Here is a 72,089-nt window from a genome sequence, read left to right on the forward strand (position 1 = left end):
TCATACTAAAGAAAGGGATACTCATGCAGCCATTGATCTGACGGGACGTCCACTTGTAGATTTTGTTTGGCTACATTGGGTTAGGGACTCTAGTTATCATCCCCATTTGCATCCTCAGTCTTCTACTGCTTCCACATCTTCATCATCCACAACAGCTTCCGTCTTTCCGTCATCTTCACTACCTTATTTGCTCTCTTGCGCCAGATCATTTTCTATGCTACCCTGTCTTCTCCTTCATCATTCTCATCCCCACTCATTTCCTTCGTAGTATGTGTGATCATGGAGGAAAGGAGAGAGTGTTCTGACCACCAGGAGAGGAGAAGAGCTTCGTCTCATGCGTCGCCTCCACACCTATCGAAAGCTTCAAAAGCGACGTTCTCACGAGGATTTTGCAGGCCAATAGGCTTATGAAGTTTGCAAGTCTATCATGGAGAGAGGTGTCAGACAAAGCATTGGCCGAAGACATACTGGACTTCTACGATGAAGACGAACAATGTCATCATCAACGATACTCATGTCCCCTCAATTCACGGTTGCTGAAGAAAGCCATCAAGCTCAAGTCATGCTCCAATCCTGATGGGCTTGTTGATGCCAAATGGTGCGATGTATATTTTGATGGTGGTAGCTATTTATCCTTACAAGGCTACCTCATCAGTAAAGCATTCGGCGAGAACCTAAGGATGACATGTAGGTTCTTGTATAAGTTCATCGTGCTAAAGAAAAGTGTGGGCTATGTCCCACGGCAATTTGTGGTGCGAATGCTTACACCGGTGGAGAATAACTTACATGTGGATTGGTTCATCATCTTTGAGAAGGCATTTGAATCCCAACTAAGATTGGTACGTAGGGGCCATATGCATTGCAAGCTCAGCCCGTACCTCTGCATGCTGCAACACCGTCTCATGATGGAGCGGCTGTCGTGGTCAAATGCATGTCCAATACCAGGTGAAGCAGGCCCATCGGGGACCCTAAACGATGAACACCCGGAAGGGGGTGAACAACGAAACGAGGACATGGAGCAAGAGCAGGAACATGAACATGGACATGGACAGGAGGGCAATGGCTAATAGGAGCCGAGCAACAAGGATGGCCTGGAGCATCAAACTGACAAAGTTACTGACCAGAAGGCACATGAGCAAAAGCAACAGGATAAGGGTGTTGGAGAGGCACAAGAAAAGATGCTGGATGGAAACATCAATGAAGGCACCTCCGAGCAACAGAACCAGGACAACCCAAAGGGAAACAATGACAAGGGCACCTCTGAGGAGCCGAAGGAAGGAAACCCGTAGGGGAACAGTAGGAAAGGCACCTTCGAGGGTTTGGCACAAGAATCTGCTAAGGAGACAAAAGGCAATGGAACGCCCAAGCAGCAAAAAGAAGAGGTTGCACCCAAAGAGCAAAGGGAGACTGAAGGAGCGGACAAGAACAATACCGAGCAGCCCTCATAGAAGCCAACCCAGTAGCAAATTGAGCAACAGAGTGGTACCACTCAAACCACCACCATCACCTTGCCCTTACCTCCCTTGCCTCTACAGAGCCCGTGTCGAACCATTTCCCCTTGATCCAATGCTAACCCAAGATCATCATCAAAATTGGGCTACCACCGAGTCCCAGTGGTAAATTGTAAGGGAGAACATGGTGCATGGGGCATAGGCCTTCAATTTTTTAGCAAACCACAGGCCTTAGATTTTTTGGGTACTCGAGCAATATCTGTACTTACAGACGCAGTACCGAGAGGAAATGACAAGGTGCTTCGAGGAGCAGACAGCAAGTCTGAGACGCGGGCTGAGGCTCACTTGTACTACAGAGTGCAAGTCTCTCTAGGAGCAACTAGACAACAAAAACAAAGTCTATGATGAGGTGGTTCATAATTACTCCCAGCTGCAACAAGCCCACACCAGGTCAAAACGGACTTTGGCAACCACCAACGCGAAGCAGACAGACTTAAGGTGCTCGCTACCAAGTCCAAGAGAGGTCATGGCTGTCATAGGAAAGATTATTCAGTTGTGACGCATGCACACTAGAGTATGCACCCAAAGGTCGACCCCAAACAGCAGCAGGTAGCTGGGACACAAATAGAATTGCTCAAAAAAGAGGGTACCCGACTACGACGGGCTGTTGCTGTTGAGACAATGAAGATCTCAAGGAGGAGAATGCACGCCTACAAGCTAAGCTAGAGTAGTACACCCAACTCCAACAACTCGTCCGTCTCCTCCAGGCTCCTGACGAACACTCATACAAGCTGCCTCGCCAACCACCACCAGACCATGACGGATCAGATGGTCAAGCTGGTGTGCGTGAATTGTCACTGCCGAGCAACCACTGGACACTTGGGAGCAGAAGTCGATTGAAGGTAGAGACGGCTCACAAATGAAGGCAATAGAGGAAATCACGGCCTAATCCAACAGGCCAAGTAGAGTGCAGAAGCGCAACCACATACGTACTGCAATTTTGAAGATGTTGCAATACAAGTTAAATTTTGGCAGACACAAATGATGTGGGCGTGCAAACCGAGAAAATTTTGGAGGCCGAGCCCATTTTGCTGACACAGGATCTCCCTGTGGCCATCCCAACTCCAGAAGTTTTGCACCGAGTTTCGGGTTGGGAAGAGATGCCTATACGATATCAAGTTTATCGACAGAGGGAGGAAATGGAGTTCACTACTCCCCCACAATCTATATATCAGGGTGTACTCGAACTAGAGTGAATAATTATACGACCGAGCAATTAAAGCCTTCAACCATTTTGACAAAAGGCACGCCCAACGTCAACACAACATTTTTAAGATGGAGCGCCAATTGATCGTTGCTCAAATTCGCCAATTACCCAAGCCTACAATGCTCGAGAAGCTTATTAGGAGTCATGTTACCGAGGCATAAACAATGCGAAATAATATGCGAGACCTATGTAAGGATCCAAACACTAAGTGACAGGAGAGGGTGACCCAGGTGTGCCTAAGTGGCAGGAGAGGGTGGCCCAGGTCCAATGCTACAATACGAATTTTACAACGGCACTAGATATCACCGAGCCTCACGAAGACCCAGTGGCCGAAGCGTGGACTATGGATTGACTTACCAACCCCGAGTGACCTCCCGTCGACATCAACTCGTCATATCTGTGGCCACTCAAAGGACAACGGGTTTCTGAAGCCGAGCACTCCAATTCTCCTCCCTGATCCTCTACAACAGATGAAGTTGGCCCTTTGAGTCAGCCAATTCACCCATGTTCCCCACTCCAACGAAGGCACCATCGTCATCGACGACCACATGGCTTCAACCCAAGAGCATCAACATTCGAGCAACGACTAGTACCTGCAAATCCCTGAGGACACGACTAAGGGTCGCCGAGGTGAAATGTTAGCGCTCAAATTAGGCTAACATGGAGCCATGGGTTGAAGGGCAATTGCCAAGTGCCGACCTCGAAAGCAGAGAAGTCCTAGCAAAGCACCGTTTTGCAATAGAAGTGCAGAAGATTGGAGCATCCCTACTGAGCACGTTTGCACTTAGAATGCAATTTTGTTAGGTAGATGATGCGACTGTAATAGGCAAAGGAGAACAAAAGAGCAGTGTGCCAAGTTCTCTTCCTCTCATCTGAGCTTGCTAGGCTAACGTGACTGAGTGTTCATTGCAAGCCGAGGCGGCTTGGTTGTACTCAGATCCTCACAAGTTGATTCCATTCTTGTCCATACACTTGTCTTTGTTAATGAATTGTGCAATATTCTTTAAGTGTGTGTAACTCGATATTCTCCCATCACAATATGGTTCTTCTACGACAATTAATCATGAACTCTATGCGTAAATGTTGTCAATCGTTCTATCACCCGAGCACGTCATACGTAGGATTGCAAGAAAGGCATCTTCCTCGAGCACAACACCAAGTTGGGTTTGGACCGTGCATGTCTCTAAGGGAACCAAACCGTCAACATTGTCTATCGAGATTAACTTGCGAAAAGAGTTCACAAGTAGGTTGGATTCCATATCATGCAATGATCATTGTATATGATAGAGCTCGATCTAAAAGTCTCCAACTTGGTTAGAGCTACTCGATATTTGGGCTCAAATTTTGGCTTTATAAAGATTTTGGAAGACAATATGCTTGATAAAGGTCATTTGTCTTCTCATGTCCCCTTTGAATTTCAAATGAGGAGCCTATAGAATAATAAGGCCCAAGCTCTTTTCGAGCCACTAGCAAGATAAAAAAGAAAGCTGAAAAACAATATTATCTTCATGTTTCTCACAAGAAAATTCAAAACCTTTGGAATCACCGAAAGAGAATATATCCACATTAGGAGACCTATGTTAGCTAGAGCTAGTCTAAAATTCGGCCTTATACTTATCGAAATGCCAAATTTAGATATTAATTCAATGAAATATTTTAAGATGTCCTTCAGTTATATCATTGAGTCTCGAAGCTACCTAAATACCCACTTCTATCTAGTGTGGAAACCAATCTTCATGATCTCTACAAACCTACCTTGAAATCACTTAAGGATACAAGATTATAGGACTTACAAGGCGAACATGGCAGTTTAATATAAATTGACTTATAAAAAAATAAAACACTGAAGGACAATCTATTTTTTGGTGAACTCTATCCCAGTAAACAAACCATTTGTTAGTGATGAACCTAAAAAACACCCCCCAAAAAAAGTACAAATTATCATGATGCATGCACCATCTTCATGAAATTGAAAATTTGAAGGAATGCATTAATTATCGATCCACCTATAGATTCCATGCAAGTTGAGAACTCTTGCAATTGATTTGAGACAGTCTTGATGTCAAAGGTCACCTCACGATTGAATTCGAATTTTTGAGTGGCACATAAAATACAATGCTTAACTAACCGTACCGCCTGTGCCCAACTAGTTACAAAAAAAGATTCATCAATACAAATGAATGACAGGAATAACGAAATGATTAGGTGAGCCGAGGCACATTCCTGAAATAAGGAATTGGAATTAATGTATTGGTATACATGACAGCTTCAGAACAAGAAATGACTATCACAAGGTAGTGTTATGGGGCATGAAATTCTGGCATAATAAATCTGACAGAAAGAAAACTACTATCATGAAGTTTTTCTCTCAACAGCTTTTTCCGCGAAGCTCACAAGCAGCCAATCCATTAACCTGTAGATAGCAACCAACTAATATCAGGGTTTTCATTATCACAATTATTTTCGTCATTAAGCTCTTGAAGCATGGGTTTCATTTTAATTTTGTACAGTTGACAAGAAACTGCTTGTAAAATTGGTCAGGCATGTTTATACTTGTAATCCATAAAGAGTACCATCTTCATTATTAAATTGAAGCAAATGCAATGGGAGTCAAAATCTAGTTGATTTTGATGCCATACAACATCTGTGGACGTCTGCATATGCAGGGTGCAGCCTGATCTTGTAGAGAGTTTACTCATGCCAAACTTTACATCAGACTTTTGGCATGCATGGGAATCCTAACTCATGTCCTCATCCAAAAGTAGAGGACCTTATTGTCCTCTTTCAAATGAAACTAAACAATTCTTTATGATTTCTCTCGAGGTCAAAATACACGAGGTCTAGGCAAATGAGGGAAGCTAGGATGGGAATGGATATATCCTATTTCTGATGGAACGAGTTCATTTCCCATCCAAAATCCAGAGAACAAGTCATTATGCACGATGTGACTAGGATTGGAAATAGCCACTTTTCCTCCCATATTTCATAAACAGGGAGAAAAACGTGCCTTATCCCTCTCTATTTCCATTCTAGAACTGTAGCATGCAACAATTATCTGATCGTGTAATTCACAGCAAGACCTTTAAACCTTTAGCGAGGAATGAGCGTTGTTTACCATAGAGAGAGAAAGGAGATGAGGGTAGAGAGCGAATAGAGTCGACAACTGATTGGGTCCCTGTACCCACTGAGGGCCCCCTCCCCCAATCAGGGGAGAATTTGCCATTGGTAAGCTACAATGATTTATCTAGATTCCATTATCAATGATTATGCAAAAATCATGAGTCTTGAGTCATTACTCCAAAAGCAATTGCAACGTTTTTGAGTCTTGGATTCTAAGTTATAAGCTTTCTAATGTATAGAATAGTATGTTTGTTTATGGGTATGGTGACGTGGCGTTCCCTTCCCGTTCACGTTCCCTAGGATTTGGGTGTTCCCGTTCCCTAGGGAGTCGACGTTCCGTTGCCGTTCACGTTCCCTAGGATTTGGGTGTTCCCGTTCCCTAGGGAGTATGCTGAAGGCAAGAGCAAACTGAATGAGAAAACACGGCAGCCAAGGGGCCCTTTTATAGGGCTGGACTGAGCCAACCCAATCTGTAAACAGACCGACTCAGTCTGCTTTACAGGCTGGTTGGCCTACAACCAGCCTATAAAAAGCCCTCCTTGGCTCATTTGCTAGGGGAGTTTTTGGGCAGCCTTTGCAGGCTGCCTTCCCTGCTTACCTGTCCAGCCTTTGGGGACCCTAAAGGACTCCAAACCTAGGCTAAGACCTAAAATATACGATGGAAACACTTAACCTACTGTTCTCCAGTGGGTACTAGTGAACAAGAACTGACTATTGACTTGACCTAAGGCTGAGAGACTAACCTACGTAGCTTGTGCCTGACTGCGGGGCATAGAAAACTTGTTGCTTACCGTAAGCTTGTTGAGTGCTCTGTAGTCGACACATAGTCGTGCAGACTTATCCTTCTTTGCCACAAATAGAATGGGTGCAACAAAAGGCGAAGAAGAAAGTCTAATAAACCCTGGGCGCAGTAATTGAGACAATTGCTGCTCTAACTCCCCCTCCATAGACTTTGAAAGTCAATAAACGAACTTACTTGGAGGTGTCGAGTCCGGAAGTAGATCGATGCGATGGTCTTCCGATCGGTTGGGAGGTAGCTGGGGTGGCAGATCGTCCCGAAGCATGATGTCTTTGAACTCTTGGAGTAGATCCACCATTGCTTGCCCCATCGGAGGAGCAGCTTGAACTACAGAGATCTAGCATTGGACATAGACAAGTGCACACATGGCACCCTTGTGGGCAGCGCGACCTACTTGAGTATGAGAGATTAATGGAATCCCTAGTATGCTCCGATCACCGCGTATCACGGCGGGCTCAGATAAACCTTCCACAATCGTGAAGGTGTCCTACCGCCAATCAGGCGTCGGAACATGCTCACAGAACCACTGAATCCCGATGATCATGTCGCACCCCATCAAAGGAGTCAATATAAAATCCCGTGTAAACATGGCCTTCTGAACTGAAAAAGTGAACTGGATGGCCTTATGCGTGATGTGTGTGCGCAAGCCGGGCGTGATCCCGTCCACTGCAAGCTCGTGAGGCACCAAGGTGCACCCCACTGTCTTGGCAAGTTGAGGGGAGATGGCATCTTATGAACTCCCCATATCGAACAGGACAATAAACTCATGCTCGTTACCTGTGCCGTACGCTCGAATGAGCGCCTTCTTTTGATCTGAGAAGTCACCCTTCTCCTTACCTTGAAAGACCACCGTGGGAACGACGTTCGAAGCAGGGAAGACGACATTCATAGCTGAAGATGGAGGCGGAGCTGGAAGAGCCAATCCATTAGCAACGGACGAAGTAGGTGCTTTCACAGTCTTTTCGGCAAGCCACTTCAGACAATCCTTCTTGCCATGTCCAGTGATGTGGTGGCAATGAAAGCAGCAATGTTCTTGGTTGGACTCCTTCTTTTGACCAGAAGTCTGGCCGTCTTTCTTTTGGAACCGGTTGTCCTTCTGATCCTTGCCCGCTGTGTTGTTTGACTGCTGCGAGGCTTTGGAATCTTTCTGGACTTGCTTGGGCTTTCCCCCGTTCAGCATCATCTCATGATTTTGTGCGAGAGTCAGCGCCCACTCGTAATCCAGCGGGTCGAAGTTCCGAATGGTAAAACGTATGTTCGTGTCCAAACCTCGAATGAATTGCTTCATCTTGGCGCTCTCCATCATGCCCAAATGTTGCGCCAGTGTGATGACCTTATTACTGTATCGGTTGGGCCAGCCAACCTGGTCTGTCCAGTCGGCCCAGATTGGGACAGACTGGTCGGTTTTTATGACAGGCCCCTGGGCCTATAAAAGGAGGGCCTCCTATAACTGACTCGCTCATAAAAGACAGCAATTACAGCTCATAAAAGACAGCAATTATACTTTCATAAGCTCTCCCTCACTCCCTCTCTCTGTAGATGCACTAGGGCCCAGGACAAAACGTCGGGCTGGACCCCCCCAAAGGTTTTTATTCATGAGAGAGAATTCGAATACACAGTTCAGCGTAGAGCTGCCCATCCAAAATCCAAAAACGTGGATCCTTACAAGAGCTTCAAGCTCATTTCAAATTGGCAACATGCCACTTGTCTAAAATCTAGACTAAGTCCTATTACATGCCACTAAGGGCCACTCTGGAGTCTTCAAAGCACTTGGTCACACGAACCGCCTCCTAGATGCTTGTCAGGCTCCCGTAGCGCTTAGGAAAAATAATTCTTCCTAGTACCTGCAACAATTAATTAAAGCGCACCACCATGGCACCCATTAATTGTTAGCGCTTTGCATGCAAATAACACACTGTGGACTAATTCTAGTCACGGTGGGCGTCCGCACTGAACACATGTGCACACCTAACAAATATAAAAATATATATATTTATTCTCTGGTTGACCGGAGTCAACACTCTTGATTATAATCAAGGAGCTTTGACCAAGGGTCGAGGCGCCCTAATTATAGCCAAGTCTCTCCAACCGAAGTTGGCACATCTTGGTTAACCGGGGTTAACCCTCTTGGCGCATGCCAAGTCTTGTTGACCGAAGTCAACACTCTCTGACCGTAGTCAGCTCTATAGTTCTCTGGTTAACCGCAGTTAACCCTCTTGGTAATACACCAAGTCTCCTTGACCCAAGTCAGGTTTACTTGACTGGAATCAAGTATCTTTGACCATAGTCAATCCCTTGACCATTAAAAGAACTCTTTGACCATAATTAACACATATAAAACACTTTAATTATGATCAAATAAATGGTCAACTGTACTTTGACCTAGGACATTTACATTGTGGTGACATTCCCTCGGCTTCTATTCAGTTGACCTCAACTGAAAAGCTTGCTTGTAAACATCCAAAAGCTGTGGATGGTCGCATAACATGTCTTCGTCCATCCACTTGGCATCTAATGCCGTATAATTTTTGAATTTTACAAGATACCTGTAAAACTCCTTACCCTGAGGGCCTTTACGTACAGTATGGTACACAATTTGCTCTGGCTGAAGGACTTCCTCCAGCTCATCCACTTCTGGTGGATCGTCTGATACTGGTTCTGTAGGCTCTGGTCCCTGGAATTTCTTTAGAAGACTCACATGGAATGCATTGTGAATCCTTCAATGCTCTGGCAATGCTAATCTGTATGCAACCTCATTTATTATTTCTGTAACCCTGAAAGGGCCATAGTATCTGGGAGATAACTTTGCATACACTTTCTGTTTGCCTTTAAACTTGCGGAGCCTAGCTTTTTCAAACCTGAAAAGTACTCAATCCCCTTCCTTGAGATCTAACTGTCTCCTATGCTTATCTACAGCTCTTTTATGTTTCTCTTGAGACCTTTCAATTGCTGTCGAGACTTGGCTGTAAGCTGTCTGGAGGTCTCTCACAAACTGATCAGCTGCAAATATTTCATCTTTGGTCCTCAATGGTGGCAAAATCACCTTCCCATATATGACGTCAAAAGGGGCTTTCCCTGTAGAGCTATGTACTGTATTATTGTAAGCAAACTCTACTAACGGTAGGTACTTTTCCCAGTCTGAACTTTGGTCACCCACGTAGCATTTCAGCATATCCAAAACTGTAGAATTTGCTACTTCACTTTGACCATCTGTCTGGGGATGGAAAGAAGAAGAAAAATTCAGATTTGTCTCCATGTTATCAAATAAAGCTCTCCAGAATAGACTGGTCATTCTGGGATCTCGATCACTAACAATGGACTTAGGCATACCATGATGTTTAAAAATTTGTGCCATGAAAAGCTTAGCCATATGATCTGCCTTTATAGTTTTGCGAACCGGAATGAAATGAGCTTGCTTGCTGAATCTATCAATGATAGTCCAAATCCCATCATTCCTTGACTTTGATCTTGGCAAATCAATAAAAAAGTCCATTGTAATACTTTCCCATGGTGCCTGAGGCACGGGAAGAGGCATAAGTAGGCCAGGTGCCTTCCGTCTATCATACTTCACTTTCTGACACGTAAGGCATTCAGTAACAAACTGATGTATATCTTTCCGTATCCCTGGCCAAAAGAAATACCTCTCTAGTGCTAGAGTTGTTGCTGTAATTCCTCTATGTCCAGCATAGGGAGGTGCATGGCATTCCTCCAAAATCTTTTTCCTCATCTCCTGGGTGATGCATAGGCAATCATCTTTCATTAGATACCCATCTTTCAGGGAATAGTGACTGGTGGATTGCCCCTCTTGCATTTGCTGTAAAATTTCACCAAAATCTGAATCACGAGCATATTGCTCCGTCATGCCTTCCAGGTCCTGGTGATAAGCAATAGTGACGTTATTGACCTGGGGTCTCCGGGATAAGGCATCTGCCACTCTGTTCCGAATTCCTGGGGTATGGACAATCTGAAAATGATACATTGACAGCATGTTTGCCCAATTCATATGGTTCTCGGAAAGCTTGGTCTGAGTCAAAAAGTATCTCAGACTTTGGTGATCTGTCTTAACAGTAAAATCTGCACCCAAAAGATAGTGCTTCCATGTATGGATGGCATGAATTACAGCCAATAACTCTTTCTCATAGATTCCTAGATATCTTTCTGCATCCCGAAGTCTCCTGCTTTCATAGGCCACTGCATGACCATTCTGATGCAATGCAGCCCCAACACATTCTCCACAAGCATCGCAATCAACATCAAAAGGTTGATAAAGATCCGGGACTACAAGAATAGGCTCTGTAGTCAACTTCTCCTTGAGTGTATTGAATGCTTTCTTCTGTGATATTCCCCATGTGAAGGCTGCATTTTTCTTAGTAAGGTCATGTAATGGAGCTGCGATATCAGCAAAATGTCTGATAAACCTTCTGTAGTAAGAACACAGGCCTAGGAAACTTCGAACTTCATGCGCAGTTTTCAGCTCTAGCCATTCCTGAATGGCATGGATCTTTGCTGGGTCCATTTTTATCCCATTCTTGGATATTATATGCCCCAGATAGTGGATTTGTTCCAAGAATAATTCACTTTTCTTGCTATTTGCATAGAGCTGATGATTTCTCAGCTCTTGAAACACTATAGCAAGATGTTCTCTGTGCTCTTCTTCTATCTTAGAAAAGACTAAGATATCATCAAAGAAAGTACCCGTAAAATGCATGTACTTTCGGAAGATGCGACCCATCATTCTATTGAATGTGGCTGGAGCATTTGTCAACCCAAAAGGCATTACTAAGTATCCATACAACCCGAATGTAATGCGGAATGCTGTCTTGTGCACATCCTGAGCCTGTATCCTCACTTGGTGATAGCCACTCTTTAAGTCTATCCTGCTGAAAACTGAAGCTCCATTTAACTGATCCAGAACATCATCAATGCGCGGAATAGGGAATCTATTCTTGATGGTCATTTTGTTCAGTGCGCGATAATCGACGCACATACGGAATGAACCATCTTTCTTCTGTACTAACAGTACAAAGGAACAAAAAGGAGACGAGCTGGGCTGAATCAACCCTTTGGACAGCAAATCCTGTACCTGAGCCATAATCTCCTCTCTCTGAGTCGCACTGACTCTAGAAGGTGGTCTGTTTGGTGGCTCACTACCAGGCATTAACTCTATCTGATGATCTTCTGGTCTCTCTGGGGGTAACTCCCCTGGCAAAGCATCAGAAAAGCAATCTTTAAAGTTTACAAGAAATTGAAACTTATCTTTGTCTGCATCATTTATTTCAGCATGCATATCATTCTCTTTTTCTTTTACAAAAACCATGTACGCAGAAATTGCAGACTTTATTGCTTTACCACATGTAACATCAGATACAATCGGGATAGAATCCCCTTTATTCCTGGCAACTAAACGCTGATGTTTCCCCCTATGCACAAACTCCAGCACTCTTTCAGGAAGAGTCAACTTCACTGCCTTGCGATGAAACCAAGGCATTCCCAAGACTACATCATGATGTTTCAGTGGAGAAATGAAGAAGTCTTCCTGATCCACATAACTCTGAACATGAAGACGGAGCTTCCCTATCAAGGGAGTAACTGGCACAGGATTTCCACAGAACATCTGATCGGCATCCAAAGCCCTGCCCAACTCCTCCGTCTTTATTCCCAGCCTCAGGGCTAGATCCTCTGATATGAAATTATCAGTAGCCCCTGGATCAAATAAAATTAGCGCTTGCTGGTCTCTAACTTTGCCCCATGATAGCAGCAATTCTCGTTCTTCTGGGTTCGAAGCATGACCCAGTATGTCAGGAATTCCCCCCGCCATTGGCTTTTGCGGTCCTCGTGGCTTCTCTGCCTCTTTTTCCTTCGAAGTTGAAGGCTTTTCTGGGCACTGGGCAGCCACATGCCCCTCTTTGCCGCACCTGAAGCATTTCCCATCTCTACGGAATTCCGCTATCTGTTCAGGGGCGAATAGAGATTTGCCCTTATAAGTCTTTGAAAACTCAGTACCCCTCGGCTTCTGAGGCTGAAACCCTTTCTTTTCAGCCTTGGGATACTCTTTCTTTTCTGATTTTGAAAAATCAGTTTTCTTTTTATCAGTACGTCCTGCATGCAAGGATAGCACTGTGGATGGATCTTGTAATGGCACAAGACTCGCTACTGAAGCTGAATGCATAAGGTCTTGAATGTTCTTTGCCCCCAAAGCATTCACTACTGCCTGAATTTTTGGAGTGAGACCTGCTCTGTACTTTCTCATTTGGGTCCCTTCGGAGACCTTTTTGAAAGGTGCAACCTGTAAATAAGCATCCCAAAACTTTTGGTTGTACACATCCATTGTATCTCCTGCATCCATATGCAAGCTGTCCCAATCTTGAAGAACATGGTCTCTAAACTGTTTAGGCATAAACTGCTGGTAGAAGGCTTTCTTGAAGTCCTTCCACTTCCTTGGGGCTGACCCATCTGTGGTCTGTGCACTCCACCATACACTAGCTGTTGCTGTCAAGTGCAAACTGACCATTCTTAACTTGGAGGATTCTGAAAATTTTTCTATACCGAATGCAGCATAAAACTGCCTGATGAACTGCAATGCTTTGTCTGTATGACCATACTGTCCATTGTAGGTCATAAACTTCACAGATTTTCCTCCCTCTTTAAATTCCTTGGTCTCTTTGGAAGACTTTCTCTTCCTAGACTTCTTGTGTTTCCTTCTTTTCCTGGATGGTTTATCTGATAAGGAAGAAGGACATAGAAGTCGAACTCGAGGTAGATGGTGATGGACTAGGAGATCGGTGATGATGCCTCGATCTCTTTCTGCTATGGGACCGTCCCCTATGAGATCTCTCTTTCTCAGGCTGTACACGAGAGTGTGCCTCTGGCATTGGCACGTCATATACTGCATTAGGCATAGCTTCTGCTTGAAACAAATGTTGAGCCCTTGGATCCCTTTTGAGACTTTCCATCTCTTGTATACGAGTGCGTACCATCTGTTCAAATTCTTGTTGAGTTTGCGGCACACTTCTCTGTCTTGGATGTACATCTCTATCTTGTGAATCCCACTGGATAGGTGATTGATCCATATTCTGAGATCTGCAAATTTCACACACCGTGTAGGTAACTGATGCACAACTACCTTTGCTTTTCCAACAGAAAAATACCTCAACAAAAGGTGTTTTGCATTCACAACTTGTGCCAGTAACTGGGCTATCAATTCAAAGCATAAACCCAAAACTGTGTGCCTCTTTTCTGGCTATTGCAAATGACACTCACAATGCATCTGTTTTCCCCTTTTTCACTGCTCAAAGGCATGCATTTCTTTACTTATGCACATCTCTGATTCTCTGCTTTTCTGCTGCTTTTCTGACAGTAGAAGTCTGACAGGCAGGTGAAATCTGCTAGCAAAAATAGTCTCTGCAACTGTCCTTTTTTTTTTTTGAAAGAACAGTAACCAGATGGAGTAACTGGCTAGTTACTCTAACCAGACTGACTGGTTCTGGTCTGGTTAGTCTGCAACTAGACTAACTGGACTAGTCACAGTCTGATTACAGTGACCAAACTAGTCTGGTTGGGTGAAGTTAGCTAGACCTCTGACCAGGGTTAACTAACCAAAGTTAAACTTAACCACTGGTTAGCCACATCAGCCTGCCACGTGTCTTGCCACGTCATCTGCTGAGCTGGCTGCCACATGTACTGCCACGTCAGCACCTGCACATGCATGCCACTAGGCTGCCACGTCAGCTGGACCTGCTGGCTGCCACATCATTTGTCGGTTAGGCCTGCCACGTCAGCCTAAGGTTCAGACCTTGGCTGGCTGACTGGCGTCGCACGCTGCGCCTGCATCGTGGTTACGTCTGCAGCACCTAGTGCCCGCGCAAGGGATCGACAACAGAACAAGTTGACGAAAAAAAAACGTCTGCGATCTACGATGCCTTATCAACGATTAAATTCGTCACACGTAGGGCGTAAGCTGGTCTCTTCCGTGAGGCTTCACACTCCTGCCTATCACAGGCCGTAGCACACAACAGCCCACCTATCTTTTATTACCTCCGAATCCCCAATTACAAGCGGGTATAACAGGAGCGATGCAATTCTGGGCAATTCTGGAATTCTGCCTCAATTCTGATTTCCGCTGGTCTCTTTGTTCTTCTTCCCCCAAATTAACAAACAAATGATAGAAGCGGCGTAATTTCTTTAGGTGATACTGATTCCGCCTTCAATTCAGGACTGAAAACAATATGGCGCACTTAATTGATGCATAAAATCTTCTTTTTTTTTCATCACGCTGCTGCCCCAATTCAATTCTGCCAACGAATAACTCCACAGCTGCATCTATGTCGCCCATCTTGTTGACGTTGTACCAGCGGCTGCAAATCTTTGCTTATCCCAGCTTTGAACAGGCCGCCATCTTGTTCCTTCCTTTTGAGCAAATTCCCAAGCACCACAGGCATGTGCATCAGTAATTTTCCCTTTGGCTGCAGGCATCTTCTCAGACCGTCATAGCTTCAGAAAGCTATGAAGCTGCGCTTTGATACCAATATAACCGACTCGCTCATAAAAGACAGCAATTACAGCTTATAAAAGACAGCAATTCTACTTTCATAAGCTCTCCCTCACTCCCTCTCTCTATAGATGCACTAGGGCCCAGGACAAAACGTCGGGCTGGAAACCCCCGAAGGTTTTTATTCATGAGAGAGAATTCGAATACACAGTTCAGCGTAGAGCTGCCCATCCAAAATCCAAAAACGTGAATCCTTACAAGAGCTTCAAGCTCATTTCAAATTGGCAACATGCCACTTGTCTAAAATCTAGACTAAGTCCTATTACATGCCACTAAGGGCCACTCTGGAGTCTTCAAAGCACTTGGTCACACGAACCGCCTCCTAGATGCTTGTCAGGCTCCCATAGCGCTTAGGATCTTCCTAGTACCTGCAACAATTAATTAAAGCGCACCACCATGGCACCCATTAATTGTTAGCGCTTTGCATGCAAATAACACACTGTGGACTAATTCTAGTCACGGTGGGCGTCCCCACTGAACACATGTGCACACCTAACAAATATAAAAATATATATATTTATTCTCTGGTTGACCGGAGTCAACACTCTTGATTATAATTAAGGAGCTTTGACCAAGGGTCGAGGCGCATTAATTATAGCCAAGTCTCTCCAACCGAAGTTGGCACATCTTGGTTAACCGGGGTTAACCCTCTTGGCGCATGCCAAGTCTTGTTGACCGAAGTCAACACTCTCTGACCGTAGTCAGCTCTGTAGTTCTCTGGTTAACCGCAGTTAACCCTCTTGGTAATAAACCAAGTCTCCTTGACCCAAGTCAGGTTTACTTGACTGGAATCAAGTATCTTTGACCATAGTCAATCCCTTGACCATTAAAAGAACTCTTTGACCATAATTAACACATATAAAACACTTTAATTATGATCAAATAAATGGTCAGCTGTACTTTGACCTAGGATATTTACATTGTGGTGACACCTCCAGCCCTCATTCATTATCCAACAGTTCAGCAAAAGTAGGAGCAGACAGGAGCAGACAGGAGCCACTCCCTTGGGCCTCACACTGGGGGTGAAGGAGAGTTGAAGGTGAGCTGCAGACTGAGTTCCTAGAGGCTAGACCTTGGCTGTCTTCTAGGGCAGCAAGGTGTTGTGATCACATTCTCTGGAGCAGCCCTCTGACAGCAGACAGGAGCAGCAAGAAGGCAAGCCTTGGGCCTCTATACACAGGAGGTGAAGGTGACCCTGAAGGAGCTGCATACTGAGCTTGAGTGGCAGCCCACCTAGGCTGGTTTCCAGACAGCAAGGTGGAGAGGATCGTTCTGGACGCAAAGTCTACAGACGCTCGAGGTGGAGCACGCAAGCTCGAGTCTAGAGATAACTGGCAGATAGGAGAAGGACCTTGTAAGATCAGAGGACCACACCATTGGTGGGACTCTGGATCTATCTCTTTTGTATTGTGTCCATAGTTTTGGACGGAAATATATTATTTTGGTGTCTTCTATATCTAGCTGGTTCATTATCTATTTAATGCACATAAGTTGAAGAAGTTTGTGATTCCACACCCACACGCACACTGTGTGAGCTCCTGGGCATTACTATAAGTCTTCCGCTGTGCGTACCCTCTGTTTGGGTAATTTCTAACAGTCTTCGCGGTTGAAATCTTTTCCCGACCCTTCCATGGCACTTGATTGTGTGACCTTTCACAACCATACACTCACAGTAGTCAAGCTGGATACAGACCGAAGCTCTGATACCAATGTAGCATGCCTTTTTTATATGATCGTGTAATTCACAACAAGACCTTTAAACCTTTAGCAAGGAATGAGCGTTGTTTACAATAGAGAGAGAAAGGAGATGAGGGTAGAGAGAGAGTAAAGTCGACAACCAACTGGGTCCCTATACCCACTGAGGGCCCCCTCCCCCAATTAGGGGAGAATTTGCTTTATACTTGGAGAACTCAGAAATACAAATAACACTCTTCGAGAGAGCACGGCACACGCTTCTGAAGAGCTCACTAACCAATACCGAGACCTTGATGCAGTCCACACTGACGATGTAGGACGCTTCTGCAAGGCAAGGAAGAGGCTTGTGCTGTCTACCGGAATGCAGGGTTACTGCGTGAATGAGAGAGTGAAAACTAGAAGTGATAGATCCTATGAGAGAACTGAGAGATGACTGAAATATAGAGCTGAGAGTGAGCTGTGTAAACTGTAAAAGAGAGCTAAGAAAGCTGAGGAAACAGTGTCCAAACCTCTCTCTGTTTGCTGGTCCAAACCTCCGACTATTGTGCTGCGTGGTCACCTTTAGATCAGGCTGAATTGATGGCCAAGGGACTGAGGCTAGAGCAGGGCCAGATCTGAGGATCTCAGGGACTGCACAGGAGGCTGAAGTGGAGCTATAGGAGGAATGAAGGCCATAGTTGCCAGGGAACGCTGTTCCATAGCTATGGAACGTTGGAGCGGCGTTCTCTTCACTGAGCTTGAAGAGAACGTCTGTGGAACGTCTGGTCTATGGAACGGCTATGGAACATTCCACATCCCTTGTGGAACGTCTAGGGAACGTTCCCTAAGCCGTTCCCTGCATGCAGATCATCCAGATGATGGGGATGATGAAGAGGATGAAGAGGGCAACAACCACAATGCTGCAGATTTAGATTGATCATTGATGTTGACAGTGTTGAGTGGATCATGCATGTAGCAGCTAGTTTTTAAAGTTCTAGGTAGTAGTAGGTCTCACTCTCCTTTTCTTGTATCCAGATTCAAGATTCCAAGACTCAACATAATCTCATATGCTTGTGCCTTGTCTCTGATGGACTTTGCTTTTGTATGCCACTGGTAAGCTACAATGATTTATCTAGATTCTATTATCAATGATTATGCATGAATCATGAGTCTTGAGTCCTTACTCCAAAAGCAATTGCAACGTTTTTAGGTCTTGGATTCTAAGTTTAAGCTTTCTAATGTATAGAATAGTATGTTTGTTTATGGGTATGGTGACGTGGTGTTCCCTTCCCGTTCACGTTCCCTAGGATTTGAGCATTCCCGTTCCCCACGGAGTCGACGTTTCGTTGCCGTTCACATTCCCTAGTACCTATGCTGAAGGCAAGAGCAAACTGAATGAGAAAACATGGCAGCCAAGGGGCCCTTTTATAGGGCTGGACTGAGCCAATCCAGTCTGTTTTACAGACTGGTTGGCCTACAACCAGCCTATAAAAAGCCCTCCCTGGCTCATTTGCCAGGGGAGTTTTTGGGCAACCTTTCCTGCTTACCTGTCCAGCCTTTGGGGACCCTAAAGGGACTCCTAACCTAGGCTAAGACCTAAACTATAAGATGGAAACACTTAACCTACTGTTCTCCAGTGGGTACTAGTGAACAAGAACTGACTACTGACTTGACCTAAGGCTGAGAGACTGACCTACGTAGCTTGTGCCTAACTGTCCCTAGACAAGGGCTCACAAAGAGTCACAGCATACGACAAAATCTCCTATGTGGGAACTATAATGCACTTGTCGATGTAGCCAGTGTGTCACCTTGCACCCAAGCGCGGGGGTGCATGTGACAAGAACACCTGGTTTAGAATGGCTTTAGAGAGAGAATTACAAACCCAGTGTGCTAAGGCCCAAGCAGTGATATATAATTTTTTTCATTAAACAAAGATGTGTTACATATCCACAAGCATGCACAAACATGATAAAGGAGAAACAAGCACAGGCAGTATGGGCACCACATCATGAAACGAAGTAATGTATAATCATCTTCCTACAAACAACAAAAAACAGAGTGATGCCGATGCTGCTTTTACAGGCAGTACAGCATTACCTTTACCCTCTCTAAATCCCACATACTTTGGTCGGATACCATTATTCGCATTTGATACATTGACACATGCATATGACTCCCTATAGGGAGTGGTTCATTTATCTACATTGAGTAAATCAGTCCATGATTGCACCAATAGAAATATGTTCTCGAGGGCCAAGGAATGTGCCCATACATATGCCTGATGAGGATACTCAAGCACAATCAAAATGTACACTACACTGCAAGACTGAAGCAGCACATCTCAGTATATCAAATTGCAAAAAGCGGTATGGTGCCAAAGTACCCTTCTAGGGGAAACCCGTGGTACGGCACTCAAATTTTGCACATGAAACTACATCTCTCTGGCAGTCTTAATTTTTAGCAATATCACATGGTCCATGCCGCACATACATGTGCCTCAGAGCCTCACATTTCATAAGGCTTGTATTTTGGCAAGCCTTGCCGGCTGTCCTTTCCCAAAAGTCTCCTACTACTGAAAGCCACGTTTTGTACACTCAACAATATCACCTTAAACCTAAAGAACGCATTTCTGGGACTAAGGGTCCTGCTCTGGTTTTTCTGGCAATCTATAATAAAATGGTCTAGCTCTCTACAACAGCAGCATGTCCTACTATCAGAGCTAGTACCATCATTCGTATCTGCTCAGCATAGGCAGCAAGATGTACCTGGAAGGTTGGCAAACCTGCGGCAGCAAAGCCAGGCAAAATGTGGGCCAAGGTTGGGCAGCAAACGACCAACATAAGGGCGCAGGGACTGGAAGTCTATAAAAACCCAGTCACAGGTCAGCAAGCTGGCTGCTGGACAGTATATTTAAGGTCAGTGGGGCAATATGCAGGCCTGAGCAGTTGGTACTGCAGGCCTGAGCAGTTGGTACTGCAGGTCGGCAGTCTGGTCAGCCTGCTAACAGACCAGGCTGGTCTGTGGAATTGGCCAGTTTGCCAGATCTGGGGATGCCGTTAGACGAGCCTCTCACCTATTTATAGGAGGCACAATGCCCTTGCCATTAACACTTGCAGAGAAAGCCAATGACATTCCCAGATGGAGCACACAGCTGAGCAGTGAGAGGCAGAGTTAGGAGCAGGGATTGAGATCGTCATTGAGCATCCAAGGCAGCATTTTTCTGCAGGTCTTGGGCCTCTGTGAGAGCATCATTGTTGTCAGGTTTTGGACAGTGTTTTGAGCAGTAACCTTCGAGGAATTTCGGCTGTTCTACTTCTGTCCATCATCTCAGATCTGGGCGCCTTTGTGTGATTCTCACGTACATATGTCCATTTAAGTAGGATCTACTTGAGAGTTTCCATTTGGTTCAAGATAGTGTCAACGTTGAACATTGTGGAAGCATAAACTTGAGAGAGAGTAAGAGAGAGAGTAAGAGGGGGGAAGATAACTTTGTTAATAGCATGGAAACCAGGGCCAACAAGATGAAATGGACCAATGTGATAAGGGGTCCTATTTATAGTGTGAGGGTAGGAGCTGCAGACAACCGACCCAGCCAGGTGGTGGGTCTGCTAGGTCAGGTCAGCTGACCCAAACTTGGTCAGCCGACTGACCCGAGCCATATTGTGGTCCTGGTTAGTCCCAGCCAGCTGGCACAAGACCAGCCTGAAACAGTACCTTAACCAGACCCTAAACCTTTGGCTCAAGATTCTTCCTTTCTTTACATTCTTCCACTATGCGAGAGAGTAAGAGAGAGAGTAAGAGGGGCAAGATAACTTCGTTAATAGCATGGAAAACAGGTCCAACCAGAGGTGTCGCATGTGTGAAGATGAAATGGACCAATGTGATAAGGGGCCTATTTATAGTGTGAGGGTAGGAGCTGCAAACAACCGACCCAGCCAGGTAGTGGGTCTGCTAGGTCAGGTTGGCTGACCCAACATTGGTCAGCCGACTGACCCGAGCCATAACACAGGCCTTGTTAGTCCCAGCCAGCTGGCACAAGACCATCCTGAAACAGTACCTTAACCAGCCCCTAGGCCCTAACGCTACCACACATGAGATGCTTGGTTGCTAGCAAGAACTCGAAGTCTTGTGCAGGTGTTTGATCGGAGATGGATGCCTATTGCGACGGGTGTGAGAGCAGAGCCCAACAAGGTTATTGCTTGGGATACTAAAGTCTACTCAGAGTGGGAAATGCATTGAATGCAAGTGAGTCTGAATTCATAGTGTATCTTATTTACTGGTCTCTCCGACTAATAAAGAGTTATCGAAAGGGGCGCCAAGGATTTGGGGCCAATATGTGTCCTTGTTCTTGAGCAGCAGCACTCTAGCTCCCAATTTGAAACTTGGAATGTTTGCTGAGTATTTGAATGTGAAAGCATTGGCTGGTTAGTTGTCTATTGTCGCTCTCTTGTTGGCCTTGAGGCCGGTTTCAGAGGGTATGCCTCAGGTTGGAGAGGCAATGCTTCCACTCGCACTTTCAGGACCCCTAGACCAAGGCCCTCTTATTCCACTCCTTGGTCGGACCAGCTGGGATGTATGACAACCCTTGTTGGGGGCCGGATCTCTCAGATGCAGAGTGGGCTTGGGTGGGGCGTGTCCAGGTTCTCATGTTATCACGGATGATTCACAGTGAGCCGTCGGTTCCCCACCAGACCATTCAGACCGAGGTTGAATCATCTCCACTACAACTTGACGCAACATTCCAGGTCATCATGTATCTATATCGTGTCAGAGGGTACGGAGACTGAACTTCAAGACGGCAACATCAACATCTTCCTTCAGCTTGGAAGCATGGTCTAGTCAAGCTTGTGTCCAAAAAACTCCTATGTGAGACTATGGCTGACTGGAGACCTATCACTTTGATGCCTGTTATATATAAACAGCACCTAAGGGTGACCAGAGATGCTGGTATGCACACACAAGCAGGTGGTTCGAGAGATTGGGGCTCCACATGGATAGACTTCCCCCCTTCCATTACAGCATTGATGAGCCATTTCTCCCACTTAGATATCACAACGTCAACCAGGTCATACACGCGGACCTCCTGCAGCTACACACATTCCAAGCCAAAGTGAGCTCTCGGTGAAACTTAGCTTCTATAGAGATCACTGCCTAAGCATTTCTAATGAGGGCTTTATTGATCCTCCAGGATATATACCTTTGTAAGACTAGAATAAGTCCAATCATACAAATTTAGAATTTTTTGTTGTTCTAAAGATCAAAAATCTACAAAGAAAATAAAAGAGAAAATGAAAGAGAGGAAAAAAGAGGTAAACAAAAACTTTTATGAAAAGCAAAAGGAAGACATACTTAGCAAGCAAAGCAACACTTATGTCGTCATCAGTGCCCAAGCATAAGCAGCTATACTGGGTTTCTAAAGACCCGCGGAGTCTCTTGGGCAAACCCAGTGCTTGCTAAAATACGTCAAATAAACAAAAGAGAATGAAAACAAGAAATAAAGAAGAAACGAAGCAGGTGACTTAAGCAAAAATAAACAAGCAAGTCAAGAAACAAAAACTTCCAAAAAACTAGAATCTCTCTCTCTCTCTCTCTCTCTCTCTCTCTCTCTCTCTCTCTCTTATTTAAAACATAAAAAGTTAAAAGGCACTTTACACTTATGTCTCGTTTCTGCAAAGAGGCAAAAATACATTTCTAACTTAGAAAGCACAAGTATACTCCAGGATATACTTAGATTCACCTCTCCCATTCATTGAGGATCTCTATTGGGCACTCCCAGGTTTCTTCACATCAACTCCGTCTTGAGAGTGGACGAGAGTACCCAAGGAGAGGCGCATATGCACTTTGTGTGATCTACAGGAGATCGAGTCGGAGAAGCATTTCATCTCCAGATCCCAATGTACTACAAGACCTGAGGCCACTACTATTGTCTCTTCAAAGATAGCTTCGGGCTGCTCTCTTGCTTCCTCTCTTTCCCAGATCAGAGATGTTCGGCCGCCTTGCTTGTTGTATTAGGTTTCTCAGTCTCAGAGACCCATCAGTCTTCTGCAGACTATAATAAAGGAACCACTTACACTTATGTACAGCTTCCTACAACGAACCACTTACACTTATGTACAGCTTCCTACAACGATGCAAAATATATACTAAAGGAACCACTTACACTTATGTACAGCTTCCTACAACGATGCAAAAGTAAATCCCTAAGTTAGAAAGCACATGCATACTCAATTTAACTCTTCCTTTTTAACTAAAAGAAAAACGGGCACAAACTTGAAATTCAAAGGTATATCAGACCAATAGAAAAGGAAAAGTGTTCATGGGCATCAATTAACAAATAGCATCTCGACCCTGTGAGAGTTATAATAACATTGCATACCGCTGATCATCATAGTCACCTCCCAACACCAAGAAACAATGCACATCAAATATGCTATGAGGTGCCTCATTCAAAACATACAGTGACATCACAGAAACTGGAATGACACGAAGGAGAGGAAAAACCATCAAGATGCTTCAACAAGAGAAAGAAAATAAGTACAGACCTTGTGCATAGATGCTGCAGACTCTGATTCCATTGGAGCAGCGAAAGGAAGACTCTGCAACTGAAATTCAGCTAAAGCATCAATTGTCAATTCCCACCCACACAGTGCAGTTTTGAGGTTGGACTCCCCAGTGCCAGCCGCTGCAACATAGCCATTAATCCATGGGCAGTAGTAATTGTGCTCATGTATAGGGTCAAACTCCCCCCCTTGTTCTCTTGACCGCCTATGGCCCAGTCGCTTCCCTACAGAATCAAAAAGCTGTGAGACTAACAATCGTAAAGTCCTTAGTTGTAAATAAGAATTCATGTATGAGCCACAATAGACATAACATAATCAGTGAACGAAATATTATCACCTTCTCTAGCTCCCTTAAGCTCAGGCTCTGACAGCACCGCATCCATGACGTAATCTTTGCCACTGGCGCTTCCTTGCAATCTAGGATGGTTAGTGGCATGATTTGCTTCAGTTATGTAACCACTTATGATTCCACGGCTGCACTTCTGCTTACTCTCCCATGACTCTCCTTGAGCTGAGTCATCATACTTAATCCCTGAAGATACTTTCCCCACTGACAGAGAAGGTACAGCTTCAAGACTGTCCATAGAATTATGTCGTTCAGTAATCCGCCTTGCATCATCAGACACAAATTGCCCAGTTGGTGCCTCATGAAGAACAGATTCATTGGCTTGTCTCTCAAATTCTGTCAATTCAGTGATCAACTCTGTGTCATTGCCCAAACTCTCCATCCTGTGGACAGACAAATCTGCACCACGTATCTCAGCTTCATGGCTTGCACCCATTTGAACACTTCCACCACTCATTCCCACACTCGCTGCACATCCCATGCCTATCATGGCACTGGCGACAGCAGGATCATTCTCAACAGTGATAACCACACCATCTTCATAACTGGTGCTAGCACCTAAATCTCGGAGCCCTCCATCCTGATGGCATGTGCTTTGTTGTGCTTGCTCTAAAACATTAAGCTCTTCATTATCTACTTTTTCACTCTTCTCCCAGCTGAACGCGGTACCCTGTGCATCACTGTCTAGAGGGAAATTATCAACACTTTCCATAGAATTTTCTTCTTGACTGTGGCTAGTGTCCAATGCAATCACAGATGAAGTATCTACTGAGTTTCCAGCAGGCTGAGCTGTCAAAATCCTGTGGTCATAAAGTTCTTGCAATATTGCCTCTCGTCTACTTTGTTTGAGCCTATCTGTGTCATCCACCTCAAAATCAGCTTCTGCTGGGATGAAATTACTGCATCCTGGGTCTGTGATAGCCAAACCGTAAGAAAGTTGATCTGCAGTTGAGCTATCCCTCCCACGATTATGCTTCGAGGATTCTCCCACATATGACCTCTTTCTGCCAACTTCACCATCATCAACCTCATCACCCTCAAGTTCAACAACAGTTCCTTCCATGCTATCTGCACGATGCATCCTGCTTTGCGGCCTGTCAACTGTACTACCACCATCATCCCTTCGATGCCCACTAAAACCAGGACCAAAGGATTCATAAGATGCAACAGGACCACCCATTTCACTGCCTTCTGACTTCCTTATGAACAACTTCATGTCAGTCACAGGCTCAGTACAAGGAATCTCATCTGTGTGGCAGCCCAGAAGGGTTTGCGTAGATCTATCACCAAGTGCCAAATTCACACCTAAAGCTTTATTATGGGAAGACATTTTTTCTTCACCAATAGTTGTAGCATCACCTGCCACCTCCATATGATTTTTATTTGTATCCCTTGAAGGTGCTTCAACAGTACACCATCCGTCAACACCACTGGCTGCACTGATACCATGCATTGGGGCCCCCATGTACTCTTTTGGTGGTTCAGGAAGCTCTAATAAGCTAGATGATCTCAAAGGGGATGGACGTGCAGTTGTTGCATAATTTGAAACGCTTAGCGTCGCCCCACAGAGGCTGCAGTCTAATACTGCAGACACTGGGTCACACTTTAATTCAGATACCATAGTGACATTTTGACCTGAGACTCTCTTGTCCAGTCTGCTGGCTCCTGAAGGCAGAAACATTCTTGGCTCAGGCATTCTGTGAGAAGGACCTTCATCTGGAGTTACACACTGAGCTTTTCTGGTTGAGTAGGCAGAGTGCTCCTCACAGTCAACAACGTAGGGAAGAAATCTTGGCTCCCAGCCACAAAGGCTGATCAACTTTTGTGCCTGTTTATGAGGTAGAGCAGCCATGGAAAAACATATCAAATAGGCTTACAAGTCTTATTTCAAAAGCTAAATTCATCAATTTTGGTGTAGAAATATTGTCCAAACGATAAAGGAAGAATTTTGAATAGTCAGTACAAGACAAACTAAAATGTCATGTGGCAAATGGAAACATAAACTCTATGCCACAATATTTTTGTACTCCATCCTTATTGATCTTACAGGATACATACCTGATAGTAGGGATTGTTGCTGGTATCCACAGATCCATTTCTAGTTCCAGAACCATCTTCAACCCTTTTACCAATTTCCTTGCCCATGGATGGAGGCTTTGCAAAAAGCCTATCAATTTCAGGTCCCCTGGTGACCTTCATTTGGTCAATTGCAGAGCCAGATATCACAGGAAGTGATGAAAACTGTAGCAGTGCATCACAACGGTCATCAAAGCCTCCTATAAGAGAAGAAACAGGTGATGGCAGAAACTGTGCTAGACTTTCTGCACAGGGATTTCCTCTCCATGGGCATTGCGATGTATGTCCAGTATCTAGCTGCTCAACACATTCTTCCAAAACTGAAGGGAAATTGGAGAAAAAGGCATCAGTTACATCTTCAAAAGGATTCCTCTACAATTATGATTGATTACGAGACTTCCAGCAAGCCTTTCTACAGTGATTTCGAATATGCTAATTTGATTAGAAAGAAAGTACATTCAAAATGTGAAAGAACAAAAACAGGGAAGTAAGCATACCCAATACATATACCTAGATGAATCCAAGAACATTCCCAAACTCATCCTCTAAAAACACAACATAGTGCAGTTTCAATCTCATGATAGTCACTCACAAGGTTGAAAACCATAAACTCCATCATGCATAGCGGGGACTAGCTACTATGACATCCCCACTGACGTCATCAGCACCTAGCCCCCTTGTTGCAGCCAACTAGGGAGGGGGAGGCTGCCTATATATAGGCCCCCCTTCCCTCACTTGTTTGCATCTCTTTGTGAAGCAGTTTTGCCTATCTATAGCAGAGGTTTTCCCCACCGTTTTGGGGTTTTGTCCTAAGACCCCTTGCATGTCTTTTGGTGTCTCTCCTCTCTTGTTCACTTCATGTTAGGTGAGCTCTCTCTCTCGCTCCATTTCTGTCAGATCCGCTGCAATTCTCACATTGGTATCAGAGCGAAAGTTGGCTAGAGACCCGAGAAGCGCAGGGAGTGTTCAGACATTAAACTGAGAGGAGGTTCTAGGACTGCTGTTCGGAGGTGTTTGTGCGAAGGAGTGTGCAGAGGTGTGAACTGTATGGGTATCAACAAAGGCGTGACTTTAAAGGGTGTTTTTAGATTCAAAAGGAGGAGTTCTGAAGGTTGGGACAGTGAAGGTGTGAAGGTACTTAGGCTCTCAGCCTCTTCATCATCTTCTTGAGCCCTCTCCTCTTCTTTCTTCCGTCACTCCCCTTCTCTGCCTTCTTTCCCATCCACTCTCTCTTCCAATTCAATTTCCTCTTCACTCCGACATGTCTACCCTAGCTGAGATGGCAGAGAACAAGGCAAAAATTCCAGTTTTGCCCACCTTCCCAATTGACCCTCAATTGGGTGGCCTCAATTACGGTGTTTGGTGGGTCATGATGGAGTCTGGAGATCCGGATTCCGATGAGTCAAAAAATTGCCAGTGTGGGAATCTAGACACAGTTGATTGATCCTTGTGAGCTATTACACGTCCATTGTTTCTGGAGCACTTAGATTCATCGATCTGAGGATTTTACCTAAAAGGGGGCTTCAGAGGGGGCTGAGATACAAGTGCCCATGTAGGAAGCAGACCTTGCACTGCCAACAGTATCAATTGGATTATAGCACCAATTGTACTAGTTGTATCAATTAAATCATTGTACTAGTGCCACGTTTCCTGTGATTGTGCTGAGACAATTCTTGCCAAGAGGGCGCTTCTTTGACAGTACATGTGGCGGTCTTCAGCGATGGAGCATCACACGATGAGTTCAGCCCATCCAACTCCCTGGCAATCATGTTTCATCCAAGAACTAAGAGGGGGCGTTGGAGGCCAACATCTCCTTGATGTCACATTGTAGACAAAGAGAGGGCCTTGGTTGTGGGTATGCCCGCCCCGTGAGAGGTTAGGGCAAGCTCTTAGCTGAGTCAGGGCCTTTGTTGTGGGTGTGCCCGCCCCTCGGGAGCGTACAGTAGGGTAGGACTCAAGGCAAACTTGCCCGCTGTGGAGGCCCCACTGACTTCAGGGTCCTCTAGGCCTGTTGGTTGCCACATGCGTCGTGTCCACCCACATTCTGGCACATTTTGTTGGACACTATTGGGAGCCTACATGGCTGCCCATGGAGCTGCAAGTCTTCCCCTATGGAGGCCTCTTGTAGGCTGGGGTGGGCTGATCTGCTAGTCGGCCACCTTGCCTTGGTGGTAGGCCTAGCAGGAGGGGATCGCCTGTGACGTCCCCAAGATGGCTGCGTGGCAGTCCATGAGGAGGGCTGGGGTGGGTTGGCCCCTTGGGGCAGTCCAATTGGACAAAGGGGGAAGGGATCAGGCCCCATAGGCGGCGCAACAGCCCCTTTTGTAGGGCTGCAAGCTGAGGCGGCTCAATCGGCTCATAGGCAGAGGGGGGGGAGCCCTCTTATAAGGTTGTGTGCAAGCCCTTGTAGGCTGGAGGGTGGGGTTGGCCCACCTCATGCTGTTTGGTCTGCCCCCAGAGCAGGGGGGCAGTCCCCCTTGTTGTAAACGACTAGGACGGGGGGAAGCTGCCTATATATAGGCCCCCCAGGCCCTCCTTCCCTCACTTGTTTGAATCTCTTTGAGGAGCAGTTTTACTTATCTATAGTAAAGGTTTTCCCCACCGTTTGGGGGTTTTGTCTTGAGATCCCTTGCATTTCTTTTGGTCTCTCTCTCTCTCCTCTCTTCTTCAATTCATATGGGCGTGCTCTCTCTCTCTCTCTCTCTTTCTGTCCAGATCAGCTGGTACTACTCGAATTTCCTGTTGGTACTCTCCACATGTGATGCATATGTTGTAGTTAGACGTGACATAAAGACTAGGACTAGAGGACATAAATTTGTGTAGGGAAAGAAAAAGTTGCAAAGCCTCCATGACAAACCAGCAAACACAATCTGCAGAGATGTTTGAAATTCAATCCTGGTTTTTGGATATGATTCGTGTGGCACATGGCAAACCATCCTGCTAGCTCCCTTCTTGTCCCTGTCTCCTCTTTTGGGAATGCTCCTTTGCTTCCATATTCATTCAATTTCAAATGAATATTGTTGAAGGTGATATATATCAAGATGAATCCAGGAACATGCCCAAGATCATCCTCTAAAAACACAAGATAGTGTAGTTCCAATCTCATGATAGTCACTAATAAGGTTGAAAACCATAAACTCCATCACGCATAGCAGGGACTAACATCCCCACTAACGTCATCGACGCCCAATAGTGGCTGTAGACCATAGTATAAACATATGCTCTCACATATACAAATGCACACACCCATACATACTTGAGCATCCATTTATACAAAGTCTTCATACTGAGCACTCCGGAGGTGAAGGGCAGACTCAGCCATGACAAAGGGTAGCACTAAAGGAGAAGGCTAATTTAAAAAAAGTCCAAAACCTCTTCATTCAACTACAACTACTTGTGCAGACTAAACGATTTCTCTCCCAGATGAGCTTCTAAATCTAGTTAATAGGGCAACGCACCACTTAAGATAGAAGGAATTATCGCAATACCAAGAGGCCACCACATGGACGAAATCAGCTTCCAAGACATACTGTATTCTGTGCACATGCCTGATCTTTGTAAGAACTTGCTATAAGTGAGTTAGATGACTAGGGACGGGATGAAGTTGGAGTTCGATGATCAAGAGGTCTTGGTCAGATCAAAGCAGACTGGAGAGGCCTTGGCGCAAGCCTTAATGCAATGATACTTCATGAGAACATAGACAACATCGGACTATGGCATGAAAGATTTGGTAATGTGAACTATGGTACCTTGTCAGAGATCCAAAAGAGAGGTGTGGTGGATGGACTTCCACCAAGAGCAAGCACGGAAGGAGTCTATGAGGTTTGCATGGAGGGTAAGCCACACCAAGAGCCGTTCTCGAAGGAGGCCACACCTAGGGTCAATGCTCCGTTAGAGTTGGTTAATTCCAACATTTATGGATCGATGTTAATTAGTATGATTGTAAGATTTGGGTTTTCTGACAAGTTCAACAAATGGAGAGCCAAGGTGAAGAAAGAGTTGGGGAATGAAGTGAGAGTTCACTTCGAATTGGGATCAAAAGACAACTCGTACATTCGAGAAAACAAGGTTGCGGAGAGAAAGAACCATGTGATAGTGGAGATGGAGGCTAAAAATGCTGAGGTGGAAGAACCTTCCCAAGGCCTACTAAGGTGAGGCCATTCATGCAGCTGCATACATCCTAAACAGGACAAAGGTTGAAGACACCCCACATGAAGCCTACTATGGTGAGAAGCCTATCATTTCGCATTTGAAAGTTTTCAATTCTAAAGCATTTGGTCATGTGGATAAAGATGAGAGAAAGAAACTAGATTCCAAGAGCAAGAAGTGTGTATCCTTGGGTATAGCAAGGAGTCAAAAGCATATTTGCTCTTTAAACAAGAAATGAAGACATTGTCTTTGAGGAGACGGGGCCCCACGTTGAGGATTCATCTCAACGTCATGTTCATATTGTGCATAGTACTAAAACAAAAGAGTGGAAAAAAGGCATAAAGTTGGAAATCCTACCCTAACCCTAAAGGGGTTTGTATATATTCATTCTTTTTTTCTAATATCGTCTACAGTTTGGTCATTTGTGGTGTGCTCTGCCCTCTTTCCTCATCTCCACTCTTCTCCTCTCCCTCTTCATGGTATTAGAGTGGGGTTATGCATTCCGCTCACATAGAGTGGGGTTATGCATTCCGCTCACACAATTGGGAGTGTCAAAGTTTCTTGCACATTCCAAGCATTCTTCTTGTGAGAGGAGTTCCTTTGTGAGCATCAATTAGTTTTTTTTTGTGTGTTCATTACCATTCTGTGAGAGAGAGAGAGAGAGAGAGAGAGAGATTCCTTCTCCATTCTCCTCTCTTCAAGTCTATGAGAGAGAAAGAGTTACATTCTTCTTCATGTGAAAGAGAGAAAATTTTATCCTATCCTATTATACTCTAATATCGAGAGAGAGAGAGAGAGAGAGTTAGTAGCCTAACCTAAAACCAAACAACTAGCTCCTATTACTCAGCTACACAAGCAAAGCCTTCGACCTAAAGCAAAAGAAAGCAGTTACGTAGGACTACACACCAAGTAAGGCTAGTAGATTGCAGCTGCAAAGACGGCACAACAGACACAGCACTAGCGACTTGACATGGACGACTCAACCATCAGTAACAACAAATAAGCAAACTGCCTACACCACTGAAGCAAGGCCAAGCGCACCACAAAGGCAATAGAAGCAATGCCCACAATAAACAGTCACAAGCAACCAAGGCGAATAGCTAAGTCAACCAGACTCACACAAACAAAGTGCAGCTAGGTTGCTAGAAGCGACATCACACTTGAAGCTCCAGCTAGTACTTCATAGCGCACCGCCTGTCCGTACATACTAACACCTGCTCATCCGCGCCTGTCCATACAATCCGTACAATTGTACGGAATCACTGCCAAAAGCATGTCCATGTCAGTTTAGCTTCAATTTTGTGCTGTTTGTACAGTTTCCTTACGTTCTGCATATTATTGTTTCAATTTTCAATTGGCTACAGCAGCAAGCTCTCTTTTGGTTGACATTTCAAACCATTTTCAGATCAGCTCGTATTTCTAGCTCCCATTTCCAACTAGCAGCTCACATTTGCAAATCAGTCAACTCTGTTGACTTATGATTGCTAAAAACGGTCCAAAATTGGGGCTTTTTGGAGTCATTGACAGCACATTGCAGCCACATTGGTGACATTTGGGGTTTTACTGCATTTGCCCTCTTTTCGCTCAGTTGGCCTCTTCAAATCTGGGGATCTTGACTAATTTGCAGTCAATTGCTTTCAGACTCCAACAGAGTGCCTGGTAAGGTCTTGTCCTCCATTTTTCACACATTTGGCTTGCCCCTTGGGGATTCTCCTTTTCAGGTACCTACAAGAGAACTCAGTGGGCAGACTTGTGCATTTGAGCAGACTTGGACAGTTTTCTTGGACGGAATTTTGCAGGACACAATCCTGCAGGCCAGCATTTGCAGTCGACCTTTGTGGGCAGATTTGCGCATTTAGCTCAGATTTGAGCAGCCATTTGAGGCAGTCACATTTGAAATTTGTGGATAATAGATGTCATTATTTGCCTGACATTTCAGACATTGCAGTCAGATTATGTGGGCAGCAAGCTCATTTGCAGTGATAGCCTTGAGGCTTGGGTGCTTGCATTTGTGCAAATTATTTAGGGATTTTGCAATGGGAAGCAATGATTTGCTTGGAATGATTTCAGCCTAAAATAAGCTTGATAGCACCAACTATACCATGATGGTCGTACATTGGTGCGCCACCTATTGGTTGCTAAAAACCTTTGGGGTATTTTGTAGGAACAGATGTGAGATTAGTGTCTCAAGTGCCTACTGCCACTACACCCGCAACCTTGGGTGGTGGTACCGTTGCTGAATCTGGATCATCTACCAATGTTCCCGCAGTGCCTCCCACTAAGGATCAGATCCAATGGGATAGGAGAGATGCATAAGCACATACCTTGATTGCCTTGTCAGTGAAGGGGCTTATTGTCCCCCATATTATGCCTTGCAAGACAACAAAGGCTGCATCGGAGCAGTTGGCATCTTGTTATTAGATTAGGAATGACACCAGAGTTGCCTTTGTACGCAAGCTGGTGTTAAGAGGGAAGAAGGGGACAGCATGGATGCCTACTTGACCAAGATCAAGGATTACAAAGTGCAACTCATCAACATTGATGAGATGAGTTGTGTCCACTACGCTAAGTGGCCTTCTTGATTCTTACCAGGGCTTTTGCTACGACATTGAGGTTAGTGGCCAGTGGAAGAGGGGTCTAAGGGGGTGATTAAGGAGGGAGTGGTTAACGAGGGGTCTAAAGAGTAGTTAAAGGGAAGTCCACTATACCTCTGATTAGCCTGTCATTTTACTTTCGGAGGAGCAGAGCCGTGCAAACCAGGCTGCCTCTATCACCGCATAAAAAAGCCTTTGCCACGGATCATAAAGCCTTGATTTGTTTTGTCAGTGAAGAGGTTTATTGTCCCCCATATTCGGTCTTGCAGGATAGCAAAGGCTGCATCGGATCAGGTGGTGTCACTATATCAGATCAGGAATGAAGCCAGAGTTTCCTTTTACACAAGCAGTTAGATGGTTAAGTGGAAGAAGGGGACAGCATGGATGCCTACTTGACCAAGATCAAGGATTACATAGAGCAGCTCATCAACATTGATGAGAGTGTGCCAAATCCTCAGGTTGTGTCCACTACGCTAAGTGGCCTTTCTTATTCTTATCAGGGCTTCGCTACGACATTGAGGAAAGTGGCCATGGGTGATAACCCCAACCGCTTTAGCTTTAATCAACTTGTCACTTTACTTTTACAAGAGGAGCATAGCTATAAACTAGGCTGCCTCTATCAATGCATATCAAGCCTTTGCCACGGATCATAAAGGCAAAGGAAAGGGGGAAAGAATTTCAGCAAGCCTAAAACTAATGATACCCACTAGGGTTTTTACACCCTTCACTTTGTCACTTTAACATGTTGCTACTAGACCTTGGGAGTAAGCCTCAATGTGTTAGGCAATAATGCTTGGTTATGCTAATGTGAGAGCTAACCCGGTAACCCCATAGTTATAATACTCACCCTTGGAGAACACGTCACTTGCTAATTAAATCCTTTAGCCAATGGACGTCACAAATCATTGTGATCCCTTCCAACATAAAGCTATCTCTCAAATAATGCTTCAGTTGACCTTGGTGAGAAAGCTGACCCCATAGTTATGATGCTTGCCATTAGAGTACATGTCACTTGCTAATAAATCCTTCAGCCAGTGTACGGCACGCAAATCATTGTGATCCCTTGGAAGAATAAAGAGCTCTCTCAAATTATGTTTAGGTTGACCTTGGTGAGCTTAGTCCAAGTTATCAAAGTGGTTGAACTCACTTCAAAGGACACTGGACTATCAAGGTCAAGTGTTTCACATCAGTTGAAAATGTTCCAACATGATGTTGCTTATGTGGGAACAAAGGTGTCACCTCTCCAAGATAAAGAGAGAACAAAATGTAGACATTTGAGGATCGAGGTGGAAAACATCTTGCCTTCTTGTTAAAATTGAGGAAAATGTGCAATTGTTTGAAGTAACTGTTACAAAAAGAGAGAGTGAGAGAGCAGGAAGCAAGAGAGCTAAACGTAGTGCTTGCAATAGAAGAAGTGACTAATACAAGAAGTGGGATGGGTTTTGTCTAAGTGACAAAACCTTATCCTTCACTAACCGTAGTTAGTGAACTAACTGTGGTTAGGGGAAAAAACCTCTAAATGAAGGAAAAGTGCCCCTAACCTACTTATTACATTACATTGGTCACTGCTGAATTATAATAATAATTCTAACACCCCCCTGCAGTGCCAATGTCATGTACAAGGAAATGATCAATCACCAAAAGGATATAAGTTCAGGGCACTACGAAATGCCTCAAACTTTTCACGTGGAAGTGCTTTGGTGAAGATGTCTGTAACATTGTCATGTGTTGACACATAGATCATACTGATCTCTCCTGCATACAACTTCTCTCTAACATAGTGATAGTGAACCTCAATGTGCTCCGTGCGAGCATGAAACACAGGATTCTTTGCCACTGCTATAGCACTCTGACTATCAGTGAGAATCAGAGAAGGACCCTCCAATGAAAGATGAAGATCAGCAAATAAACGACGCAGCCAAACACATTCAACTGTCGCTGTGAAAGCTGCCCTGTACTCAGCTTCACATGAGGAGGTAGCCACTGTAGACTGTTTCTTGCTCAACCAAGAAATGCAAGCATGTCCTAGAAAGAAACAATTCCCACTGATGGACTGCCTAGTATCATAGTCTCCAGCCCAATCTGAGTCACTGTAAGCATGAATTTGCAAGTCACCCCCCCTGGGAAACATCTGTTAGAATTTACCCAACAGAGGGTACACGCAGCGGAAGACTTATAGTAATGCCCAGGAGCTCACACAGTGTGGTGTGGGTGTGGAATCACAAACTTCTTTACTTATGTGCATTCAATAGATGTGCAGACTCATCAATAGACAATGAACCAACCAGATAGAGAAACCACCAAAAAATATATATTTCCGTCCAAAACTATGGACACAATACAAGAGAGACAGATCCAGAGTCCCTCCAATGGTGTGGTCCTCTGATCTTACCACAAGGTCCTTCTCCTATCAGCTGGCTATCTCTAGACTCGAGCCCGTGTGCTCCACCTGGAGCTTCTGTAGACTTTCCGTCCTTTGACCTCAGCTCCTTGCTGCCCTAGAAGACAGCCAAGGTCTCAGCCTCACACTGAGCTAAGTCTGCAGCAACACTGGTACTCCTTCAGCTTCTAGATGTAGGCCCCAAGGGTTGTGCTCTGCTGCTCCTTTCTGCTCTGCTGGAAGCTGCACTGCTGGATGCTGAAATGAGGCAAGAGCCTCTCCTTTTATAGGCCTAGGGCCTTGCTGAAAAAACCGACCAGCCTGCAACAGACTGGCCGACCAGTCTGTGGCTGGTCCAGCCCTATAAGGGCTCACAGCCCGGGGCTTTTATGGCCCAAACTTCCAGGGCCTTTGGCCCTCCATTCAAGGCAGGGGTCCAGCCTATATAAGGCATGCCTTCTGCCCACAGACAGTCACATTTGCTGCTCCACATCTGCGCCTGCACATCCTGCGCCTCTGCCAGGTCCTTCCCAGCCAAGTGTCCTGCACCGTACTGTCCTGTACATCCTGCTGTCCTGACCCGCCTGTACCGCGCCATCATCAGGGTCTGTTGCAGGCCCTTTACCTGCCCACTACCCTCGCCATATGGCCTGCCATGCTGACGCCATCTGCAGGTCGCAATCCTGTGAGGTGCTGCCCATGTGGCAGCCCCCTCTCTTTCTTCTCTCTTGGGCACATCCTGCAGCAGAAGACTTATAGTAATGCCCACGAGCTCACACAGTGTGGTGTGGGTGTGGAATCACAAACTTCTTTACTTATGTGCATACAATAGGTGTGCAGACTCATCAATAGACAATGAACCAACCAGATAGAGAAACCACCAAAATATATATATTTCCGTCCAAAACTATGGACACAATACAAAAGAGACAGATCCAGAGTCCCACCAATGATGTCCTCTGATCTTACCACAAGGTCCTTCTCCTATCTGCTGGCTATCTCTAGACTCGAGTCCGCGTGCTCCACCTCGAGCTTCTGTAGACTTTCCATCCAGAACCCTTCCACCTTGCTGTCTTTGCACCAGCCTAGGTGGGCAGCTCTTCCAGCTCTCAGTCTGCAGCTCCTTGTCACCTTCTTCACCTCCTCATATATAGGCCCAAGAGAGGGTTCCTTGGCTGCTCCAATCTGCTGGTTCCTGCTGCTGCAAGTGATGATAAGTGAGGCCTCAAGGACCTCCTTTTTTAGGCCCTAAGGGCTGGTAAAAATACCGACCAGCCTGCAGCAGACTGGCCGACCAAACTGGCCGACCAGTCTGTGGCTGGTCCAGCCCTATAAGGGCTCACAACCCGGGGCTTTTATGGCCCAAACTTCCAGGGCCTTTGGCCCTCCAATCAAGGCAGGGGTCCAGCCTATATAAGGCATGCCATCTGCCCACAGACAGTCACATTTGCTGCTCCACATCTGCACCTGCACATCCTGCACCTCTGCCAGGCCCTTCCCAGCCATGTGTCCTGCACCGTACTGTCCCGTACATCCTGCTGTCCTGACCCGCCTGTACCGCGCCATCATCAGGGTCTGTTGCAGGCCCTTTACCTGCCCACTACCCTCGCCATATGGCCTGCCATGCTGACGCCATCTGCAGGTCGCAATCCTGTGAGGTGCTGCCCATGTGGCAGCCCCCTCTCTTTCTTCTCTCTTGGGCATATCCTGCCCTGGGTCTCCCTCCCCCACGCACTCCTCATTTGGGGGCTTACAGATGGGGAGGTGACCTTTCCAACACCCCCTCTCACCGACACATCTCGGCCCAATGCCAACACGTCGATGATGATGCTCCAGTAACTCCCTGGTCGTAGTCCTCTGGAACCTTTCGGTGTCGAAATCTTTTCCTGGCTTTTCATCCAATGGCTCCTGCTCCACCATGTCCGGTTCCGCTTCCGCACACCATCCGGGTACACAGGTCCATCTTTGGTAGCACCTCCTGGTACCACCTCCTTCACTCACGTTCCCGCCTTCAAACTCGAGCAATCCAGCCGTCATGATCTTCCAGTTGTCCCCCTCATAATGAGTGAACAACCTGGAGTCTTCCAGGCACCATGCTCTAAGGGTCTGTTTCAACCCGTTCTTCCAGTGGCAAGGTCTGCAACCAATGAATATTTCCAGATAACATGGACCATGAACTCTCGCTGAGTTCTCAAGCAGGTACTCTTCTGGCTTCAGTACTCTTTGTCCATCACCTTCTAGCAATCTGTGTCCGAGATTTGAAGAAGCACCAATACTTCCCCTTCTGCCTTCGAAGAAGGCCAATTCCTTCCAATCTCTTATCACCTGAGACAAATGAAGAGCAGAGTCTCTCCACAGCATGCTATAAAGGCTCAAAATGCAGAATATCAAATACATACCAGAGTGTTGTACTGCCTAAATGTTCGCTCTGAAAGCAAACTCTCATTGAGGCACCCACCAAGCGCTTGTGTAATCCTGTAATGTCCCCTTCTGAAGTCCAGCATCCATCTGACCATGAGACCCCAGGGCCTTCCATGGAATCCACCCTCGTGTCAGTGTCAACAGCCACACCTGGAAGGTACCAAGCGCTCCATGCTGTCCTTCACCTTCACAAAGGCATCCGACTCCTCGTCGACCCACATCTCTATGTCAAACATCCTCACTGTGATTTCTGGATCAACATATCTGACCTCGGTAACACTCAGTGATGTCACCAGGAACAACTCCCCGATTACCACATTTGCTTTGGCCTCTCCCTCTGAATCTGAGTCAAACTCCTTTTTGTTTTTCAGATTTGCCTTTTTCTTTCTGCAGTCCTTTGCAAAATGTCCTGGCGTATCACAGTAGAAGCACTTCTCATTTGGGGGCTTACAGATGAGACTGCAAACTTTAAACACACCTCACTGAACCTAAGTCACCCTCCTTCTCGCAAGGGCACAATCCTCCAGTCGTGGAAGTCGATTCCCAAGAGCTTCTGAATCAGGGTCGTCCTTCAGCAAGGTCCCTGCCTTCAGGCCCCCACACCTGTGAGCCTCCTACTTGGGCTCTGATACCATGTCAGAAATGACCCAACAGAGGGTACACACAGCGGAAGACTTATAGTAATGCCCAGGAGCTCACACAGTGTGCGGTGTGGGTGAGGAATCACAAACTTCTTTACTTATGTGCGTCACATAGATATGCAGACTCATCAATAGACAATGAACCAACCAGATAGAGAAACCACCAAAATATATATATATCCGTCCAAAACTATGGACACAATACAAGAGAGACAGATCCAGAGTCCCAGCAATGGTGTGGTCCTCTGATCTTACCACAAGGTCCTTCTCCTATCAGCTGGCTATCTCTAGACTCGAGTCCGCGTGCTCCACCTGGAGCTTCTGTAGACTTTCCATCCTTTGACCTCAGCTCCTTGCTGCCCTAGAAGACAGCCAAGGTCTCAGCCTCACACTGAGCTAAGTATGCAGCAACACTGGTACTCCTTCAGCTTCTGGATGTAGGCCCCAAGGGTTGTGCTCTGCTGCTCCTTTCTGCTCTGCTGGAAGCTGCACAGCTGGATAAGAAATTAGGCCTGAAGCCTCTCCTTTTATAGGCCCTGAGGCCTGGCAAAAATACCGACCAGTCTGCCCTGACTGGGCCGACTGGACAGACCAGGTTGGCTGGCCCAACCGACCTGGTTGGCACAGCCCAACCAGCCCTATATAAGGGCCCTTTGCTGGCCCTTTGTTCCATGCAGGGTGCAGCTCCTTTGCTGCTGTCCTGCCACCTGTCAGCCCTGCTTGCGAGCCATAGACCTGCCCATAGACCCCCACTATACTGCGCCTTGCTGCAGCCCTTTGCCGGCGCCTTGTCCTAGCCGTACCTCTTCCATACAGCCCTGCAGCAGCCTGTACAGATCCATACAGCTTTGTACCCTGCTCCGTACACATGCTGATGTCAGCGCGCCTTTCATAGGGTCCTGCTGCAGTCCACTGAGTGCCTCATGCCAAGCCTGATCCAAGACACTGTGTCCCCGCCATCTTCCTGCACATGAGCTGCTCCTGATGCAACCTTCCATCCTTGGGATACCCCACCAACCATGAATGCTCCAGATCTGTCCCAGATCCACACATCCAAGTAATCTCTCTTTGGGCACATCCTGCCCTAGGTCTCCCTCCCCCATGCTCTCCTCATTTGGGGGCTTACAGATGGGGAGGTGACCTTTCCAACAACATCAAGCCAAAAGACTTTGTACCTTGCAAGTAACGGAAGATGCGTTTTACAACCTGCCAATGCATAATCTTTGGGCTGTGCATATACCTGCTCACCTGAGAAACTGACAACTGAATATCAGGTCGTGTATTGCAGAGATAAATGAGGCATCCAACAGCCTGACTATAGAGTGTGACATCAATTGATTCACCCCCATCATGCATTGTAAGCTTCAGCCCCGGCTCCATGGGAGTGGACATAGGCTTGCAATCATGCATGTTGAATCTATCCAAGAGCTTTTGAACATACTTGGACTGAGACATAACAATGCCCCCAAAAAGAAATGTAACAAGCCCAAGTCTGACATATCAAATGTAGCTTTCAATTGGGCCTTGAAATCTGCAATTACTTCCTCATTTGATCCGGTGAGCAACATGTCATCTACATAAAGAATGATGACCAGAATATCCCCTCCATCTTTCTTGATGTAGAGGGTGCTCTCAGTTGGACTATTGTGCAGCCCCTTGCTGGTCAAAAAAAAATCAATTTTGGCATACCATGCACATGGGGCTTGTTTCAACCCATACAAAGCTTTATTCAGCTTGCATACTTGAAGTGCATTTCCTGAAATTTGAAAGCCCGGAGGTTGTTTGACATAAACATCTTCCAACAAGTCTCCATTAAGGAGAGCTGTTTTAATGTCCAACTGATGAACATTCCATTCAAAATTTGCAGCCATGGCTATAACTGACCTGATGGTTGTCATCCTGAATGTAGGAGCAAAAGTCTCCTCATAATCTATGCCCTTTTTTTGAGCATATCCTTTTGCAACCAGCCTTGCCTTGTACCGATCAATGGACCCATCTCGTTTTCTTTTGACTTTAAAAACCCACCGTGTACCTATGGCATTCTTACCTGGTGGCAAATCCACAACATCCCAAGTCTGATTTTTATGAATGGACTGCAACTCATCGTGCATGGCATTCATCCAATGCACATTATCTTTTGCTTCTTCAAATGTCTCAGGCCCCTCCTCATCAAGAAGAGTACCTGCATAAGCTGATTCAACTGAATGAGCTCCCTCCATGTGCCTTACTGCACTACGAGTTCTGCTAGGCAATGGAGCTTCAAGCCTACTCTCCCTGAGAGTCTAAAGCAGCCAATGCGGGACTGTTTTGGCTGCGTGTATCTCTTGAATTTCTTGCCTGACAACTTCATCCACACCCTGAGGTTGTACCAATTCAGCTAGGGGCTGAATCTGTACTTGTGGAGCTGGCGGAGGTTGCTGTAAATTCTGATTTTCAGCGGGGGAACCAAATGCTATAGGAAGCATCCCCTCAAACACATCATCTGAAAAGGCCGGAATCTGAAATTCAGCATTTGTATATGCAGAATTTTCAGAGAATATGACATCTCTACTAACAAAAATCTTGTGTGTAGCAGGATTGTAGAGACGATAGCCTTTGCTTTGTGAACTATATCCCACAAAAATGCATTTTAGTGCCTTATCTAACAACTTGTGTCTGAACTCCACAGACACGTGGGCATATGCAACACAACCAAAAACTCTGAAGTGGTCCACTGAAGTCTTTCTCCCTGCCATGCCTCATAGGGAGTGATTGTCTTCAAAGCCTTCATAGGAGCCCGATTTAAAATATAGTTGGCACACATGAGGCCTTCCAGCCAAAACCTATGAGGCAACTTCTTACTTGTGAGCATGCATCTATCCATTTCCATGGTGGTGCGATTCTTTCGCTCAGCTTTGCCATTCTGTTGAGGTGTAAGCCTCACTGTAAGCTAATGCATAATGCCTTTTTCTTTCAGAAATGTCTCAAATTCATGAGACATGTACTCCCCCCCTCGATCTGTGCAAAGTGTCTGCACATTGAGTCCCGTCTCATTTTCAACCATAGCCACAAAGTGTTTGAAATGTATAAACACTTCTGATTTTGCCTTGAGACCATAAACCTAAGTGTAGTTGGTAAAGTCATCTATGAATGTAACAAAATAGAGATAACCCCCAAAAGCAGGTGTCCTCATGGAACCGCAAACATCACTAAGAATAAGCTGCAATTTTCTTGTAGCTTTCACTGCACCATCCTTCTTGAAGAAAAGCCTATGCATTTTGTCAAGAATGCAACCTTCACATGCATGAGGAGGTGGCGACTCCAAAGGAGGTAATGCATCTACCATATCATGCCTCTGAAGTGTCATTAAGCTGCCATAGCTCATGTGCCCATACCTGGCATGCCATAACTCCGCATTGTGCATCGCAGCAGTGGGAGTGCTAACTGATAATGCAAGATGGGATCTTTTTTCATATAAATCAAGCTGAAAAAGACCCCGATACAAAGTGCCAAACAACCTCAAAGCATATTCATTTTCTTTGTCTCTGACTGCACACTTGTCATCATAAAAAACAACCTGAAATCCTCCTCTATTGAGTGAGGACACTAAAAGCAAATTCTTCTTTATACCTGGCACATAGAGTACATTAGAAATTCTGAAATCTATGCCATCAGTGGATGTGAGAATAATGTGCTCCCACTCCACACACTGAATGAGAAGAATTATTTGCACAAGGGTGAAGAATGCAAAGTTACAAACAATTTTTTCTTGGAAGTGATGTGCTTTGAAGCACCACTATCAAAATACCAAGTATGTAGTGTCTCATCAACACTAAAAGAGCATTCATCGTTTGAAGGATCGTAACTGCAAGTCAAAAAAGCATATGGGTCATCATCATTAGTAGCTGTAGTATCTGAACTACCCACTAAAAAATCTAAAGCGCAAGTCAAAAAGGCATAGTGCTCTTCAACCAAGTTGGCTGCAACATCTCCTCCATCATGGCAATGTGGACCTGATGCATCTGATACAGCCATACCGGAATCCCTTTTCTTTTCTTTGGCTATGCGCTTCTTGCACTCTCCAATATAATGACCTGGCTTCTTGCAATAATGACGTATCTCTTCTTTTTCTGCTTGTTTGTATCACCCTGTGCCTTATATGAAGGCTGCCCAGAATCAACTTTATGCTGATGTGTGGGCTGACTGGCATGTGGCTTATGCTTCCCTTTACCCTTGGGCTTGAACTTGGAGAGCATAGCATGCTCACCAGCCCGGGTTGCCATATTTCTGCGTGTTTGTTCCTCCTACAACAGAAGTCGTACCAACTCGTGAAAGGAGAGGATTGCTGCCCCCCCTCAATGACAAATTCAGCGAGATGTGGAAACCAAGATAGGACTCGCGAAGAGAGTTCAGAGTGGTGGAGATCATCTCTCAATCCGGAATGACTTCATCAATGTTAAGCAATTGTTCCCTGAGATCCTGAAGCTTCGTGAGGTGAGAATTCATGGAATTTCCCTCCTCCATATGTGTATGGGAAAGTTCTCGCTTCAGAAAGGAAACTCTGGCATCGTTTCTTGCTGCAAACATACTCTCCAGTATTACCCAAGCTGCCATAGATGTCTTGCATGACCGAATATGAGGAATAATGAACCTCTTGACAGAAAGAGAAATTACTGAAAGAGCTTGTGCATCTCTAGAGTCCCATCTTTTCTACTCTGCTGTGGGAGCTCCTGGAGCGGCTGCTCCAATCACCTGTGCTGTATTTGTACCTCTATCCCTGCCTCCAGCTGTAGGAGTGACAGGTATAGGCATTGAATCTGGTCTTTCTTCATCTCCATTGACATAATCCCAAAGATTTCTGCCAACTAAGATATTGCAAACCATGAAACTCCACAAGGAGTAGTTGGTGCCATCCAACTTATCCTCCTATGTGAGAACCCCGAACACCTCATTTGAGTTGTTTTGTGCCATTTTTGCCAGATAAACTCAGAAATACAGCAAACTGAACAAGTAAAATCCCTTCCTGGGATGTAAGATGCACAAGTAAAATCTACAAAGAGAAATATGCCCACAGTTACAAATACTGTCACAGCCTGTCAAAGGCTCAAAATGCACCACAATGCTCTTCTCAATGCCCAAAAATCTGCAAATAGAATCTGCAAAAGGTGGCAAAAGTCTGCAATTTGACTCATACTGAGTCCAAAACTGTTTGCAAACTTCCAAAATGCTCTTTTACCTGCAAAATTGCAACTTAAATGCAAAAGCCCCAATTTCTTGTGGGAGATTGCGTACAAAAGAGGGCAAATGGCCTGCAAGCCCCAAATGTTGCACAAATTGCACTCTGCCTGCAAAAGCCCCAAATTTCACTGCAAAATTGCAATGTAATTGCAAAAGCCCCAAATTTTTGCAAGAAATTGCAACTCAAAAAGGGGCAAATTGACTGAAAGCCCCAATTTGCAATTTATATGCAAAAAGAACCAAATTCTACTGCCTATGTGCGCAAATGAGCACACCCTCAATCCCAAAATGCACCTGCTTGAACCCACAGCCAAACAATGGCTGAAATACACAAATGTATGTCAAAGACCACCTTCCTTGAGAATCTGCAAATGCACCGAGAACTAAACAGATTCCTGTAACTGTACGGAATGCACTAAATACAGTTGTACAAAACAGTAGGACCACACGTGCGGCGGAACTGTACGATCGAGAGGTACGGAATGAGAGCAGGTACATACGATTTGTACGGCGTTGACAGATCATATGTATGTACGGACGAATTAATACCTGTGATACGAAAGTCCGTACGTTGTACGGCTATTGTACGGCAAGACTTCAATACGACTGTACGACGAGGGACGGTACGGATGTACGGTGCAAGACAGTATAGATGTGTGACAATACAGACTCATACGACTGTACGTTGACACCTGTTGTACAGATGGCGAGTGAAGCTGGTACGATACATGTACTACAGTACGGACGAAAGGTACAGCTCAGGTACGGGCTGTACGAAATCAGTCCGTACGGCTTGTACGAACGGGAAGGTACGGACGGGAGCTTGCAGGAGCAAGGATCAGGGAGTAGGGAGCAGGGAGCTTGCGGGCTAGAAAGCAAAGAGAGTAGGATCTCGCTCTGATACCAAATGTTACAAAAAGAGAGAGACAGAGCAGGAAGCAAGAGAGCTGAACGTAGTGCTTGCAATAGAAGAAGTGACTAATACAAGAAGTGGGATGGGTTTTGTCTAAGTGACAAAACCTTATCCTTCACTAACCGTAGTTAGTGAACTAACTGTGGTTAGGGGGAAAAACCTCTAAATGAGGGAAAAGTACCCCTAACCTACTTATTACATTACATTGGTCACTGCTGAATTATAATAATAATTCTAACAGTAACAATATGCTACAAGTCTACTTGAGGCAACGAATCGCATACCTGCATGTTGTGACAATGAAGCCGTGGAAGGTGGAAACTTGAGATGGACACCACATGCCTCACATGCAATCAAATCACCATCCAGATTCACCCAACCCCTTCTTGCACAAGCAAGAGGTCCACATACCTGCTAGCACAAATGGCTCAGGTCAGAAAATAAAGCACTAATTCTCCAGGTTTAGAAAAAATTGAAAACATTTCATCCAATTAAAGAAACTAGCAATGTGAAATTCACATGACACAATAATATTCCCAAATAAATATTTCAACGCAACCTCCTTAAATATAGGAACACTAGTGTGCAATTCAAGTTTCCGAGTTATACTGCAATTAAGGCACGTGTAGTTTCAAACGTCTACATGAAAAATGCTACTTTGGATAAATCTATTGATGAAGGCCATTCATCAGTTTCACAGGTAACTTGGAAATAACTAGAGAAACAAATGACTGGGAAATAACCTTGGGTGTTGTGAACCAATTTGAAGACTTGAAAGTTGCTATTCGCTTTAGTAGGTCTCCTCTATCCCACGGCCTGCATAGAGCATGAGAAGAGCCTGGAGTCGATCCTCCAGCAGTACTTGTGCTTGTCGTAGAAGGCCAGCGTGGCTGAGGGCAAGTTCTTGATAAGGAGCCTCCCTTCTTCCCTTTATCCAGGCCACACCAATCTACACTAGCCAAATTTGCAGGAAATGCCGGAGAGGAAGCCCCTGCAGAGCTGCATAAAAGGATGTGAATAAGAATCTACTGTGTGTGCAATTTGGAGGGTCAAATCCGTAGAGTTTAGTTATTATATACAGGAAACTTTTAAGGGGAAAGTTACTTTGACAGAATGATTAAGCGAGTTGTTTAGAAAAATAATACATTCAAACAATACGAAAGCCTAGATGGCTGTAACAACGTCATGGTCACTTCGCCGTTTATCGATTAAGCAATTCGTTTCAAGTTCAATTCGTTTCCAGTTCGAGAACTTTAGCACAAATATGACTCACAAAAGCTGGAATTTCAAAATCATTCATCACCGTGCATAAAATACCTGACCACCCAACACAAATACAGCCATGATTTGGGTAAATATTTTCCGTGAGATAAACGTTAAATTTGCATCCCAGGACATCCGGAGAGGCCTAGGTATGTCAGTTCTCATTACATTTGGTCGCCTTCAAGTGATAACATCGGAACATCGGGATCTAACACGTCTAGCTGCATTTTCCCTTGAAAAGGCAGCATGGAAAGAGTGCGGCTATCGATTGAAAATCCAAGAGACTGGAAGAGCGTAAGGAACCAAAGTGATAAGCATAATGAAACAATCGCGATACAAAAAAAATTGGGGGGGGGGGGGGGGGGGGAAGGAGTTCGAAGGACTGCATGTGCAGAGGAACTGGGTATTAGAGAAGGGTGAGATGAAACCGATGAGACGCCATGGATCGGGAAGGGAAATTGGGGAGAGGAAAGAGACAAAGCAGAGAAAGGGAGGGAGAAGAGGAACCTGGCAGCTGGAGTCGGGGAAGAGGAGCCAAAGAGGGTGCGATCGATGGCTGGATGGGCAGCTGTGTCAGCGTCGTCTGTCATGGTGGAAGAAAACCTAGAGCTGCTGAGGAAGCTGAATGCTGAGAGCAGGAAAACAAAGTGCACGTGCAAAGAGTAGCCAAACACTTGTTCGGACTTTAATGCTTCCCTTCTTACCCACTTAGTCCCCTTCTTCATGTCCGCCTCTTTAAAGTTTAAATAACCGTCGTATTCTTATCATTATCATTATCATTATCGTAACAGAGGGAGGGGTGACGTATTGGAGAATGGGCCTTCCCGAGAAGGAACGTGCCCTCGCTGCAGCGGCGAGCGGCCCACGGAATGGGCCTTCTTGAGAAGAAAACCGGCCGAGCCACTTTCTCAGCACTTTCCTTCCTCAAAAACGATCGACCGCGACCCATTGCCCATGTGGAGGAGTGAGTGGAGGGTCCATACGATGTGGGGTGAAGACCTGACAGCACCGTTAGATAGCCCAAAATGCAACAATGTGGGTAGTTTGCAGTGGTGGGCGCAGCCAAAGCCATGCGTGGCCGTTGGAGTGAAGGAGATCCACTGGATCTCTCAATTCTAAGGAAAGATAGCCCTTGGATCTCACTTAGATCCAAGGGCTTTAATTGAACATCATATGCAAGGTGGGCAACGGCGGCGAGATGAATTAAGGTAGGACGTCGCATCGTGCCACATGTACCGACTGGAAAGAAATTATGTCTCATCAAAAATGGAGGAGACACATTCTTGTTCTAAAACTGCAGCCATCGCGGATGGCTCGGATTAAATCTAAGTCGACCGTGGCTCTTTGCATAGAGAGAGGGAGGGAGGAGCAAAAGGAGGGGTGAAAAGAGCAAGCTTCACTCCATCATTAACATGAAGAAAGTAAGGGATTTGAGCAACGACGGCTCAGGTGTATTGGGTGATCACCTGCCTGAGTTTGTTGCCCATGTTCAATTCCTTTGGACAACCTCCTACTACCTGGCAACGTAAGGCCAACTATGGTGGAGACTCCCATTTGCAAACTCTATGGAGCCTCGTATGCTCTAGGAATGCCCTTACAATAGGATCAGCATTTGCATCAACATTGAAGTGATCATAAAAACGACCAACGTATGTTGTTCGGGAACAAGGCATAACAAATGGATATGATGAGGAGATTAACAATCTTAAAAAGGAATACATAGTCGGAATTTAGTAGCGAAACTTAGTATGCTTATAGGTCCATCTCTTTTTTGGTTGCTTTTTATGCATGAGAGCTTAGTGTGCTTTAGCTATCTCCATCTTTCACATAGGAAGTGTGCTTGCATTAGTCTCAACCTTTCACATGAAAAATTTGGGGGCTCGCAGATACCTTCAAAATATTTGGTTCTCTATGCACTTGTTTGAACTTTTTATTTGTTCTCTATACTTCTATGATAAATAGAAGTAAATTTGCAATGATACTTGTAGAGAGAGCATAGGACTGTAGAGTGCAACATTATGGAGATGTATTGACTTGGGCATGAAAATCACGTTCTCAAATAGAGGATCTAGAAAGTTCTTAACAAGCATCCTACATTTATGAGAGGGCATTGACAACTTTGCTTGGAGGACTACAAATGCCATAAATCTATTGTGCCCAACTCCATCCCATAGGCTAGAAATGGTGTGCCTAGAAAAATGATATAAACAAGGTGTACCATAGAAACCTCCTTTTCCAACTAGAAGGGAGATTGTAGAAAGGATTGCAATCAAATTTCCAATTATGCAAACTAGTTTCTACTTTTGCACACTCATTATTGCCAGTTGGATGCAATCTAGTTTCTACTTCCACACACTCACTATTACCAACCAATGCAAAAGCAATCAAAAAATGGAATTTATTCAAATTGAAAGACTTAAGGACCAAATATAAAAACATTTCAAGGTCTTCAAACAATTGTTTCACACCTAATTTGCTTGTGGCTTCAAGCCAATTTCTCCAAGCTTCAGAAGAAATTATCAGATCAAAAGCTTGTAGAAAGAAATGATTCAAGCTCATCTCCACTTTTTCATAGCATCACTCAGGACGGGATCCCAAAGGCATCTGTAGGTTCATTTAAAATTTATTAGCTCCTTACCTTGTGCTAAAACTTAAATTATATAGAGGAAACATCTTGACACTAGCCAACAAACCTTCATCATGGGCCTCTTAAATTGCACTGTGCCTAGACAATATATGATGGGTAATGAGGTTGTCCAATTTGACTCACACAGAGGCCCTTTGATAGGTGTTATGCAGTTTCCATCAGTTCACTTAGAAGGGTGTTACTTCATTCCATTGGTTCATTTGGAAGGGTGTCACCTGGGGTGCCAACTCCTAAAATACATGCTACATATCCTCGGTATGATTAAAGGGGGATGGAGACAAGGTTCTATAAAAAGATGCTCGTATTATAAGGGAAGTACGACAAAGGCTATGAAAAATGTGCAAGGCTCATATGCATAAGAGGCACATAAGGTTAAACATGTGTCTTGACCCGTACTATAGAAAATATCAACTATAATTTTGACATGAAAATAATATTCAATAATACTATTTTCTTAATTTGATGATGTTTATTCTTGAAGTGATTAAGGTTGATAATAGCGTACCTATTACAATGTTCAAGACCAAAACCAACTTGGGCATCTCGAATCTTGCAAATTTTTGTATGTATTTATCAAGAGGAATTGGAGATGAAGAGTGAAGAAGAGAGAGTAAAAAGAATGAAGGATTTAGAGTATGATATGGTCACATCAAATATTTTATATTTAAATAAGCCCTCCTCAAAGCCTCATTGAAGCCATCAACTTCAAATTTTCTCATCCCATGATGCTCATTATTAGAATGATGTCATTTTATAAAATCAAAAGAAAGAAAAATGTTGATCTTCCTCTTTGGTTGGAGGACGCTCTCTTATGGTTCAAAGGATCAAGCAAAACCACATAAAAGAAAAAGAGCATTTCAAGGGAAAACCACATCTTGTTTTAGATATTTCCATTGATTTTTCCCCACAAGCATACCTATCAACCATATTACAATGCAAGTACACCACCAACATAAATTTCCCTCTCATCATGCATTGAATCAAAAAATATTTTGTACATTTTCTAAAGCTATAATACACATGGCAAGTCATAAAATACACGATTATTAACACTATATCTATCGCTTCCTTGTAACTATGACATTTTTACAAAATCTTTCCCATCTTGATCTATCTTGATGGTCAAAATATCTCGTTGCTCTATAAACATGAGATTTAAGAAAGGTGATAAATTTACTTACAACAATGCAAATTCAAAAAGCTCAAAAAATCCAAGTACTTTTATTGAGCATAACTCCAAATCCAATATAGAGTTGAACTTTATCTCTTAGACAATAGCATAACCTTCAACATCTTGTTGGCAAAGGTCAAGAGTCTCTTGAATAACCTGTTCACATATAATGACAGCAAATGAAACAAATATTTTAGTATTCAAATGTATGCTACCCTCCTACTATATCATTTTTAGAATCAAGAAAAATATTTTCAAAGTAGCTCAAGGTTCTCGTACTCATTATAATTAGAAATTTCTTTATAAAGTACTCTACGATAGTATGTTCATATTATTACATTTAACATTAAACAAGATATCGTTTTCCAAACTGTCATCTTCACCCGATTTCTTCATTTGATCTAGGTAAGCAAGTAGTACCCTTCTTTTCATCTTATGCATTCCCAACCCAAGGTGACTCCCATTTCCCTTTATTCCACAAAACCTCTTGCATTCCTAGCCTTCGACAATAGTCTTAACATCTTTTCAACCCTTCATTCCACGTCTCTAAAATGGACTCCTTGTTCACTATTTTATAGTCTTGCATGTTTGGAGCATTATGAGTAGAACTTGTACATGTCCAAAAAATATTGTGCCTTCTTGACTTTGGAAATTGAGGAGCATCCTCTAGTACTTTCAATTGCTGAATTCTAGCCAAAGTGTGATGCATGTTCCAAAGCTTTACCAAAGCAATATGTATGTTTATTAACAATTGCACTGCCCATGAGAGAAAAGTAATCCTCATTACAATCTGATCCTACCCGCTCTAACACGCGTGGCAAGTGTGGAAAAAATTCCCTATGCATACGAATGAAACTCACAAAAAAGTGGCTTGCTATCAAAAAAATTGTATGACATTCTCTGGTCAACCAATTCTCCTTTAAGGATTGTCCATGAGCAAAAAGGATGTATGCTCTGCCATAATATAGCATGCGTACAACAAAAGAAGCATGTGCAATTCTATCTTGAAGGGTTCCAATCCCAAAAAATGCATCAATAAAAGAAGCCAACACATCCAAATGTGCAAGTGTACTTAAAGCATCTTCCTTCACATAATCTCCAGAGGTGGATGAAATAAAGCCATCACAAATTTTTCTTAAACAAGATCACACACGAAGCATTGGAACACATTGAGCTGCCTACCAGTCCTACTTATCTTTAGGATTGACATCTTCATGTAAAAGCCCATGCTCCACTTTAGGAAAATGTTTCATCACCAATCATAAGTGATTCATGGTGGCAAGCTTCGTCCCACAATGTATATGCCTTGATGGCAATAATAACATGTTTCTCATCTTCTTTGCACAATGAATTCTATCTTGATCCATAAGATATGGAAAACCATTTCTCATCTCAGCTTTGAATATGAAAGACAGGTGTTGTAATCCATACATGCCTCTTTGTATACTAGAGAGCATACACTTCCTTCGGTGACTATCACCATCGAATGCTTTTGATATCATTGGACCGAAAAATGATCCACAATGCATTGTCCACCCATCATCAACCCATTGCCATTGTCTTTCCACCTCATCAGCCTTAAAGCAGTTACAAGTTGGTAATAAAGTAATAGCTAGTCAAGGAACCCTTGCCACAAGTGGATTACATAAGAGAAGACGGACATATCCACCAACTTCATGGCTGCCAAAGGAATTCGTAATGCTATCAAACGAATATGCTGATATGGAGTGGTTCCACTCACATGTGTGTAGATTTGAATCTTAGCTTTCGTACCACAAAATCCTACCAAAGTGTCCTCTCTTCAATTCCATGTAACTAAACTCATACACTTTGTCTCATCCTCTGAGCATTCAAAAGGGAGAGGCCCATCTAACTTTAAAACACTCTTGAATTTCTGCAACACCTCCCTTATAAATAAGAAAACGCCCTCATCAAGATGCCCCTTGTAGAGGAAAGCATGTTTTCTAGACCGCTTCTTGATTGTCTCCACACACAGTCCAAGCAAGTTGATAGCCACAAACTTCTAAACCAAAGGGCCCACAAACTCCATCAATACTTCATAAAAGTGTCCAGACTCTTTGCTATGGCGATTCCCTTTATACCTTTTGCATTCATATTTTTACCTATGTCCATGAGAATGTTGAGTAGCACTTTATTATATTTTAAGCCATTCTCCTCATAAGCTCTTTTGAAAAGATGTGTAGCTTTAGGAATTGCTCCTCTCTCAATGCATCAACCAACCTTTGTTGTAGTGAATATGCCTTTAAATATAGGCATGTAATCTTGAAGGATTGTCCAAGGCTAAGCTGTCTCACATTCTTATACTTGTTTGTTGTCAATTGCAAGGACTTGAGAAGCTCATGGTGTTGCATATATTCAGAGTTGTATCCACCTTGACCTGCTCTTTCGCCTCTCTTATGTGTTGCAGCTGCCTCCCTTTGAACTCTTCGTTGAAAGTCTAGATACAAAGGAATATTAGGACACATACTACAATTGATATGCATGCACTTTTTATGAGTGACAAAGGTACCATTAATATTGTGTAGTCTCAACAATGACTCACGTGTCATGGGGATCTTTAAGGAATGTTGATGGAGCCTCCACTCCAAGCTACTCCTTGTGAGAGCAATGCAAAGCATGAGCCATCCGCATGTGTCACTCAAGCGGCTCCCGAATTGTTGCAATGTGTTTCCACAAGAGAAAGAGGGAAGGGGGGGAAGTGAGAAGAGAGGGGAGAAGAGAATAAGAGAGGGGAGAAGGGAGGGAGAAGGAGGAGGGAAGGAGAGAGTGAAGGGGGATGGAGTGGCATACACAAAGGCACTACAAGGGAAACAAGAGAACACCCAAAGACACTCTTGAAAGAGAAGAGGGAGTTTGTATTCCAAACTTGTGCATACAACAATGAAGACCAAAGTCAACCACTTGGCCTTTTATACATGTCACCTTTTGAAGGGAGGGCCAACCCTAATCTCTTTATACCACTCTCTCTTCTCATTCTTTTACCATCCTCTTGGGCCCATCTAGCTCCAAGACACACTCCTGGCTCTACAGACTTGCCACTGTCCATCAAATAACATCACTAACTAGCGGTGGCATATTGTTAGCCAATCGGTTAACATGCCCCCCTTCCTAATCTTGATCTAGTCCTCTGGATCATGCAACGTTCATGGTTGTTGGAGTGTTGTCAATAAATATAATGCAAAGTAGTCTTTCATGTGCACTGGGCTGAAAATTTTTTTGGTCCATTGCACAAGAGGGATGTAGTGGCTCCTTGTTATGGAATGTTTGTTAGAAGTATGGATGAGTGATTCTTCTAGAACTAGCACCTTAGGGTTTAAGCGAGCCGAGTTGAGTACTTGTGACCATTCAAAGAAGGAACAAGAAAAATAAAAAGAAAAGTCTAAGGGGTAAGTTATTAGAAAGAAGGTGTTAGTAGGGATCGATGTAAGATCCTAGTGGTGTTAGTGTTAGCAGAGTAAGTCCCATATTTGATTTGAGTGGGACTTTCAATGGATTCTCATTAGACTATGTCTTTGACATGCGATGTTTGAACATCTGGAGTTGTGCATGACATTTTGTCTTGATTCTCTACATTGGAGTTCCTTTAAAATCCATTTTATGGATTATATTCATTGAGGGCTTTGCTTGGAAGTATTTGAGCCCAATAAGATTGTGGCACCATCTAGAGCTTTATTTGTATGAGTCATCAAATCGATAGGAGTTTGATAATACACCATACAAACTCCTAAAATGAGAACTATGGCTGAAGAGGTTTATAGAAGGGGGATTTTAGGAAAGGCTTCTAAGCTACAACTGAAAGAAAAGAAAAATAAAGAAAAGAGGATGCGTAGAAGTTAGATAGTTAATGGTGATGTTAGTAAAGGAATGTGAAAAAAGCTTTGAGGGTCACAAGAAACTAATCCAAACCCATATTGGTATAATTACCTTCACCCTAGACAAATGCATCCTCGAGAGCTGCTTGTGGAGAACCACTTGTTGTTCCATGTGTGAACTCAAATTCAAGACGATCACTTAGGCATAAGTTAGTTCCCTATTCTGTTGTGGCTCTACTAATGGGATATGTTGTTGATGATGTTGATTGTGGTGTATTGACTTTCCATAGTGTTTGTAGCTTATCTTCTTTGACCAAGGAGCCCTTGGGCTGATGTAGTTGTGATTTGTTGAGTGTGTCGTGCTGACTGCCTATTTTCACCTGGGGCTTCCACAAGTTATAACTTTATTGCTCTTTATGGACACACCTAGACCTAGCACAATAACATTATTTTGTAGACCACCGGAGGAATATGAATTATATAGCTATTCGAGACCTCATGTAACTATGATAATCACTTCGAAGGAGAATCACTAAGAATCACCGAAGATCTTTGTTGGCGCGCAATCGCCATCCCATTGTCCAGCAACGTTGCTTGAAGTTCTTTGAGATCCTTGATTGCACCAGTAGGTTCTTGTGGAGCTATTCCATTTTTAGGAGCAGGTTCTTGTGGATCTACTGTTGGCATGTCTTGTTGTCAATGTTGCACCACTACACATTGCGATCTCCCACATGTACCACTTCTATGATATTCATCATAATAAAGTGAGTAGGATTGCAATGTGATATACAACTTCTATGATATATGTTCTATGTATCAAATGTGAGTAGGATTGCAATATCTCAGAGGTCTTTTTCTTTTGTTGAGCCCAAGTTTCAGTTGAGAAAGTTGTCAGCAATGAAGATAATTCGTTGTTCACATTGGAAGGTTCTGGTGGGACTTCCATTATGATGGGCATTACTTGTGTAACCGATTCTTGCATAGCTACATGTTAGATATCAATGCTCCACTCTCGTGTAACTACGCGAGAAACAGCTAACTCTACTTGTAAGCCCCCCATATGAGGAGAAGGCATTTGAGTAGCTCAGTTATCCGGTAGGTCCTGGTTTGGACACCATATGGGGGCCATGTGTGGCCTGATGGCTGGACGGCTTCAGATAGAGTTGGCACACCACCAACTAGGCTACATGCAAGTGCGGGAAGGCATTCCTTGACTGACTGCACTGAGGGTAGACGGAGCATTTCCCAAGGCAGCCCACTCTCAGGTTGCGGGGCCCGTTTCGAGCCTCAGATGATCCCGGATGGCTCTAGGCCGAACGGAGACCATAGGTTAGTTGCTCTGTTTTGCGCATTGGTTCTATCGTATGGTCGGTGGCCTATTTCGGGACTGACTCCCAGTCGACCGTTTTGGGCGGACTGGGTCGGTCACCCAAGTGAGCCTAACCGACTACGACTGGTGGCTATATAAGAGCAAGCCCGTGAAGCCCATTTCATCACTGGCTACAGCAACCTTGATTCCTTAGCATCCAGCCTTCATCTTCTACTGTTTCCAGCACGCCATCGAAGCTTCTTTTACAAGAGTGCACGGTTGGGAGGCAGTGCCATCTATTGTATCAGTTCTACAGTAATCAAATTTTTTATTCTCCATACTATCTTGTTTTCTCTCTTGCATACGAGATCCTGTTATCTGTTGAGCACAGACGTATTATTTTCTTACATGGTATCAGAGCTTGAACTCTAGCAAGAAGATTTGGTAGTGTGTTTCTATTTGCGAGCAGATTATGAGAGATGGCCTAGCCCGCAAGACTGCGAATCCCACCGTTCGGCAAAAGCGGAAAGTTGGACGGCTCTAACTATCCACTCTGGAAGTTCAAGATGAAGACCATCCTAAGTGCATACGAGCTTTGGGACACTACTACTGGGGTGGATGTGAGGTCGCTTGTGAGACCAGATCCAGCCAATGCAGGACAACAAATAGTACCAACTGCGGATGAGATTCTCGCGTGGACAAGAAGAAATGCAGATGCACTATGTTCGACATACAACCTACCAGATTCTTTCTCCTGGACCACGGCTATATCGATTAGCTTCATATTCTGATGCCTCTTCCACAGAGCAGTTGCATAGTCCATGGTGACTCATGACATGCTTGGCATGCAGCCATACACATAGTTGACGATGCAATCATATTTCGATCGACCAGATCCAGGTGGACTTTACTTTTTGCACATTTCCTTTCTCTTCCCTTCAGCCTATCTTTTGGGTTTCATTCCTAAAGGCGAAGGATGACCCACAACTTAAGAAGGAGAAATGCACGATATGTATAGGATCTAGTAAGTTGTACTCATTGTGCATGCTTCCGCTACATAGTCACTATGCTCACATACACACATACTACTCTGATTTCTTTTCAGTTTTTGTTTTAGTTTTGGATGCTATCATATGCACCAAACTAAATCCACAAAAAGGTCTTGTACATGCACCCTGTACTTACCCCTGTACTTACCCTATGCAATTTAAGAGGGGGTGTTGAGGATAGTGTAGACTCCACTATCTACATAGGACATTAGGGGCAAACCGTAACCCTAATGAGTTCACATGTATATATTCATTTTTATGTTCAATACAACATCATGTATATGTAGCTACATCATGTGCACTCCTCTCTCTCTCTCTCCCTCTCTCACTTTTGCTATCACATGTAAGGACAATGTGGTTGTCAAGCACCACATCTCCTACCAAATGTTATATTCAGCTTTCCAATAAAGGCGCTGGAAGAAAAAAGGTAGCAATTGGCTCCCCCTTAACTCTAATGATGATGATAATACAAGAGTAAGTTTATATATTGATTCTCATTTAGGAGATGTCAAGAATGTAGGGATGTGTGGGCACACCTATTGGCCATGGAGGATGGCATGTCTGAGTCCTTCCATTTGACCTTAAATAGTGAAAAGGTAGGCAAGTGTGCAGAGAAGCTCATGCATAGTGCCCCTTTTATCCCTCTTGCAATATTGATGATGGTAAACAATGTGGGGGGAAACAATTGTGGCTTTTGATATTTTCCAATTCATATGGAACAATTTCTTTTCATGTTTTCAATGGTTTGGTTTTGTTTCAATTTTTTCTCAAAAAATAGAATTTATTTTATTAGTTATATATTTAGAACATTTGGGTTTATATAGGTTGTAAAGTTACTTTAGCTTCAAAGTTTCACTATCATAGTCATATATCTCCTAGCTACCAAACTACCATGGATTCTGCTAAGTTTGCCTTCCACTATCATAGCCATATTTCTCCTAGCTACCAAACTACCATGGATTCTACTAAGTTTTCCTTGCACAATTTCATCTCCCATACTTTGTTAGTTGATAGGGAGGAGGAGTTGTTTTTATTATTTGATAAGAGCATAGGTGTCATAGGCAAGCCCGATATGATTTTGAAGACCTCATCAAGTATATGCAAGACCACATTGCGAGTTTTGCATATCAACTTGATGAGTCTACAAAAAGATGTGTCCCAATTGATTACTTGAAGTACTTGTTCAATCAAGAATCCAAGTATGTGAACTGTTTAGACCACTTTCGAGCCGAACCCACACCCCAAGAGTTTAAAGAGGTGGACATCAATGACCTCCTAGCATGTGGAGTCATCAGAAACACACAAAAATTGGTTCCTATCCTGGGATATGACCTTTATTTTCCTTCTCTGGGAGGCCTCGACCTCAAGCCATGACCTCAAGCCTTTATTTTCCTTCTCTAGGAAGGACAAATGGAAGACGGGGCCTCGACGCACAAAAAGTTTTCACCGCGAGGCAGTGAGGACCTCCTAAAGTGCAAAGCCATATCATGGATGATTGGTCATGATGACATCAATCGCAATACTGACAAGGTCATTTTGGTGAACTAGAGGGCTGTCCTCAATGCTTTTGGAACCAATTTTCAAGGTATGGCATTGACGGCAGTAGCCATCTCCCTGGCCAGTAATGACAAGAGCCTTGATTCTCTATCAAGATCTAGGCATCTATTTGGGAATTCAAAGCCTAATATTCTCAATTTTATATGTAGTAGAGAAGAAAGACAAGATGTGAAGCCTTATTGTAAAGAAATTTTATTTTATATGAATACAGATATACTTTTTCTACAATGGCCGATTTTGCATTCTTTAACAAAATTTATTTTATGTTGTCAATGTATTATGTAACTTCAATTCTTGTTTTGCATAAATTGATGGAAAGCATCACATAACATGTATAATAACATGGGAATAGTAATAGAACATTAAAATGTCTTTCCTTGATTGGCCTCCAAGGGTAGAGATTTACAAAATAATTCATATTACACCAAGTGAACCTAAGAAGAAACATCTATGGCTAAGGGAGGGATCAAAGCAGATGTGCTTGGCGAGTGCAAGGTCCTTGTCCACCATCATTATTACTCTTTTGGTGTGGATCGTGCATAAGTTTGCATCTTCAAAAAGATCTACTGCCATCTGCTCCATTGCCTCCGAAATTGCTCCCATATATCCTTGTATTGTTGTGCTATTTTACATACAACATGTTGGAAGGGCACATAGGGAATAAGATTGTCCACAATGGTCTAGAACTTGCGGATCTCTTGAAGTGCCTTCACTCATGACTTCTTATGCCTCTTAATCTTTGGGGGACCCTGCAGCGGCCTCTGGACATGGCTCCATGGCCACTTGTCTGCTTTGAACTTCTTCCACCTCTCCTTCCTTGCAACTTCCTCTTCAGACTCCTCTTCTTGTGTCTGGTGGGTCTGTGGAGGTGGCCTCTCGTGTCTCAAGGTCTTCTTTGTCCTTATCTTCCTTCCTTTTGGCTGAGGCTATGAGTCAAGTTGAGGCTCTTGCTCAGCTTGTACCAAAGCTCCTCATATGTGATAATCTTGAAGCACAGAGGATTGATGATGCTCTTACATGCGGTCTGTTTGGTTGGAGGATTGGGTCCATGGTTTAATACATCTATGAGCCCACCAAATACTTTCTCTTCTTGTGCCCCTTTTAGTTTCTTCTTGGTCCCCTTGTTGGTCCAGATACTCCATGCCAAGACCCCATGGAGGAAGGAGGCACCTGACAGTGGTTTGTGGTAAATCATGATTGTTCAGCTTATTTTGAACCTCTTGGGACACCTCTTTACTTCCACAATTAGTTGTGTGGAAGGAATGAGAGGACCCCTGATCATGCTAGGATCCCTAATTGTGCTGAGATCCCAGGTTGTGCTGGGATCCCCTATGAGAGTTGGATGGTGGGGACTCGCATTGCTAGGACTCTTGCTAATGAGAACTGCCTTCAGATCCTTGCTAATCATTGTCCTATTGGCTACTCAGGCTCAGAGTGTGCTCAGAGGACATGGAGTTGTGAGGAGGAGAGTGGGTAGCATCTAAACGGTGTCTAGCGCATTTAGCAATTTGTTTAACTCGTGCCATAGAAATGTGGGATTTTAGGGTTTTTAAATGCTTTATATAGTCTTGTAAAAGCACTTTAGGGTTTTTATTTATAAGCCCTTTTAAATTAGGGTTTGTTGAGTGCCCTCCCCATTTCGTCGCATAGGCATCTGTGCATCTACCACGTGGCACCAAGGGCTAGGTTGCATTAAGTTCATGTTGTCGCACATCGCCATGCAACTCTGATAGGCCAATTTGTTGGTGCAATAGTCCTCTCACATTGTTGGATCAACCCATGATCTAATGTCACTAATATGATCTTCTTCTAGTTTAATCTTATCCATTAGGTCATCCATGATTCAATGGATGTGATTGAATAGATGAAAGGGCTTTCCAACCATTAGACCAAGCATGATCCAACCATCCCAATAAAACCACTCTTTCTTCTAAGTCTTTACTTTGGTAATTACAGGAACTTGGGGTGGAGACATTTCATTCCCACCAATGAGGAGGAGGGAAGAAACCTCCCTTCTTTTAATGCTTGAGTGTCCTCATTGGCCAATAGCTTAATCCATATCTGTAAGCCCTTAATTGACGAGGCTCATTTTGACTCCATATTTCCCCTAATGTGTAGGAGAGGTGTACAACACTTAATAATGTAGAAGTCTTCACCTTCCTCCCTATTACTTGATAGATTGATAGCAAAGTTGTCTCCCACACACAATGCATCACTCAAGGCATTTGGGTGACTAGCATACATGGGGGTATCAACATCCTCTTCATCACTACAGCTATCGTTTGATCCCTCACCATCACCCATGGGGACAATAGTACAATACTCCCAACTTTCTACATATGCCTTATTCTTGCATCGTCTCCATTTTACCTGCATACATGGATCACAAAAGTAAAAGAGCTTCCTACTTCTCAAGGAACATCTAACTATAGCTAAGTATCCATTAATAGAATGCATAGACTATGATACTAGTGCACACGCTTGCATTCCCACTGATTATCTCTCTGTAGTTCATCCTCTTTGATTTTTCAAAAGACTCTATTCACCTCACTATCACAAAACCTAGCCCTTAGAAAATTCATGACATTAGGTGCACACTTCAAAGTCCATTCATTTGGTTTTAGTTGTTCATGTGTAAGCTCTCTCTTTATGACAGCTCCATTAGGAAAAACGGGAATTCATTTTGGGGCCCTATAAGAAATTCCTATTTTCTTATTTTTCTTTGCTCCAAAATCTACAAAAATGAATTGGCATTAAATGCTCCTATCATATTCTCTCTTCAAAGTGGGTTTCATGTCATCCTCACTCATGCTGGCAGTAGATTTTCATGTCAGAATCCCCTAATTAATGATTAAGAATCTTTAACCTTTGCATGAAAGATAAACATGGACTTATCATTGTTGACTTATGTAGGCCGCAAGAAGAAACTCATAACTAACCTTTAAGAATCTTTGTTTTTTAAAATTTTAAACATCTCCATACCACAAAAGATTAAGATGGATTTATCATGGTAAGTCCATTGCTAACACTTTGTTTTATAAAAGTTGACAAGGGTGTGAAGCAATGGGACAACATTGCTTTAAAAAATGGCAATATGTGAAGAAGAGTATGCCCCTATGCAAAAACGACGGAAGGGTCCACAAGTAGGTGCAATGCAAAAAGAGAAAATGAGGATAGAAGGCTTATAGCATATCGATTTATGGTGTAATGAAAGCATTTACCCAAAATGTCCAATCAGTAACTTTACTCCTCCATTTTCCAATCCAACAACACTACTGAAGTTTGTGGGTGATGGCAATAAGAGCCTACTTGGATATGTCAAAGCTCAATCTGTGGCAGCCTTGGAAATGTACAAAGGATTTTACCACAACAAGAGATGGGAAATGAAATTGCAACAGGTAGTAGAAAGCTTTAAATTGAAAGAGCAGCTACAGAAAGAAACTGAAGAACACATGCTGACAAAGAAGATGTTGAGGAAAGCCAGAAGAAAAGCTACACCCTTAGGAGAGAAATAGAAAAATTTGTAACCTTGCAAATTTGAAAACTGGTAGTGGAGGATGCAAGCACAGAGTTCAAGAAGCAAGGTAAGCAATGATTACTCGATGATAATAGCAATTGAGCATAGAAAAACTATTTTGTTTGTGCTTGTTGTAGGAAAATTCTTGAGTCTCAGAAAGAAAATGTTGATTCTAGTGCCCCTCCAGTAAAATAAATGAAAGGTTTACTATCAACTACAATTGCAAAAAGTATTCTAGAGGAGAAAAAATTTAAAACACTCAAATGCAATGTTGTGCAATAGTTTGTAGATACAAACAAAGTTGATATGAATGTAATCCAAGGGGTACTCGATGAGACTGAAGTGACCAGGAAAGATTACACTTCCATTTTCAATGCAGTATCAACAACCTTGAAAGATCAGAGGATACAACATGTGTTACCGAATCCTACAGAGGATAAAACGTGTGCTCTTACTGAAGCTTGCGGAAGTGTGGAAGTTAAGAGGCCTACTCAACCAACAAGTACATGATTATATTGGATTTTGTATGCATATTGAAGGAGTGTATGAAAGTGACAAGGGGAGCACTGTTTATAACTCTTTTAAGAACATTTTTCTCAATCTTCAACACGTGCAAAGGAGAATGGTTGAGTTTTATGATATGACATTTGAAGAGTGCCAAGGGCTTCTGAAATTTGTTATAAAGGTGGAGGAATGTAAAATTTTCAAGGAAAAAAATATTGAATGAATGACTATCACTCTAATGAATAGAGCTCTTGATCCCTCAATTACAATAGTATACTCAAAACACTTCAATGTGCAATCAGAAAAGCACATTTGGTGGCTAGGCGCATTTGAGGTAAGCACATACTTGGATTGAAAGTGTTTGTTTAGAAGTATAATGTATTTATTAATGTCTAAATATTCAATTGTATTTTCAATGGTAGGTTAAAACAGAGGATCACCAAACTCTTGATTGGATATTCCAATGCATAGAAATACCTACAGTTATTAAAGATCAAGTTCAAGGAGGGCATCTACATGTTGGCAGCAAAGGTGATTTCTAGGTTAATTGGCATATGACAGGTGACCTCAAGACCCTCAAGTGTATGTTCAACATAAGCAAAGGAGATAGTTCAAAATCCCCATGCCTTTACTACAAGGAGCCAGCATATGTCATGGATGCCAAATGGTGGAGGAAGGCACCTAACAGAGATAGATCCAAATTTCAAAGCCATTCTTGATATCCCTTTGTGTAATGTACATATATGCACATTACATGCTTTATGTTAAATCATCGAGAAGCTGGTATTTTTGTATATTGGTTTTCCTTGGAAGATTCATCCTAAAAAGTGTAGGTAGGACGCACTTTAAGAAATTGAGAAAGTATTGTCAGACATTGGTCTCCATGGAGGAGATGTTCATATCACAACAGATCTTAAAAACTTTTAAAATGGAATGGAAGTGCCCATCAAGCCATCTATTGGTGGAGTGAAGGCTAGAAGGTTTTTATCACAGCCACAAGGTAAGAGAAAACCAAGCAAACAATCACACTATGTTTCCAGAGTGCATTATGGCATTTGGGGGCACATACACAATGCAATTAAAGATCATGAACTAGAAGGAATTGCATGGACTATTAAAACAGAAGTATAAAAATTCTTAGACAAGCTTTTCATACTTTTTGACAAACAGACTTAGACCAAGAATGATCACTGTGCATGGGAGAAGGAACTGAAGACTTTTGGAAAGAACATTACACATTACATGGTAATAAAATTTCATTCTTTTCTTACTAGCATTTCCTTATGTTATCTCCTAACAATAGAATGTGACTTCTTGTTTATTGTAACGCAGCATATTATCTACAACCATCTTCCATATTTTGTAAAAAAATATGGATGCTCTGCAATTTGGTCAACTCAGGGAATGGAGAAGTCTCATTACACACTGCAAAATGCATTTTTCCAACATACACAACATTTGGGAGGAGCACAAAATAGCCTCAAAGAAGTTTTCTAGTGGTTCTATATATGTATGCTACAAAGGTTGCAATGTATAAAAAAAGTGGTGACATCAAAAGTCAAACTAGCATTCAAGATGGCCCAAAAAGCAAGAAGAAGGTAAATCTTGGATAACTCAATTATTGCACAGAGACATGCGGAATGGAGACAATCAAAGACTTTTGTGAACCACAGATGAATAGATAGAGCTTAGGAACTTTGTAACAAAATGTGTAGTGTACAGCTTAGTAGAGCAAAGTAGTGACTTTATTATGTAAAATTTGCAAATTCAATACATGCACACTTAAGTTCCTAGATTAAATTAGTGGATATATGATGCAAGGTTTAAGATTCAATACAACTACAGTCATAAGCAAAGATACAATATGATTCAAAATCCGTTGCTACACTTTGCAAGAGTTTGAAATCTTACTCTAACAATACAATGTAGTCAAAACATTGACTATATGATGCTTGATTTTTGCACTGTACTGAACTAACTTTTCTCTAGCTAAGACTAGCTAAGAGTAAAGGCCCTCTTTGCAACTTTAACTGCTATCATCTTTTGAAATCTCATCAATAGGACTATCTTCCACCTCTTCCTTTTCATATTTTGAATGCTATCTCTCTTGCTGTTGAATTAGATTGTCTTCTTCTTCAGATTTAATGGATTTATGCACCAAAGCTAGCTCTCTAAACCTAAGAAGATGGTGTTTTCCATGAACATATAAGTTTAGAGGGCTTGTAATGCCATGTGCATGTGGGGGTTAAAGGTCACTGTGCCTTAACCCCAGTTATGTACAATACTCAAACACATATATAAATGAATGAAAAAGAAGATTAGGGTGGTTCTGCACCCACCAAAACTTGTGTGGCTCTCTGTCACTCTCTCTCGCTCTCTCTCCCTCTTCCGTTCTTGCTTCCGTTGAGAGCACTCTCAACTGGTATCAGAGCCCGGGTGATCTAGCTGACCGTGCGTGAATGCTGGAAGCTCAGCAGCTCTGTGGGAGGAAGGAGAAGCTCTGTGGGAATCTTTGTGGGCGACTTTACTTGCATCTAAGTGTGCAGAGACCTTGGAGGAACCTTTGGAAAAGTCACTTTGGCTTTGCGAAGTGGTTTTGAGAGCCTGTTAAGAGCTTTCAAAGAAAAAGTCGTTTTTTGAGCTTTTCCCTGTTCCGTTCGATGACAGAGACTCCGTATTGACTTGTAGAGGCAACTATTGCTTGCTTTTGGTGTCCACATTACTTCAGGAGCTTGGAAACACCTTCATTCTTGAATCTGGGATCATTTCAGTGGATTTCTGACTCACTGTGTCAATTCCTGCGTTTTTTGCCCGGGTGTTGGTGGAACTCAAGTTTGGAGCAACCATTTGTAGATCTGTCAGTTCCGGTGGACTCAGGAGGTCCTAAAACTTCTATGTTGCTCATCATTCGCACTCCGGTGGAGTTTACAGATAGCTCTGTTTCAAAAAACGTTTTTCAGTCCGTGTGTTGGACCCAGTGATTGAGACCACGGTTTCCAAAACCGTCTGTCCCATTGCGTTCCGGATGCCCAAAAACCCCTACCTGTCAGTTCTTGCGCGATTCGGTGGAGGATTTTTAGAGTTATAAATCTCTGTGTATTCGATTTCGTCTCTCTGTTATACATTTTTCATACTAAGGTTTTGAAACCTTAGATTTATGCCACATGGCAGTGGATAAGTGTTGACTCCCATTTCTCACTCATCGGTTGGGATTTTGGAGTTCTGGCAGAAGAGAGATATTTGCAGATTTTCTTGCTGAGTCCGATTATGCAATGGCGCCCATGTTTTGAAGCATCTCAGGTTCTATTTTCAGTAGCGCTCATTACCGTGGGACTATGATTTCTTGAGCATACCTTATGCAGATCACTCTGGTTGCAGTTTGAGCAGTTGTGCGCTCATTCGTCGTGGTATGCATTGGGTTGCAATGGATGATTTATAGGCCATTTGGATGCATTGCGGTCCTTGTTGGATGCGCTGATAGGCCCAAATTGCCTTGTGGGATGCTATTTTTTATGGACGCTTTGCACATGGATGCTATTTTAAGCTGAGGGACAGCTTTGACACATTGCAGGTGATGCACTGATAGTGCTATGCTCTCTTGGATGAGATATTATTGATGCATATGCCAGTGGATGGTGTTTATGCTTGAGTCATTTGGCACTTATTGGCATTTTCTTTTGGGCCAGATTTGCTCATATGGATGCATAGTATATGCACATGAGTCAGATGCATCTTTTGATGCTTTGAGCTTTGAGTCTTTTGTGATATTTCAGTCTATTGTGGCATACACATTTGGGTGCACCTGGTATTTGGTGTGATTCTCTCTTGCAGGTACTAGCATTTGGGATTTTGCTTTATTTGCATCATGGCATCCTCTTCCATGTCTGAAAAGGAGTTTTTCAGCATTAAAAAGTTTGATGGGACAAACTTTTCGTTGTGGAAAGAACAAATAAGGGATGTGCTTATTCAAAAGAAGCAGATTAAACCCTTGGCAGGTATTGAAGCTAAGCCTGCGGATATGTCTGAGGATGATTGGAATGAGTTGGATGCATTAGCAAAGTCTACTATTAGACTTCATCTTGCAAAGTCAGTTTATTTCACAGTAGTAAATGAGCAGACTACTGAAGATTTGTGGAAGAAACTGTGTGCCACTTATGAGAAGGAAACTGCCTCTAATAAAGTTTACCTCATGAAGAGGTTGTTTGAGCTGTAGATGAAGGAAGGGGTCTCCATTGCTTCTCATTTGAATGAATTCAATATTATTTTCAGCCAGCTTCAGGCTCAGAAAATGAATTTTGATGCGGAGACTAAGGCAATATTTCTCTTATGTTCATTGCCATCCTCATGGGATACCTTCCGTACAGCTGTCAGTAACTCTGCACTTGGTGGAGTACTGAAATTTGATGATGTTGTGGGTAGCTTGTTGGCCGAGGAGATTAGACGGAAGTCTATGGATGGCAACAAGCAGGATGCAGCCTTAAATGTGCAAAGGGGCAGACCACAGTTCAGGGGGAAGTCCCAAGAAAGAGGGAAGTCTCGTAGCAAATCCAGGGCACGAAACATTGAGTGTTACCACTGTGGCAAGAAGGGCCATATGAAAAAGGATTGCTACAAGCTGAAAAGAGAGCAAAAGGATAAGAAAAAGAATGCAAATTGGGGTGCAAATCAAAAGGAAGAGAGTCCAAGGGAGGACAAAGGAAAAGTGAAGATCGAGGAGATCAATGCAGTCACACATGATAGTGACAATGATGTTCTCTTCATGTCTAGTTTATCTGCAGAGTTGCTTACCACTTCAGATGATGCATATTCCCAGGATTGGATTTTGGATTCTGGTGCTTCATTCCATGTTACTCCCCATAGGGAATGGTTCTCCACTTATGACAGTGGAAAGACAGGTTGTGTGCATCTTGGAAATGACTATGCATGTGACATAGTGGGAGCAGGTGACATAAAGTTTTCTTTTGCAAATGGGTCTGCATTTGTTTTGAAACATGTGAGACATGTGCCTACGCTGACCAAGAGTCTTATTTCAGTGGGTCAGCTAGATGATGCTGGTTTTCACACCACTTTTGGCTTTCAGAGTTGGAAAATTCAGAAGGGCTCTATGCTTTTGGCCAGGGGTGCCAAGTGTGGGACTTTGTATCCCTTACATGTATCAGGGGTATTTGATCATGTTGTTGCAATAACCGAGCAGCGAAGCACTTCTTTGTGGCATTGCAGGTTGGGGCACATGAGCCAGAATGGGATGAAACTCTTATGCCGTTTGGGTTATGTACCGCATTTGAGTTTTTCTGATTTTGAATTTTGTGAGCATTGTCTCTATGGGAAGCAGACTAAATCAGCCCATAAAAGAAGGGGAAAGAAAGAGTTTGAAATGCTTGATTTGGTGCATTCAGATGTATGTGGTCCCATGCCTACACGGTCATTAGGCGGGGCTGAATACTATGTGACATTCATTGATGATGCAACTAGGAAAGTGTGGGCTTATGCTATAGCTCGGAAGAGTGATGTATTCCAAGTATTTCAGAAATGGCTGGCCTTGGTTGAGAATCAGTCAGGTAGAACACTTAAATGTCTACGGACTGACAATGGTGGAGAGTATCTCTCTCATGACTTTCAGCATTTCTGTGATACACGTGGGATTAAGAGGGAGCTCACATCCCCTCATACTCCAGAGCAAAATCCAGTTGCAGAAAAGATGAATCGTACCATTCAAGAAAGGTTGCAATGCATGCTTTCCAATGCAAGTCTTTCTGATGGTTTTTGGGCTGAGGCAATGAAGACTGCAGTGCATGTGATCAATAGATCACCTAGTAAGAGTTTGGATGGTGGTATTCCTGAAGAGGCATGGAGTGGAAAGAAGCCCTCTTACTCTCATTTGCGTATATTTGGGTGTGAGGCATATGCACATGTGCCAAAAGAGCTTCGAAAGAAGCTAGATCCTAAGTCTAGGAAATGCATCTTTCTAGGTTATGGTGAAAGTGGAGAGATGGGCTATCGTCTCTGGGATCCAGAAGCAAAGAAGATCATACGCAGCCATGATGTGGTCTTCAATGAGAAGAAGATGCATAAGGCACCCATGAGGGATGTGGAAATGAGGAGAATCACTTTCCAGGATGTGAATCCACCTGCCTATGTTGATAGACAGCAAGCTATCCATGCACCAAATGTGCAAGAAATGGTACCACCAAGTACTCCCACAGGTATACAATCAAGGGTAGATGATGGATCATCTATTGGTGGAAATGATGAGCCAAATGTGGCTGATATGCAAGTGGGACAGCAAGCTGAAATGCCCTTGAGAAGATCATCTAGAGTGTCTAGACCGCCTGATAGGTTTGTTCCAGGGGTAGACTATGTGATGCTTACTGATTGCGGGGAGCCTTCTTGCTACAAAGAGGCTATGATGCGTGAGGATCAACGCAAGTGGGAGTATGCTATGCAATCAGAGATGAGTTCACTTATGAAGAATAAGACTTGGGACTTGGTTTCTTTGCCACATGGAAAGAAAGCATTGCCATGTAAATGGGTCTATAAAATGAAGGTCACAGGTGATGATAAGCCTAGGTACAAGGCCCGATTGGTTGCTAAAGGGTTCAAGCAAGAGAAGGGTGTGGACTTTGATGAGATATTCTCTCCGGTTGTGAAGATGACCACACTTAGATGCATGCTTGGACTAGTGGCAGTAGAGGATATGGAGCTTATGCAAATGGATGTCAAGACAACTTTCTTGCATGGGGATTTGCATGAGGAAATTTACATGGTGCAGCTGGAAGGTTTTGAAGAAAAGGGCAAAGAGCATTTAGTTTGCAAGCTGAAGAAGAGTCTCTATGGTCTTAAGCAAGCGCCTAGAGAATGGTATCAGAAGTTTGATGCTTTCATTCGATCCCAGGGTTTTAGAAGGAGTGAAATTGATCACTGCCTCTACACTAAAAGGGCTAAGGATAGTAGCCTGATAATCCTGGCACTATATGTGGATGATATGCTATTGGCTAGCAAGAATACTTATGAGCTAGATGCATTAAAGGCCAAGTTGCATGAGGCCTTTGATATGAAGGATTTGGGACTTGCAGGTCATATTCTTGGTATGCGCATCACGCGTGATCAGAGTAGGAAACTCCTTTGGCTTTCACAAAAAGAGTATGTTACAAAAGTATTGCAACGTTTCAATATGGAGGGGGGGAAGGCAGTGAGTACTCCATTGCCTCCATATGTGAAACTGAGTCATACAGATAGTCCCAAATCAGATGAGGAAAGGGCCATGATGGCCAAGGTTCCTTATGCATCAGCGGTTGGGAGTCTTATGTATGCTATGATAGCTACTAGACCAGACATTGCATTTGCAGTGGGAGTTGTTAGCCGGTATATGGCTAATCCAGGAAAGAGGCATTGGGAGGCAGTTAAGTGCATCATGAGGTACATGAAGGGTACCAAGGAGATGTGCATTTGCTTTGGTAAAGGAGACATGCATGTACTTGGGTACACAGATTCAGACTATGCAGGGCATGTGGATAGTAGGAGATCCACTTCTGGTTATGTGTTCACCTTTGCAAGTGGTGCAGTGTCGTGGATGTCTCGTGCACAGAAGTGCATTGCTTTGTCTACCACAGAGGCTGAGTATGTTGCAGCCACAGAGGGTTGCAAGGAGGCTATATGGCTTGATCGGCTAGTGGGAGATTTGGGGATTCATACAGGTGTACCGACATTGCATAGTGATTCCATGAGTGCTATTCAGCTAGCACGGAATCCGTTCTTTCATGCAAAGACCAAACACATTGAGGTCAGGTATCATTTCATCAGGGAGGTACTTGAGGACAAGTGCATAGAGCTTGTCAAGGTTCATACAGATGATAACCCTGCAGATATGCTGACGAAGAGTCTACCTAGTCAGCGGTTTGAGTATTGTCGTGTATTGATGGGCATTGGATAGTATGCTCACTGGTTGTTCTCCCTTAAAGGCACATTGTCCTTTAAGTGGGAGGTTGTGGGGGTTAAAGGTCACTGTGCCTTAACCCCAGTTATGTACAATACTCAAACACATATATAAATGAATGAAAAAGAAGATTAGGGTGGTTTTGCACCCACCAAAACTTGTGTGGCTCTCTGTCACTCTCTCTCGCTCTCTCTTCCTCTTCCGTTCTTGCTTCCGTTGAGAGCACTCTCAGTGCAAGGGCATAGGCTATTGAGAGATAACACTCAACATCTTGTGATTACATGTGCATAGCACTAACACTTATAGAGTACTATAAAGGACAGAATTAGATGCCCTAACCCTAACCCTAACCCTAACCAAAATTGGTTGTATATATTCTACATTTTCAACTAAATCTAGTGTACAACTAGTCATTTGTGGTGTGCTCTCTATTTGTGCCCTCTCTCCTCATCTCCACTCTTCTCCTCTCCCCTCTTTATATTTTGTCATGGTATCAAAGCATGGTTCTGCCTTCTACTGAGGCGCCATCCTTGTGAGAGAGATTGTGATAGATTGAGTGAGACTGAGAGATTGAGTGCTTCCATTATTTCATTCTGTTGATGAAAGATTCCTATTCATTCCCTTATAAAGAATTCGGTTCATATATTTTTGTTCATTCTTTGTGAGGAATTCTATCTATTCTTCTAGTAGAGAAAGAGAGTCTTCTTTTCCTTTGCACTCCTTGAGAGATTTTCAGAACTCCTAAGGTTCTCTATGAGTTGTGCATCGGAAACTCTCTCCTTCTTGTGGTTTACAAAACCTCTCTAAATCCCTCACAAGGCTTGAAGATTTCTAGGTCATGAAAGCTTGAAAGAAGGGAGAGGAAGAGGTGTTAGGATCCTTCTTCACTGAGTTCATACGTATGCAGCATTCTAAGTGATGGCTCATGACCTTCTCCAACAATTGATCTCTCTAGGAGACCACAAGCCTCAACGAGCTACATAAGGCGACCTCCAAGGCAACCAACTCCACTGCACTCAGTTCTTAAGGAGCAACGAGTAACCAATCATTAGGGGAGAATTGGGGTCTCAAAAGGCCCTCCAATTAGTGTTTCCTAATTTCAAGGGATTAGAGAGTGATTTGAGGTGTATCAATGAGAGTGCTAGAAGGTGTGGGGCAATGGTATGTTGAGGTGGAGGGTGGGCAGGCCTGCAGAGAGCCCCTATTGGTTGCTCCCCTTACAGTAGGGCCCACCCAAACCATCCCCCCCTCTTAACCCATGTTTGACCCTCCTACTAGGTGCACCTCCCACACATGAGCCCAAAACTAACTTCAATGGGATGGTAGGGCCCTTGTGGCAAATTTTTCTTCTCCCCTCCCTCTTTCTAGGGCCTTTGCCCCCCACTGTTCTGGTCTAGCCTACCAAATCGCTCAGATTTGAACCAAATCCCATGCATTTTCCCTCTTCCCTCTCTTTCTCTGCTCCTTCCTGCTCTGGCATGCTTGCTGTAGCTCCTCTTTCTCTCTCTCTCCCCTCTCCCTATCCTATGCCTCTGTTGGAGTTGCTCTACCCCTCTCCTATTCCTCTATTGTTGTTGCTTTGTCCCTCTCCTTCTCCCTCCCTTGTGCCTCTGTTGTTGCTGCTCTGTCCCTCTCCTTCTCCCTCTTTTGTGCCTCTATTGGAGCTGCTCTGTCCCTCTCCTTCTCCTTGTCATGTGCCTCTGTTGCTGCTACTCTATCCCTCTCCTTCTCCCTCTTTTGTGCCTCCATTGGAGCTGCATTGCCTTGTGTAGGATTCCCATTCTTGCTATTGCAACCTTTGCAAGCATGGTGAGGAGAAAGGCTACAAGACCACACAATGATGTGACCTCTTGTGTATTCCACAACATAAAAAATGCATTGGATGAGCGGATCCCTTGCACCTACAACTTAAATGACTGGATAGTGATGAAAGGATCGGCCACTAGGGGAGAATTGGCATCTCAAAAGGGCCTCATAATGAATGGATTAAGAAATGGATTATTCCTAATGAAAGGGCCAAGGTAGGTTCCAAAAAGTCCTAACCCCCCCTCACCTAGGTGGGTTAAGCCCACAAGTGACCCCACCTCTTACACAACTCTTACTCCTAGGTGGGAACCAATAATTTTTAAATTCAAAAATTCGAATTTTGAATTCCCTCCCTCCTTCTCTCTCCTCCCTCCTTGCCTCCCCCTCCTCCCTCCCACTCCCTCACTCCCCCTCCTCACTCCCTCCTCCCCCTCCCTCCTCCTCCCCCTTCCTCCCTCCCTCCTCCCCCTCCCCTCTCCTCCCCTCCCCCTCCTCACTCCCTCCTCCCCCTTCCTCCTCCTCCCCCTCCTTCCCTCCCTCCTCCACGCCTGCTCCTTCTTCCCTCCCCCTCCCTCCCTTCCCCATGCCTGCTCCTCCTGCCCTCCCCCTCCCTCCTCCTCCACTGCTGTTCCTCCTCCCCCCTCACTCTTGATCCTCCATCCTTCCTCCTCCACACCTACTCCTCCTCACCCTCCACACCTATTAATCTGCCCCCCTTTCCTCCTCTTCAACTAGTGGTCCTCCCTCCCCCATCCCTCCTCCTCCTCGCCCTCCCTCTTCTTGCATGTTGCTCCTTCAAGCCTGCATCTCCACACCTTCTCCTTCTCTACACTCCTTTAGTCATGGCACCATTTGAGGACGTCTCCAACAAGTACCAGGTTCACTTAGATTTGGAGGCTGAATATGCAAGCACACATAGTCTAGCATTGAGGGGAGCTTCTAAAATCCACAGTCTTCATTTGCAAGGAAAGAAGCATCTCGACCTTTGGGTAGAAGGATCCTTGTATCCTTTAGATCCTGCCAACCAAAAGAGCCCTCTTTTCCATACAATGCATGAGCTACTTTAGTTTGTTGGAAATGGACATGCGGGGTTGCTTGGTTATTGCAATCGGTTAAACAATGCTTAGTCAATGGCTATGTAAGCAAGTGAGATGTGTAGAGCCCAAGCAAAGATGCTAGCACATTTAGGAAATAGCACCATTGTTGCAATGCATAACTCTATGCAGGATCTTCAAAGGGAGAACCAGGATCTTTATGATAAAGCCAAAGCATTGGACTTGGAGTGAAATGCATTGGACTTGGAGCAACATAAATTAGAAGAGTCACTCTGTAAGCTAGCTGGGT

At 43.9% G+C, this 72,089-nt stretch overlaps 1 protein-coding gene across 1 annotated transcript; it reads right to left on the reverse strand.

Moving 5' to 3' along the window:
- Nucleotides 1-4,805: 4,805 nt before the first annotated feature.
- LOC147892772 (uncharacterized) lies at nucleotides 4,806-46,047 on the reverse strand. Its single transcript, XM_087387117.1, has 7 exons — nucleotides 45,927-46,047; nucleotides 44,900-45,155; nucleotides 44,441-44,567; nucleotides 25,824-26,161; nucleotides 23,757-25,593; nucleotides 23,402-23,643; nucleotides 4,806-5,131 (listed from the first exon to the last, which is right to left on the reverse strand). Exons 1-7 carry the CDS (start codon nucleotides 46,007-46,009, stop codon nucleotides 5,087-5,089), a joined length of 2,928 nt encoding a protein of 975 aa, XP_087243243.1. The 5' UTR covers nucleotides 46,010-46,047; the 3' UTR covers nucleotides 4,806-5,086.
- Between the last annotated feature and the right edge of the window lie 26,042 nt (nucleotides 46,048-72,089).

The sequence above is a fragment of the Dipteris shenzhenensis genome, chromosome 16 (assembly GCF_047967505.1).
Source record: "Dipteris shenzhenensis isolate YYH24624 ecotype China chromosome 16, Dip_SZ_1.0, whole genome shotgun sequence".
In the NCBI taxonomy this organism is placed as follows: Eukaryota; Viridiplantae; Streptophyta; class Polypodiopsida; order Gleicheniales; family Dipteridaceae; genus Dipteris; species Dipteris shenzhenensis.

What these genes read in the sequence shown, in the direction of transcription:
- LOC147892772 (XM_087387117.1), bottom strand. Translation starts at nt 46,009, where the DNA reads ATGACAGACGACGCTGACACAGCTGCCCATCCAGCCATCGATCGCACC. An exon ending in TCCCCGACTCCAGCTGCCAG is followed by an intron (nt 45,156 to 45,926) that starts GTTCCTCTTCTC and finishes CCTTTTATGCAG; the next exon opens with CTCTGCAGGGGCTTCCTCTC. An exon ending in GCTTAAGGGAGCTAGAGAAG is followed by an intron (nt 23,644 to 23,756) that starts GTGATAATATTT and finishes TTGATTCTGTAG; the next exon opens with GGAAGCGACTGGGCCATAGG.